This window comes from Arachis ipaensis, chromosome B6 (assembly GCF_059453495.1).
Source record: "Arachis ipaensis isolate K30076 ecotype BB chromosome B6, ASM5945349v1, whole genome shotgun sequence".
Taxonomy (NCBI): domain Eukaryota; kingdom Viridiplantae; phylum Streptophyta; class Magnoliopsida; order Fabales; family Fabaceae; genus Arachis; species Arachis ipaensis.
The window spans coordinates 101,087,212-101,159,300 of record NC_142441.1 but is presented as its reverse complement, the minus strand read 5'-3'; the positions used below and the strand labels follow the sequence as shown (position 1 = coordinate 101,159,300).

At 40.1% G+C, this 72,089-nt stretch overlaps 1 protein-coding gene and 4 non-coding genes across 5 annotated transcripts; 3 read left to right on the top strand and 2 right to left on the bottom strand.

Moving 5' to 3' along the window:
* Positions 1 to 6,056: 6,056 nt before the first annotated feature.
* LOC148561970 (small nucleolar RNA R71) lies at positions 6,057 to 6,164 on the top strand. Its single transcript, XR_015887786.1, has one exon. It is a non-coding gene; the product is annotated as a small nucleolar RNA R71 (small nucleolar RNA).
* Positions 6,165 to 10,147: 3,983 nt separating this feature from the next.
* Positions 10,148 to 10,552, top strand: LOC148561969 (uncharacterized). Its single transcript, XM_088490810.1, has one exon. The coding sequence runs from the start codon at positions 10,148 to 10,150 to the stop codon at positions 10,550 to 10,552; it is 405 nt and encodes a 134-aa protein (XP_088346936.1).
* Positions 10,553 to 24,431: 13,879 nt separating this feature from the next.
* LOC148561968 (small nucleolar RNA R71) lies at positions 24,432 to 24,538 on the bottom strand. Its single transcript, XR_015887980.1, has one exon. It is a non-coding gene; the product is annotated as a small nucleolar RNA R71 (small nucleolar RNA).
* Positions 24,539 to 47,541: 23,003 nt separating this feature from the next.
* Positions 47,542 to 47,645, bottom strand: LOC148561967 (small nucleolar RNA R71). Its single transcript, XR_015886655.1, has one exon. It is a non-coding gene; the product is annotated as a small nucleolar RNA R71 (small nucleolar RNA).
* Positions 47,646 to 68,956: 21,311 nt separating this feature from the next.
* LOC148561966 (small nucleolar RNA R71) lies at positions 68,957 to 69,064 on the top strand. The gene has a single exon (XR_015887741.1). It is a non-coding gene; the product is annotated as a small nucleolar RNA R71 (small nucleolar RNA).
* The last annotated feature ends 3,025 nt before the right edge of the window (positions 69,065 to 72,089 follow it).

Here is a 72,089-nt window from a genome sequence, read left to right as displayed (position 1 = left end):
TCGTACTCCTTTCCATGGCAAGCTTTATGTTGGGCATCACCGTTGTCAATGGCTACTTCCCGTCCTCTCAGTGAAAATGTTCTACGCACGCTGTCACCGCACGGCTAATCATCTGTCGGTTCTCGATCATGTTGGAATAGGATCTATTGATCCTTTTGCGTCTGTCACATGCCCAACACTCGCGAGTTTGAAGCTCGTCACAGTCATCCCTTCCCAGATCCTACTCAGAATACCATAGACAAGGTTTAGATGTTCCGAATCTCAAGAATGCTGCCAATTAATTCTAGCCTATACCACGAAGGTTCTAATCTTAGATTAGAAACCCAAGAGATACACATTCAAGCTTGTTTGCATGTAGAACGGAAGTGGTTGTCAGGCACGCGTTCATAGGTGAGAATGGTGATGAGTGTCACATAATCATCACATTCATCATGTTCTTGTGTGCGAATGAATATCTTAGAGAAGAAGTAGGCGTGAATTGAATAGAAAAACAGTAGTACTTTGCATTAATTCATGAAGAACAGCAGAACTCCACACCTTAATCTATGGTGTGTAAAAACTCCACCGTTGAAAATACATAAGAACAAGGTCTAGGCATGGCCGTGAGGCCAGCCCACAAACGTGAAAAGGTCTATTAAAGTATTTTTTTGTAAAAGTATGAAAATACAATAGCAAAAGGTCCTATTTATAGAAAGCTAGTAGCCTAGGGTTACAGAAATAGGTAATTAATGCAGAAATCTTTTTTCGGGCCCACATGGTGTGTGCTTGGGCTGAGCATTGAAGCTTTCACATGTAGAGACGTTTCTTGGAGTTAAACGCCAGCTTTTGTGCCAGTTTGGGCGTTTAACTCCAGCTTTTGTGCCAGTTCTGGCGTTAAACGCCAGAATTCTTGAGCTGACTTGGAACGCCTATTTGGGCCATCAAATCTTGGGCAAAGTATAAACTATTATATATTTCTGGAAAGCCCAGGATGTCTACGTTTCAACGCAATTAAGAGCGCACCAATTGGGTTTCTGTAGCTCCAGAAAATCCACTTCGAGTGCAGGGAGGTCAGAATCCAACAGCATCTGCAGTCCTTTTTCAGCCTCTAAATCAGATTTTTGCTCAAGTCCATCAATTTCAGCCAGAAAATACCTGAAATCATAGAAAAACACACAAACTCATAGTAAAGTATAGAAAAGTGATTTTTTAATAAAAACTAATAAAAACATAATAAAAACTAACTAAAACATACTAACAACATACTAAAAATAATGCCAAAAAGCATATAAATTATCCGCTCATCACAACACCAAACTTAAATTGTTGCTTGTCCTCAAGCAACTGAAAATCAAATAGGATAAAAAGAAGAGAATATACAATGAATTCCAAAAACATCTATGAAGATCAGTATTAATTAGATGAGCGGGACTTTTAGCTTTTTGCTTCTGAACAGTTTTGGCATCTCACTTTATCCTATGAAGTTCAGAATGATTGGCATCTATAGGAACTCAGAATTCAGATAGTGTTATTGATTCTCCTAGTTAAGTATGTTGATTCTTGAACACAGCTACTTTATGAGTCTTGGCCGTGACCCTAAGCATTTTGTTTTCCAGTATTACCACCGGATACATAAATGCCACAGACACATGACTGGGTGAACCTTTTCAGATTGTGACTCAGCTTTGCTAAAGTTTCCAGTGAGAGGTGTCCAGGGCTCTTAAGCACACTCTTTTTGCTTTGAACCACGACTTTAACCGCTCAGTCTCAAGTTTTCACTTGACACCTTCACGCCACAAGCACATGGTTAGGGACAGCTTGGTTTAGCCGCTTAGGCCAGGATTTTATTCCTGTGGGCCCTCCTATTCACTGATACTCAAAACCTTGGATCCCTTTTATTTTACCCTTGCCTTTTGGTTTAAAGGGCTATTGGCTTTTTCTGCTTGCTTTTTCTTTTTCTCTATTTTTTTTCTTTTCGCATTTTTTTTTTGCATATATATTTTTTTCTGCAAGCTTTTCACTGTTTTTTCTTGCTTCAAGAATCATTTTTATGATTTTTCAGATCATCAAATAAAATTTCTCCTTTTCCATCATTCTTTCAAGAGCCAACAATTTTAACATTCAACAATATCAAAAATATGCACTGTTCAAGCATTCATCCAGAAAGACAAAAGTATTGCCACCACATCAAAATAATTAAACTATTTTAAAATTCGAAATTCATGCACTTCTTTTTCTTTTTTCAATTAAAAACATTTTTCATTTAAGAAAGGTGATGGATTCATTTTCATAGCTTTAAGGCATAGACACTTAGACACTAGTGATCATGTAATAAAGACACAAATATAAATAAACATAAAGCATAAAAATTCAAAAAACAGAAAATAAAGAACAAGGAGATTAAAGAACGGGTCCACCTTAGTGATGGCGGCTTGTTCTTCCTCTTGAAGATCTAATGGAGTGCTTGAGCTCCTCAATGTCTCTTCCTTGCCTTTGTTGCTTCTCTCTCATGACTCTTTGGTCTTCTCTAATTTCATGGAGGAGGATGGAATGCTCTTGGTGCTCCACCCTTAGTTGTCCCATATTGGAACTTAATTCTCCTAGGGAGGCGTTGATTTGCTCCCAATAGTTTTGTGGAGGAAAATGCATCCCTTGAGGCATCTTAGGGATTTCATGGTAAGAAATTTCCTTATGTCCATGAGTGGGATCTCTTGTTTGCTACATCCTTTTCTTAGTGATAGGCTTGTCCTCATCAATGAGAATGTCTCCCTCTATGTCAATTCCAACTGAATTGCAGAGGTGACAAATGAGATGAGGGAAGGCTAACCTTGCCAAAGTAGAGGACTTGTCCGCCACCTTGTAGAGTTCTTGGGATATAACTTCATGAACTTCTACTTCCTCCCTAATCATGATGCTATGGATCATGATAGCCCAGTCTATAGTAACTTCAGACCGGTTGCTAGTGGGAATGATTGAGCGTTGGATGAACTCCAACCATCCCCTGGCCACGGGCTTGAGGTCATGCCTTCTTAGTTGAACCGGCTTCCCTCTTGAATTTCTCTTCCATTGAGCGCCCTCTTCACAGATGTCTATGAGGACTTGGTCCAACCTTTGATCAAAGTTGACCCTTCTAGTGTAGGGGTGTGCATCTCCTTGCATCATGGACAAGTTGAATGCCAACCTTACATTCTCCGGACTATTGTAAGCCAATTCTTAGGGTCCGGGTTCACACTTTGATCATGGTTCTTGGTGATCCATGCATTGGCATAGAACTCTTTAACCATTAAGATTCCGACTTGTTGAATGGGGTTGTGAGAACTTCCCAACCTCTTCTTCGGATCTCATGTCGGATCTCCAGATACTCATTCTTTTTTAGCTTAAAAGGGACCTCGGGGATCACCTTCTTCTTGGCCACAACTTCATAGAAGTGGTCTTGATGCACCCTTGAGAGAAATCTCTCCATCTCTTATGACTCAAAGGTGGAAGCTTTTGCCTTCCCTTTCCTTTTTCTAGAGGTTTCTCCGGCCTTAGGTGTCATAAATGGTTATGGAAAAACAAAAAAAGCTTTAGCTTTTACCATACCAAACTTAGAAGGTTTGCTCGTCCTCGAGCAAAAGAAGAAAGAAGAGAGTAGAAGAAGAAGAAATAGAGGAGATGGATGGGGCTTAGTGTTTCGGCCAAGGGGGAGAAGTAGTGTGTATGTTGTGTGAAAATGAAGGAGTGAAGATGGGTTTATATAGGGGTGGAGAGAGGGTTAGGGTTCGGCCATTATGGGTGGGTTTGGGTGGGAAAGTGGTTTGAATTTGAATGGTGAGGTAGGTGGGGTTTTATGAAGGATGGATGTGAGTGGTGAAGAGAATGGTGGGATTTGATAGGTGAGGGGTTTTTAGGGAAGAGGTATTGAGGTGATTGGTGAGTGGGTGAAGAAGAGAGAGAGAGGTGGGGTAGGTGGGGATCCTGTGGGGTCCACAGATCCTGAGGTGTCAAGGATATCTCATTCCTGCACCAAGTGGCGTGCAAAAATGCCCATTTCTGCCAATCCTGGCGTTAAACGCTAGGCTGCTGCCCATTTCTGGCGTTTAACGCCAGCTTCTTACCCATTCCTGGCGTTAAACGCCAGTCTGGTGCCCATTTCTGGCGTTAAACGGCCAGAATGGTGCCAGACTGAGCGTTTAACGCCCATTCTGCTACCCTTACTGGTGTTTAAATGCCAGTAAGTTTCTCCTCCAGGGTGTTCTGTTTTTAATGCTGTTTTTCCTTCTGTTTTTGCTTTTTCAATTGTTTTTGTGACTTCACATGATCATCAACCTACAAAAAACATAAAATAACAATGGAGAATAAATAAAATTGGGTTACCTCCCAACAAGCGCTCTTTAATATCAGTAGCTTGACAGTGGGCTCTCATGGAGCCTCACAGATACTCAGAGCATGATTATGGCCTCTCAACACCAAACTTAGAGTTTGGTTGTAGCCTCCCAATACCAAACTTAGAGTTTGAATGTGGGGATTTTGTTTGACTCTGTATTGAGAGAAGCTTTTCATGCTTCCTCTCCATGGTTATAGAGGGAGATCATTGAGCTTTAAACACAAGGGAGTCTTCATTCACTTGAAGGACTAATTCTCCTCTGTCTACATTAATCACAGCTTTTGCTGTGGCTAGGAAGGGTCTACCAAGGATGATGGATTCATCTATACACTTCCCAGAGTCTAGAATTATGAAATCAGCAGGGATGTAGTGGTCTTCAACCTTTACCAAGACATCCTCTACAAGTCCATAAGCTTGTTTCTTTGAATTGTCTGCCATCTCTAGTGAGATTCTTACAGCTTGTACCTCAATGATCCCTAGCTTCTCCATTACAGAGAGAGGCATGAGGCTTATGCTTGACCCTAGGTCACACAGAGCCTTCTCAAAGGTCATGGTGCCTATGGCACAAGGTATTGAGAACTTTCCAGGATCTTATCTCTTTAGAGGTAATCTCTGCCTAGTCAAGTCATCTAGTTCTTTGATGAGCAAGGGGGGGTTCATCCTCCCAAGTCTCATTACCAAATAACTTGGCATTTAGCTTCATGATTGCTCCAAGATACTTAGCAACTTGCTCTATAGTAACATCTTCATCCTCTTCAGAGGAAGAATACTCATCAGAGCTCATGAATGGCAAAATTAAATTCAATGGAATCTCTATGGTCCCAGTGTGAGCCTCAGATTCCCATGGTTCCTCATTAGGGAACTTCTTGGAGATCAGTGGACGTCCATTGAGGTCTTCCTCAGTGGAAATCACTGCCTCTTCCTCTTCTCCAGGTTCGACCATGTGAGACGTGTTTATAGCCTTGCATTCTCTCTTTGGATTCTCTTTTGTATTGCTTGGGAGAGTACTAGGAGGGAGTTCAGTAACTTTCTTACTAAGCTGACCCACTTGTGCCTCCAAATTTCTAATGGAGGACCTTGTTTCAGTCATGAAACTTTGAGTGGTTTTAATTAGATCAGAGACTATAGTTGCTAAGTCAGAGTGGCTCTGCTTAGAATCCTCTGTCTGTTGCTGAGAAGATGATGGAAAAGACTTGCTATTGCTAAACCTGTTTCTTCCACCATTATTGTTATTGAAGCCTTGTTGAGGCCTCTGTTGCTCCTTCCATGAGAGATTTGGATGATTTCTCCATTTAGGATTATAGGTATTTCGATAGAATTCTCCCATGTAATTCACGTCTTCCATTGCAGGGTTCTCAGGGTCATAAGCTTCTTCTTCAGAGGAAGCTTTTTTAGTACTGCCTGTTGCTGCTTGCATTCCAGACAGACTCTGAGAAATCATATTGACTTGTTGAGTCAATATTTTGTTCTGAGCCAGTATGGCATTCAGAGTATCAATCTCAAGAACTCCTTTCTTCTGATTTGTCCCATTATTCACAGGATTCCTTTCAGAAGTGTACATGAATTGGTTATTTGTAGCCATTTCAATGAGTTCCTGAGCTTTTGCAGGCGTCTTCTTCAGATGAAGAGATCCTCCAGCAGAGCTATCCAATGACATCTTGGATAGTTCAGACAGACCATCATAGAATATACCTATGATGCTCCATTCTGAAAGCATGTCAGAAGGACACCTTCTGATCAATTGCTTGTATCTTTCCCATACTTCATAGAGGGATTCACCTTCCTTCTGTCTGAAGGTTTGGACTTCCACTCTAAGCTTGCTCAATTTTTGAGGTGGAAAGAACTTTGCCAAAAAGGCATTGACTAGCTTTTCCCAAGAGTTCAAGCTTTCCCTAGGTTGTGAATCCAACCATGTTCTAGCTCTATTTCTTACAACAAAAGAAAAAAGCATAAGTCTGTAGACCTCAGGATCAACCCCATTGGTCTTGACAATGTCACAGATTTGCAAGAATTCAGCTAAGAACTGATGAGGATCTTCCAATGGAAGTCCATGAAACTTGCAATTCTGATGCATTAGAGAAACTAATTGAGGCTTAAGCTCAAAGTTGTTTGCTCCAATGGCAGGGATTAAGATGCTTCTCCCATAAAAGTTGGGAGTAGGTGCAGTAAAGTCACCAAGCACCTTCCTTGCATTGTTGGCATTGTTGTTTTCGACTGCCATGGCTTCTTCCTCCTTGAAGAGCTTTGTTAGGCCCTCTAGAGAGAGTTGTGCCTTAGCTTCTCTTAGCTTTCTCTTCAAGTTCCTTTCAGGTTCAGGATCAGCTTTAACAAGGATGCCTTTGTCTTTACTCTTGCTCATATGAAAGAGAAGAGAACAAGAAAGTATGGACTCCTCTATGTTACAGTATAGAGATTCCTTGAGGTGTCAGAGGAAAAGAAGAATAGAAGGAGAAGGTAGAAAGAGAAGAATTCGAACTTGTCAAGAGGGATAGAGTTCGAATTGTTGATAGTGGAGGAGTGTTAGTCCTTAAATAGAAGGATGTGAGAAAAGGGGAAGAATTTTCGAAATTAAAGTAAAAGATTTTGAAATAATTAAAAGAAATTTTGAAAATTTGATTGATGATTTTCGAAAACTAAAATTGGGAAAGAAATTAAGTGATTTTGAAAAAGATTTTGAAATTAGAAATTAAAAAGATATGATTGAAAATTAATTTTGAAAAAGATGTGATTGAAAAGATATGATTGAGAAGATATGATTGAAAATAAAATTAAAAAGAGAAAGTTTTAAAATTAAAGTTGATTACTTGACTAACAAGAAATTAGAAGATATTATTCTAGAATTAAAACTTTTGATCCTTTCTTAATAGGCAAGTAACAACTAGAAAATTTTGAATTAAATTATTAATTGTAGCAAGGATTTTCGAAAATAATAATAAATAAAAAAAGTTGAAAAGAAATTGATTTTGAAAAGATATGATTGAAAAGATATGATTTGAAAAAGATTTGATTTTGAAAAATTATGAAAATTTGAAAAAGATTTGAATTAAAAACAAAATCTTCCCTCTAGTGTCATCCTGGCGTTAAACGCCTAGAATGGCATCCATTATGGTGTTTAACGCCCAAAATCCTACCTTTTTGGGCGTTTAACGCCCAGCCAGGTACCCTGGCTGGCTTTTAAATGCCAGTTTTCCTTCTTCACTGGGCGTTTTGAACGCCCAGCTTTTTCTGTGTAATTCCTCTGCTGAATGTTCTGAATCTTCAATTCTCTGTGTTATTGACTTGAAAAGACACAATTTAAAAAAAATTTGAATTTTTTAAATGATGAGAAACAATAATAAAAAGAATGCAACTAAGATCAAATAAACAATGCATGCAAGACACCAAACTTAGAAGTTTGTATACTAAGGACTATAGCAATTTGAAAATGCATATAAGAAACAACAAAAGACACAAAATAAGAGAAATTAAAGATCAGAGCACTGAAATCATCAAGAACAACTCGAAGATCAATGAAGAACATAATGCATGAAATTTTCGAAAATTAGAAGAATAAAGACATGCGATTGACACCAAACTTAAAATTAGACACTAGACTCAAACAAGAAACATAAAATATTTTTTATTTTTATGATTTTATAAATTTTTTTGTGATTTTCAAAACTTATATAGAAAAGAAAATAAAGAGAATCAAAACTTTTAATAAGAATTCCAGGAATCATGCAATGTTAGTCTAAAGCTTCAGCCTAAAAAGATTAGACATGGTTAGCCAAGCTTCAGCAGGACATTACATTCAGCAGCTAAATTGATGAGAATCAATCAGCTTTTGTGATGATAAGAACATCACCTTGAAACTCTAGAATTCATTCTTAAAAATTCTGAAAAATAAAAAGAAAAGTACCTAATCTAAGCAACAAGATGAACCGTCAGTTGTCCAAACTCGAACAATCCCCGGCAACGGCGCCAAAAACTTGGTGCACGAAATTGTGATCATCAACAATGGCGCCAAAGACTTGGAGCTCTCAAACGTGAATCACACTTTGTCACAATTCCACACAACTAACCAGCAAGTGCACTGGGTCGTCCAAGTAATACCTTACGTGAGTAAGGGTCGAACCCACGGAGATTGTCGGCTTGAAGCAAGCTATGGTCATCTTGTAAATCTCAGTCAGGCAGATTTAAATGGTTATGGAGGATTGATAATTAAAGATAAATAAAACATAAAATAAAGATAGAGATAGAGATACTTATGTAATTCATTGGTAGGAATTTCAGATAAACGTATGAAGATGCTTTGTTCCTCCTGAACCTCTGCTTTCCTATTGCCTTCTTCCAATCATTCATACTCCTTTCCATGGCAAGCTTTATGTTGGGCATCACCGTTGTCAATGGCTACTTCCCGTCCTCTCAGTGAAAATGTTCTACGTACGCTGTCACCGCACGGCTAATCATCTGTCGGTTCTCAATCATGTTGGAATAGGATCCATTGATCCTTTTGCGTCTGTCACACGCCCAACACTCGCGAGTTTGAAGCTCGTCACAGTCATCCATTCCCAGATCCTACTCAGAATACCACAGACAAGGTTTAGACGTGCCGGATCTCAAGAATGCTGCCAATTGATTCTAGCCTATACCACGAAGGTTCTAATCTTAGATTAGAAACCCAAGAGATACACATTCAAGCTTGTTTGCATGTAGAACGGACGTGGTTGTCAGGCACGCGTTCATAGGTGAGAATGGTGATGAGTGTCACGTAATCATCACATTCATCATGTTCTTGTGTGCGAATGAATATCTTAGAGAATAAGTAGGCGTGAATTGAATAGAAAAACAGTAGTACTTTGCATTAATTCATGAAGAACAGCAGAGCTCCACACCTTAATCTATGGTGTGTAGAAACTCCACCATTGAAAATACATAAGAACAAGGTCTAGGCATGGCCATGAGACCAGCCCCCAAACGTGAAAAGGTCTATCAAAGTATTTTTTGTAAAAGTATGAAAATACAATAGCAAAAGGTCCTATTTATAGAAAACTAGTAGCCTAGGGTTACAGAAATAGGTAATTAATGCAGAAATCTTTTTCCAGGCCCACTTGGTGTGTGATTAGACTAAGAATTGAAGCTTTCACATGTAGAGACTTTTCTTGGAGTTAAACGCCAGCTTTTGTACCAGTTTGGGCGTTTAACTCCAGCTTTTGTACCAGTTCTGGCGTTAAACGCCAGAATTCTTGAGCTGACTTAGAACGCCTGTTTGGGCTATCAAATCTTGGGCAAAGTATGGACTATTATATATTGCTGGAAAGCCCAGGATGTCTACGTTTCAACTCAATTGAGAGCGCGCCCATTGGGCTTCTGTAGCTCCAGAAAATCTACTTTGAGTGCAGAGAGGCCAGAATCCAACAGCATCTGCAGTCCTTTTTCAGCCTCTGAATCAGATTTTTGCTCAGGTCCCTCAATTTCAGCCAGAAAATACCTGAAATTACAGAAAAACACACAAACTCATAGTAAAGTCCAGAAAACTGATTTTTAAATAAAATTTAATAAAAACTAACTAAAACATACTAAAAATATACTAAAAACAATGCCAAAGAGCGTATAAATTATCTGCTCATCACCACTCTAGATGAAGATATTGTTGAGGTGGAGGATGTAGAAGATGAAGAAGAAGTACAAGAAGTTGTTGAAGAGGAAGTTGCTTAAGCAAGAGAAAGAGTTTCTAAAGAAGATGTATTGAAACAAGCCATTCCAATCCCATTCTCAAGCTTGGCAAAGAGGACCAAAAAGCAATTGGAGTTAGATCCGTAGATGGTGAATTTCTTCAAAAAGGTTGAGGTAACAATTCCCCTTTTTGATGCTATTCGCCAAGTTCCTAAATATGCCAAGTTTTTAAAGGATTTATGCATGAACAAGAAAAGGATTAATGAATTGGAAACTATTCCTTTGGGTAGTTCAATGTCTACTTTAATGGGTGCTATTCTTGAAAAACGTGGGGATCCTGGACCTTTCTTAGTATCTTGCACTATAGGTGGTGTTCAATTTGTGGATTGTATGTGTGATCTTGGTGCTTGTGTGAGTATTATGTCTTTGTCTATTTATGATGAATTGAACCTTCCACCATTGAAACGGTCGGTGGCACGCTTTGTTTTGGCCGATAAAAGTATTATTTCTGTGGTTGGTATTGTTGAGGATGTCTTAGTGAGCATCAAATGATTGACTTTTCCAATTGATTTTTACATCCTTGAGATGCCTCCTAATGACTCTGGGAAACTGTCATCCGTCTTATTAAGGAGGCCATTCTTGAAGACCTCTCGGCTTAAACTTGATGCATTCTCAGGCACCTATTCATTTGAGATTGACAGTAGAGCGGTAAGCTTTAATTTGGATGAGGCTATGAAGCATCTACCGGAGGACCACTCTATCTTCCAGTGTGACATTGTTGATAAAGTTGTGGCCGAGGTTTACCATGAGTCCCTTGATGAGATGAATATGAGCAAAAGGGCAACTGGGGGAAGCTAAATGATTATGAAGAAGACACTTTACCACCTCCAAGGTTGCCGGACAACAATGTACCAAGTCATGAGTTAAGTGTGGAATTGAAACCTCTACCTCCTCACCGTAAGTACGCCTTTCTTAATAACAATAAAAAACTCCCGGTGATCATTGCAAGGGAGCTCACTTTCGATCAAGAGGAGAGATTACTTGATGTGCTGCAAAGGAATAAGAAGGCTATTGGGTGGAGCTTGGTAGATATTGTTGGTATAAGCCCCCATGTTTGTGAGCATCATATTTTTCTAGAGGAAGGAGCTAAACTGGTCTGCCAACCACAAAGAAGGTTAAATCCTACTATCATGGAAGTTGTTAAGAAAGATGTGACTAGACTTCTAGGGGCCGACATTATCTACCCTATCTCAGATAGTGAATGGGTTAGTTCGGTGCAAGTTGTGCCAAAGAAGCAGGGTGTCACCATGATCAAAAGTGAAAGTGGAGAACTCATGGAAACTAGGGTACAAAACTCTTGGAGGGTATGCATTGACTATAGGCACTTGAACTTGGCAACCTAGAAGGACCACTACTAACTTCTATTTATTGATGAAATGCTTGACCGGTTGTCAGGTAATCACACTATTATTTCTTAGACGGTTACACAGGTACTTTCCAAATTCATATAGCTCTAGAAGATCAAGAAAAGACTATTTTTACATGTCCCTTCGGAACATATGCTTACAAGAGGATGCCTTTTGACTTATGTAATGCACCTGCGACATTCTAAAGGTGCATGACTAGCATCTTTTCTAATTTCCTTGAGCATTGCATGGAAATTTTTATGGATGACTTTAGTGTATATGGAGATTCATTTGATGATTACTTGAGTAGTTTGACTAAAGTGCTAGAAAGATGTGCTAGCTCAAACCTTGTTCTCAATTTTGAAAAGTGCCATTTCATGGTAAAACAAGGTATTGTGCTAGGCCACATCATTTCTAGCAATGGTATCTCTGTAGATCCTAGAAAAGTTGAAGTTGTTTCTGGATTACCTTACCCCTCTTCTGTGAGGGAAGTCCGTACTTTTCTTGGTCACGCAGATTTTTACCAGCGGTTCATAAAGGACTTTAGTAAGGTAGCTTTGCCTCTTTCCCGTTTTCTTTAAAAGGACATAGAATTTGATTTCAATGAGGTGTGCATGGAAGCATTTGATACCTTGAAGGAAGCCTTGACCAAAACTCCCATAGTGAGAGGGCCAAATTGGAGTAGCCCGTTCGAAATCATGTGTGATGCATCTAACCATGTCGTAGGGGCCACGCTTGCACAGCGCGAGGGCAAGAATCCTTACATTATAGCTTATGACTCTAAGACTCTAGATGGTGTCCAATCCAATTATACTACCACCGAAAAAGAATTGATGGCAATTGTTTTCGCCTTGGATAAATTCCGGGCCTATTTACTTGGTTCCAATGAGGTAGTATACTCGGATCATGCGGCATTAAAATATTTGTTGGCAAAGAAAGAGTCTAAACTGAAATTGGTATTACTCTTGCAAGAATTTGATTTAGAAATCAAGGATAGGAGTGGATCACAAAATTTAGTGGCGGACCACTTGAGCCGCTTTGAACATTTGACATGTGATTCCACCCCTATCAATGATGCTTTCCCCTTAGATGCCTTGCAAGCAATCTCGGAAGTCACTCCATGGTATGCATCTATTGCCAATTACTTGGTAGGCCATACCTTTCCTCCACACTTTTCTAAGCACCAAAGGGACAAGCTAAAAAGCGAGTCCAAATATTATGTATGGGATGAAGCTTACTTGTGGAGATGTGGTGCCGACCAAGTAATTAGGTGGTGTGTGGCCCAATCTGAATTCCAATCTATTCTAGAGGCGTGCCACTCTCCTGAAAGTGGTGGGTACTTTGGTCCTCAAAGGACGGCAAGAAAAGTGTTAGACTATGGGTTTTGGTGGCCTAGCTTATTTAAAGATGCAACCTCCTTTTGCAATTCTTGCCACCTATACCAAAGGTTTAGGAATACATCCAAGAAGGATGAAATGCCCCCAACAACTTATGTTATTCTGTGAAATTTTTTATGTTTTGGGGCATTGACTTCATGGGTCCGTTTCCAAGCTCCAATGGTTTTCTCTACATCTTGTTAGCGGTAGATTACGTCTCTAAGCGGGTGGAAGCAATTCCTACTCGTACTGATGATGCTAATGTTGTTTTCTTTTGTAAGAAATCACCTCATTTGTCACTTTAGATTGCCACGAGCAATCGTGAGTGATCAAGGCTCTCATTTTTGCAACAAGAGAATGACAACTTTGATGCAGAAGTATGGCATTTCACAAGGTGGCTACGGCTTACCATCCCCAAACAAATGGTCCAGCTGAGGTTTCTAATCGCGAGATTAAGCAGATCTTAGAGAAACTAGTGAAACCTTATAGGTGAGATTGGAGCTCAAGACTGGGGGGGCGCTCTATGGGCTTACTGGACGGCCTATAAATCACCAATAGGCATGAGTCCATTCCGAATAGTCTATGGGAAAGCATGCCCCCTACCGGTTGAGGTTGAGCACAAAACATTTTGGGCCATCAAAGAATGCAATTTGGGGTTGGGAAAAGCCGGAACTGGGGGAAAGTTGCAATTGGAAGAATTGGAGTGTCTACAATTGGAGGCATATGAAAATTCAAGATTTTACAAGGAAAGGGAGAAGGCGGTGCATGACCGGAATATCAAGAGAAGAGAATTTCGGCTTGGAGTCAAGGTTGAGGTTAATGCCTGGTAAATTGAGGTTGAGATGGGATGGCCCTTATATGGTGGAGAAAGTTGAACCATATGGTGTTGTCCACTTTAGCCATTCCTTAAGCCCTAACTTCTTCAAGGTGAATGGCCACCGATTGAAACTTTACCATGGTGTGATAAAGAGTTGGAGATATTTCTCTTGAAGGATCCTTCCGAGGAAGAGAATTGAGCAATATGACCGTCCAACTTAAGGACGTTAAAGAAAAGTGCTAGGTGGGAGACACCCCACCATGGTATCATCTTCCATTTTTTTGTTTTCATGTGAATACTTGCTTGAATTTATTGAAATTTGATTGTTTTAGATCTTTGATTCTTTTGTCTATGAGGTTAATTGGTTTAGGGACTTTGTTTGCTTGTTTTAGGCCTTAGAACATAGAATTTGGTAGCATCCTGTATGAGGTAGCCTTTAAGAAGGTGAAACAAAAATTTTGTTTCCTTGCTGGCTCGCGTATGCAGCCCTCTGTATACGTATGCATCATGCGTTTTTTGGCCCAAGATGCGTATGCGGTTGATGTCCGCATACACGCGCCTCTCTTTGCGAGCCAACTGCTCACGTGCACATCCCCCTAGCATGCGCATGTTCCACTGGCATCACACAATGCCCGCGTACGTGGATAGCTTGTTCCGTACGCATCATCCATATTTTCGCCCAAGACACATGTGTGGCCCATGTCTGTGTACACAGAGGCCCCTGGCAAAGATCAACCTTCGCATGTGTGCTACTCGCGTATGTAACTCCTCCATCCAACCTCCTGGCCGTGCGTACGCATAGATTCAAAATTGCTAAACCCCCTTCATGACCCCTGTCGCGATTCTCTCTTCCCTCTTCACTCTTCTTTCTTATCATTCCATTAGGCCCAACTACCATCGCCCAGCCTAGCACCACCCCATGCCACCACCATCATTTCAGTCAGTCCGGCGCCACTGTCGTTGCTGGCCACCCACCGCCAACATCTCTCTCCTTTTCTCTCCATCATCTCCTCCTCTACCCGTCTTTTCTCCATAGACACCATCGCCACCCCTATCTCAGCTTAGTTGTGCGCCTTCCCTTCCGGCGACACCTCCGCCGTTCCTGTGCGTCCCGCAACCACCGCGCCACCCCCACCTCCATTTCTCCATCCCTTAGCTCAGGTCATTTTTGTTTCTCTGTTTCTTTTAGTTTCTGGGTAATAGTTTAGCTAGTTTTAGTTTTTGTTTTAATGATTATTAGTTGATTTAGGTTGGTATATTTCTATTAAACATGATTGCAAGTGTTGGATTGATTTTGTTTTAGAGGATTGTTGCTTGATTTTGACTAAATTTGATGACATCAAACTATGCATACCAACTGTTCGATGAATTGCCTAAGTTAGAACTGGGATTGATTCATATGTGTGGCCACCATATGCTTTCAACCATGATGTTATTAGGTAGTTTAACTCTGAATTGAGTATGTTTGGATGATTTTTTACTTACTTTGCTAAAGATTCATCATTTATTTAGTTATGAATTGAACTTGTTAAATTGCAAAAATTTATTTGTAAGGCAATATGGATTAATCTTGTGTTTACAATTCTTTACGTGAAATCAATTGATGAGTCTAATTGAGATATACGGGTTTATATGTTAAATTTGCTTTATCTTGGATGATCTTGACCAATGTGCATATCTCTCTCTCTCATATTGAACCATTGAACTATGTTGTTTCTTTTTGTATATGCATTATATATGGTTCAATTGTTTTAAGTGCTTAATGGTTGCTTGATTGGAAACTCAATTGTTTTCTCCATTCTTCCTTTCAGAATGAGGACCACTAAAGGAAAGAAACAAGCTTCCGCTTCCAAGAAACTGGCCCCGAAACCCAAGAAACTGGTTGAGCAAGTCAATATGCTACAAAGTCCTGACTTATCCGTACTCGCTCAAGATCTAGTTAGGTTTGCCAACCGGTATTATGCCCTTCAATATGGAAAATTCTGGGATATCAAGAAGTTGCATGTCGAGCGACAACTGAAGATGGATGAGTTACCCTCTGACCTTTGGCCATTAGTGAATTCTCACATTGAAAGCCGAGGGTGGAGCTTTTTGGATAGGAAACTAAGGGAGGCGAATGAACCATGGGTGTTGGAGGTTTATGCCAACTTTCACAATGCCAACCTCAAGTCCGCTCTTGTCCGAGGCAAGCAAAATCCCATCACGAAAGGTGCAATTGCGGAGATTCTGAATATTCTGCCTAAGATAAAAAGAGCGGTATGGTTATGTGAAGGCGCAAGCTGACCGCCAACTAGGCACCTTGGATTGGGATACGATTTTGAAGAAAATAGCTATTCCAGACTCGGCATGGGTTATGAGTTTGGGGGATAATCCTAAGCCAACTCGGACTCCCAATTAAGCAACTTACTTTTGATGCTCGGATATGGCAACAACTCTTGACCAACTATACCATACTGACTACTCATGAGACCACTATTACATGGGAGATGGTTGTTTTAGTTTGGGTTGTGTTAGAAGGAGACCCAGTGAATCTGTCCAAGGTTATCAAGCAATCGATGTGGAAGGTGCCGATATCTCTCAAGCAGAAAGTGGCTTTTCCGGTTATGGTCACTGAGATGATTGCCAAGGCCGGCCTTGAGTGGAGAACGATGATTATCCACCTACCCTGGCAAACAAGGACCTCTATATTCCTCATGGCGATTGGCTGAAGGATTACCTGGGCCTTGGTGATCAAAGCAAGAAGAAGAAGAAAAAAGTAACCACCAGAGAATCGAGCCGACCACCAGCACCATCATCATCTACTCTTTAGGCCCCCATGACTCAAGAGCTCGGTCTCAAGCTATTGGAGTGGCTGGAGCATTTAGAGAGGCGCATGAACCGGAAATATGAGAATATCAAGCTGCAAAACAGAGAGTGGGACCCCATGATTGAAGTGTTGGACACTCCTGATGAGCTTTTAGAGGCTGAGGATGCTGAGCCAGCAACTGAGGTGCAGGCCGAGACTGACACACATGCGGTAGATGCTGAGATGCCAGTGGCTGACATTGGGGTAGCTTCGTCACCGTAGCCTAAGGCCGCACCACCTACCCCTCCTATTTCTTGACACTTTTGTTAGCACGGAGGACTGTGCTAAGTTTAATTGTGGGGGGCAGAATTTGCAACACTTTTGGATCATAATTTCTACTCCAAACACTTTGAATTATATTTTGCTTTTAGTTATGTCTATTTTTATTTACGTTGTTAGAACTCTGTGGATATTTGCTACTCTTGACTTTTACATTGCACACTTTTATTTTGGATGTTTACATATCTTGGTTTAGCTCTAGTTTCATTTCTAATATGACATGCTCTTTTGTCTTAGTTAGTGTATATATTGCCTTTTATTTTAGTATATATGCTTTGGATAATGATTGTGATAGGATGATTGTGAATAGTGATAGCGCCTAGTTCATGCTTGTTTTCCTAAATGTCATGGTGATTCTTTGATAGTGAAGTTAGGAAAAAGCTAGGAATTTTGGTTTGCATCCAACACATAGGACATACATACATAAAGAATAAGTTGGTAAAAACAACATAAAAAGCTTCCAAGAAAGATTTTTAAGGGCACTCTATTGAATTGATTCAAAAATTGCTTTTGAACTTGCTTAAAATATTTTTTGGAGTATAGGAAAGAGCTAGAACAAGCAACCTTGTGAGTTGTTGAGCCTTAATGTGTGGTTGCATACTCCAACCACAAATTTCTATTCTTGTGTGATATACTCCTTCTTTGATTGTGATCTTGAATTTGCTTAATTCTTTATATCCAATATTTGATGTTTTGAATGCATTTAGCATGATTGAGGCCATAATTTCAATTGAAACTCACTAACCCATGTGGCCATACCCTTATATCTACCTTTGTAACCAATTTTGAGCCTTTGAATCCCCTTTTGTTCTATGTGTTACCACATCTTTAAACCTAAGTGAAAACCATGAATAACCTTAAATTGCATCTATGATTACCTTAGGTTGAGGTGTGTGTGTTAAGTAAGTGTGGGGAAATTGTTGGGAGACATTGGTAGTGAATGAAAAATTTTGTTTGGGTATTTCATTGAAAATATTGGGAAATAGGTGTGCATTCATATGACAAGTTGCTTAACCATATGCAATTAGTGTTGATAAAAGGAAGGAAAAACAAAATTTTCAATTATGAAAATATCTTTCCTCAATGTTTCATTAAAAAAAAGCACTAAAAAGGGGACAAAATGCCCTAAAATAAACAAATGGTAATAAAGCATATGTGTTATGACTAAAAAGAGAATGCATGAATGTGTAAAAAGGAAGTGGTAGGTAGTAGGTTGCATTTATGGTAATTAGATGATGTAGGTTGTGAGGATACTTAAACTAATCAAAGATTCAATTTAAAAGTCCATTTAACCATATTAATCCTACCTTGACCCTAGCCCCATTACAATTCTTTAAAGACCTCATGGTAATTGTGTTCATGCATCAAGTACTTGTTGATTGTTAGATGAAGAGCAAATTTGAGAAAGCATTATTAGAGGAGAATTGATCGATTAAACCCTAAACACTGAGCGATTAGAGTGTACACACATCTGGTGAGGGGTTCGATTGCTCAATTCTATTTCTCCACACCTTGTTTATATTGTTTTGCAAGTTGCTCAATTATGAACTTGAATCAATTCCTTGGATTATGATTGCACTGCACTTGTGATTCGTTGTCGCCCTATATGCTTATTTACTTGCTTGGAAGTTTGGTTGTTTGTTTTTTACCAATTTCATAGGACATTATGGTATAGATATAGGTAGATATCATGCATTAGTATAGTTGCATACACATGAGTAGTTGCATTCAACAACTTGTTCACCCCTTCTTTTACTTTCTCATTTTGATTAGCATGAGGACATGCTATTGTCTAAGTGTGAGGAAATTGATAAATCCATATTTGATGATGATTTTTGGCTTGAAATGAATGGATTTCATTACATAATCTCACACTTATTCACTAAAATAGCATGCATTTGTGATTTTCTTCCAAATTGCACTTAATTGCAAAAGCATGCTTTTTAGGCTCCAAAAATGCTAATTTTAATCCTCTTAAATTCTATTCGATGCCTTGATATGTCTGTTAAATAATTTCAGGTCTTAGGAATCAAGGTTAGACTGGAATAGATGGAAAAAGAAGCAAGCAAGAGTAGAAAATCATGAAGAAATGAAGATTTTTTGGATATATGCATCTGTGCGTACGCATCATTGCAGCGTGCATACGCACACTTCATTTTTCCATCGCCCACGTACACGGACCACATTGCCGTGTACGCGGGACTGCTGTCACGTGAGTCATTAGTAGAAACACGCTGGGGGCAATTTCTGAACTATTTTTGGCCCAGTTTGAAGCCCAATTCGAAGACTAGAGTCTCGGGGTAAAGCAAGCTTGAGGACATACATTCCATTAGCTTAGTTTTACATAGTTTTTGAATTTAGAGAGAGAAACTTCTCCTTCTCTCTAGGTTTTAGTGTTTCTTGTTCATTTTCATTTCAACCCATAAACTAGACACTTGTTAATCTCAGTTTTTAGTGTTTTAATTGTTGTAGTTTCTACTGTTCAATTTTACTTAGCACTTTTGCAATTTTACCAATTTGGGTTATGATTTTGCATCTTGTTGGATTTTGATTTTGGTAATACATTGAGCTTTTTCATATTCCATTTGTGTTATTTGAGTTTTTATTGTTGATTGTTGCTATTGGGTATCTTGAATTTGGATTATTTTACAATTTTATTATGCTTGTTATTATTCCTCACCAAGTGTTTGAGGAAATATCACTTATGACTATAGAGTAGATTTTCTCTCTTGGCCTTGTGGTGGAATAATTAGAGACTCTTGAATTGCAAGAATTTAGTGTTAATGGGTAATTGAAAATTGCTTATTAGCTTGAACTCCACTAAATCTAGTCTTTCACTAGGATTTGACTAGGACTTGTGGGCTAGAGTTAATATTTCTCACTTGACATTCCTTCAATCGTTAGAAGATAACTAAGTGGGAGTAATAGGCAATTACCATCACAATTGAGGAATGCAATAAAGATAGAAATTCTAATTTTCACCCCTAGCCAAGATTTCTCATTTTAATTGCTTGGCTCTTCCCTTGTTGACTTTGATTCCTTGGTCCTCTTAGCTTGATTACTTGCATTCAATTATATGTCATTATCATTGCCATTCCTTTATTGTATGCTTATTAGTTGGTTGATTGTTCGATGGATAGTGTAATTGCCTCTATTTAATTGTTAGTTGTTATTGCTTTAATTTCTAGTCACTTTACTTTTCTCGTACTCAACTCAAAAATCCCCAAAAATTCCTAACTAATGATATGCATCACGTTGAAATTCCTAGGAAAGACGACCTGGGATTCTACTTCCGGTATTTGATTTGATAGTTGTGACATTATTTTAAACTTTGACTCGGGATATCTCGTTGGTTGGGACTATACTTTGCAATATTGAATTGAAAAATCCTTTGGTAATTTCTTAACCGACATTTATCTCGTGTTAGGTGTATTGCGGAACAATCGTACTCCTCTAGGAAAAGAGTAAAAGGCCTGGAACATTGCTCACCTGAACCGTCATATCTTTCGTAGTATTCACCACCACGATCAGATTTGACAGCTTTAATTTTTTTCCCAAGTTAAAGTTCAACTTTAACTTTGAAAGACTTGAAAACATCCAAGGTTTGGGACTTTTTCATGAATTAAATATAGATACCCGTAACGAGGGTAATCATCTATGAATGTAATAAAAAACCATTGTCCATTCCAAGAGACAGTAGGGAATGGGCCACATATATCGGTGTGTATCAATTCTAAGACATCTTTAGCTCTCTCGGTACCTAATTTCCTTTCATTTGTCCTTTTCCCCTTTATGCACTCAATGCAAACTTTAAAGTCCACCAATTTTAGGGGTTCAAGAATTCCATCCAACACGAGCCTCTGAATTCTCTGTTTAGAGATGTGACCTAGGCGTTTGTGCCATAATGATGCCGAATTCTCATTTAATTTTTGTTTTGTACCTGTTTGCAGTATTTCATTATTATAGGAATTCAAATCAAGCCTATATAGATTATCCACCAAGCGAGCAGAGCAAATATTATTCGAATTATAAAAGAGATTGACTTTATTGTTTTCGAAGAAACAAAAAATAACATGATTTGTCCAAACAAGAGACAGAAACTAAGTTTTGTCTAAATGACGGTACATAAAATGTCTCAAATAAATCCAAGTAAAATTCACTCGTCGAACATAATCTAAAGGTTCCTATAGCTTCGACTAAAACTATATTACCGTCTGCCACAGAGATGTATATTTCAGTATCACTTGGCGGTTGGCTCTACAGGCAACCCTGCATAGTAATACTTACATGAGTAGTAGCAACAGAATCTACCCACCAAGTATCAACATGTGCATAACTTAAACTAGCCTCAGAACAAAAGAAAGTAAGAATCATACCCTTCTTTATACGCCAAGTGATATATTTGGTACAATCATTCTTCATATGTCCCACCTTCTTACAGAAGAAATATGTTGAAGCTTGATCATGCTTCTTAGCCTTTTTCTGCTAAGAAGGGGCATCCGCAGTAGTATCACACTTTTTTTTATACTGAGAAGATGAAACCATGTGAGCACGTTCAGTCTTATCTTACGGCAACCTCTCTTCTTCTTGCACATAGTGTGTGATGCCAGGGCATTTCGACCAGTTTCACTGACCTTTTCTTTACTGTTTTAGGGTAGTTTCATGCATTTTCTTAGGAAATAAGCAAGTTTTGGGTAGAATTTCACTTACATCTTGATTCAAGCAAACATTGTGAATTTTATATGATTTCATGAGAATTATGCATGAATTTAATGACAAATTGGATGATGCATGACTCATAACTTGGATTAGAGCTTTGATGCACTTTATTTGCTTGATTTCAGGACAAAGGAAGCAAGGAAAAGCCATATTAGTAGCCACGTTAGTCTAACTAACGTGACCACTAACGTGGAATGGGAGCTAGCTTGCAACGTTAAGGAGAAAAGTGATCGCCAATAACGTCTTCGAAGCCATCATAGCCCACGTTAATTACCACGTTAACTACATTAACGTGGTAGTTAACGTGGAGGAAAAAGAAGCTCCAAGCGTTAGTGGTAAAAGTGAGTGCCACTAACGCTCCAAAAGGGCAATTGGCCACGTTAAAAGTCACGTTAACTCAGTTAACGTGAACTCTAACGTGGAAGAGGAAGATAATGCCAACGTTAGTGACACTCACCTTTGTCACTAACGTTGGACTAAGCCACTATGAGCCACGTTAGTTACCACATTAATTACATTAACGTGGAAGCTAACGTGGAGGAAAGGGATGATGAGCCAACGTTAGTGACACTCACCTTTGTCACTAACGTTGGAGATGGCAATCAACACCACGTTAGTGGTCACGTTAATGTAATTAACGTGAGGCACTAACGTGGGAAAGGGGCGTTTTGGAGCGTTAGTGAAAAAGGTATATGTCACTAACGCTCTCGAAGATTTGGCAAGCCTACGTTAAAGGTCACGTTAACTATACTAACGTGAACTCTAATGTAGGGAGAAAGGGGTACTCTCAACGTTATTGGGAAAGGTAAACCCCAGTAACGTTTGCGAAGGGCCAAGAGGCAACGTTAGTGGTCACGTTAGTGCCACTAACGTTGAAGTTAACGTGGACCATTTTGGGTTAGGAACGTTAGTGAAAAAGGTGATTGTCACTAATGTTCTCGACCCCATATTTTCACTTAACGTTAACACCACTAACGCCCTAAGCTAAAGTCCATGCCTACTGCACACTTTCTCTACAAGTGAAGCCGAGCCCACTAAAGATGATAACTGCTTCAACTCAAGATCCAAAGGCCCATATCCAAGACTTGAAGAGCCAACTAGAAGATCAGAAGAGTAGTATAAATAGGAGTAATTTTGAACTAGAGAGAAGCTTTTGGGGGATTAAGAGAACTACTCTCTGTATAATTTTACTTTCTCTGCAACTTCTAGTTTTACTTTCAGAATGCATTCTCCATCTTTGTTTTCCATTCCCAGAGCCATGAACAACTAAACCCTTTTCATTGGGTTAGGGAGCTATGTTGTAATTTGATGGATCAATAATAGTTTTCATTATTCTTCTTCTTTTTTTTCTCTTGATTTTACTAGAAAGCTTTCAATCTTCATCCAATTGGGTAGTTGTCTTGGAAAAGAAGCTATTCATACTTGGATCTCTTCAGAACCTTGGAAGAGGAATGAAGAGATAATGCTAGAAATGCTTTCTCATGTTGGACCAAATTGGGGTTTGAATGGATATAGTGACATATAATCCTACCAACACTTTGATTTGGAAATACATGTGGTATAATCAGTGACCATACTTCATCTCTTCTCATGAGCAATTGGACCAAGGAATTGGCTATTGATCAAGATTTGAGAGATTGAATTACCAAGGAATTGGAATTCAATCACTTAAGATTGCCAAGGAGATCAATGAATGCATTGATTGAGGAAGAGATGAAAATGAACTTGATCTGGAGAATGCAACATCTCCTAAGCCCAATGAATCCCCCATTTCTGATCTTACCCATTCTCTTTAATTTCTATAATTTACTTTCATGCTAAATTCCCCATTCCCCATTTAAGATTCTGCAATTTACTTTCCGTCATTTATATTCAGCTCTTTATTCCCAGCATTTACATTTTCTGCTATTTACTTTCCCGCCATTTAATTTCCTGCAACTCTCACATCAAATTCTGCTTAGCTCAACTAGAACATTCCTCTAATTAAAGTTGATTGACCAATCAATCCCTATGGGATTCGACCTCACTCTATTGTGAGTTTTTACTTGACGACAATTTGGTATACTTGCTGAGGGAAATTGTTGAAAGACAAGTTTTCGTGCATCAAGTTTATGGCGCCGTTGCCGGGGATTGATTTTGCATCAACAATGATTAAATTGGTGGATAACTAGATTGAGCATATTTTTTCTTTTGTTTGATTTAATTTCATTTGAGTAATTTACTTTCAGTGTTAGTTATTTCCTTCCCTTTACCCTTTACTCGTTTGTGGTGTTATCTGCATTTTTTTTTACTATTTAGTTCACTGACCCACTAACTGTTTGATATATTGCATCACTCACACTAACAGTATTTTTAACAATAATACTCTCTATCTCCCTTTTGCTTTGGCCTTATTAGTTGTATGACAGGTAGAAGAAATGGGGCTTCAACTTCTTTTGATTCTGAACCTGAGAGGACCTTCCTTAGATTAAGGAGGGAAGCAAGAGGAAAGAGAGTTATTGGTGCTGAGGAAGAGGAAGAGTACTTTGAACCAGACATGGATGAGAATATGGAGAACCATCATGAAGAAGAGGCTCACAACCATGGCAGAGAAGGCCCAGTGCATCATGCTGGGCAAGAGAGAAGAGTTCTGGGATCTTACATCAATCCAAACCCAAGAAACTGTGGAAGTAGCATCCAAAAGCCAACCATACATGCCAACAACTTTGAACTAAAGTCACAGCTCATCACCCTTGTTCAGAACAACTGTTCATTCGGAAGAAGCGTCCAAGAAGATCCCAATCAACATCTAACCACCTTCCTAAGGATATGTGATACTGTGAAGTCTAATGGTGTTCATCCTGACACCTACAGACTACTTCTATTCCCCTTCTCACTCAAGGACAAGGCATCTAAATGGCTGGAATCCTTCCCAAAGGAGAGTTTAACAACCTGGGAGGATGTGGTGAACAAGTTCTTGGCGAGATTCTATCCTCCTCAAAGAATCAACAGGTTGAGAGCTGAAGTTCAAACTTTCAAACAACAGGATGGTGAGACTCTCTACGAAGCATGGGAGAGATTTAAAGACTTGACAAGAAGGTGCCCGCCAGATATGTTCAATGAATGGGTGCAGTTACACATTTTTTATGAAGGTCTTTCTTATGAATCAAAGAAAGCAGTAGACCACTCATCTGGGGGATCTCTGAACAAGAAGAAGACCATTGAAGAAGGCATAGATGTCATTGAGACTGTAGCTAAGAATGACTACTTCTATGCTTCTGAAAGAGGCAACACTAGAGGAGTGATGGAGCTGAACAACGTGGATGCACTGCTGGCCCAGAACAAGCTGATTACCAAGCAGCTGGCTGACCTTACCAAGAAGATGGAGAGGAACCAAGTTGCAGCAATCACCACCTCATCAACAACTCAAAAAAGAGTGAATGAAGAAGTAGAGGGTGATCAGGAACAAGCTAACTACATTGAAAACTCACCTAGGCAGACCCATGATCCATATTCCAAAACTTACAATCCTGGTTGGAGGAACCACCCAAACTTTGGGTGGGAAAATCAACAAGATCAAGGCCAAGATCAGAGACGCCACAACCCCAACAACAATGCAGCTCACCAACATTCCACACAGAGATCATATCAGCACCCACCTAACAACACACCTCAACATCCATACCAAAGCCAAAATAACCCTTCTTATCCATCCAACTCCAACCCACCATCATCCGAAGACAGACTTTCAAGGATTGAGACTCTACTTGAAGGCATATGTAAGGAAATCCAAGATAACAAAGTGTTCAAGGAGGAGGTGCGAGCCAATATCAAGAACCAGGGAGACACCATCAAAAAGCTGGAATTTCAAGTGGGATACCTCTCTGAGAAGATTCCCAAACCTACTGATAGCTTCCCAAGTGACATAGAGAAGAACTCGAGAGGTGAAGCAAAGAAGGTCAGATGGGAAGATTGCAAGATGGTCACTATAAATGATAAGGGGACTGAGGAAGAGCCGAACAAACCATTAGAACAACCTGGAGATACATCAGCAGAAAACAGGAAGAGGATCACCAAGAAACCAAAATTTCACAGAAGGAGCTGCTGAGACTCTATGCACCTTTTCCCCAAAGACTCAAGAATGGTGTAGAAAAGAGAATATACTCAAGGTTTCTTGACATGTTTGTATCTCTCCATGTAAACATACCATTCATCAAGGCCCTCCAACAAATGCCCTCATACATTAAGTATATGAAGGAGCTGCTGACCAGGAAAAGCTCACTCAAAGGAGAGCAAACAATAGTGATGAATAAGGAGTGCAGTGCTCTCATTCAACCAGAGATACCTACAAAAAGGAAGGACCTAGGGAGTTTTCACATCCCCTGTGCCATAGGAGAAACAATGTTTGATAAGGGATTCTGTGATCTGGGAGCAAGCATCAACTTAATGCCTTTATCCCTTATGAAGAAGTTGCAGATCAATGAGCTAATGCCCACATATGTAGTCATCAGGCTGGCTGACAAAACTCAAAAAACAAGTGGTAGGAGTGGTGGAAAACGTGTTAGTGAAGGTTGGGAACTACTTCCTTCCCACAGACTTTGTCATAGTAGAAATGGAAGAGAGTCACCTTTACCCAATCATATTGGGAAGACCATTCCTAGCTACAGCCAGAGCGCTCATAGATGTGGAGCGAGGAGAGCTAATATTGAGGATACATGACGAACAACTCGCATTCCATGTCTTCAAACCCTCACAAGAAGCAGATCAGAAAAGCAAGAAACCATGGGGAGAGCACGAGAAAGCACTGGTGGAAGAAACAAGCATTGAAGCACAAGGTGTACACCTGGGAACCCCTTTGGTTGATGAACAAGATAATCGGCAGTTGTCACAGCCCAAGGAAGATCAGGAGGAACCTAAACCACCAGAGTCATATGAGACCAGCAACAAAATTTCCTTGAAAGAAGAGGTCACAAAGAGCAGGGCAACATCAAAAGGAACAAAGAAGAAGGCACCAAGGAGGTGGAGAAACAAGAAGATCCCTACAGAGGATTTCTCTCCAGGGGATAAAGTGATCTCAGCTTACTTCCTAGATATCCCACCTCATCTTCCCACCATCCCATCTCAGCTACCTAAGGTTTTCACCATCCACAAAGTTCTCTCCCTAGAGCATGTAGAGATCCTTGATGAAGCCAATGGATATAGGTTTACTGCAAGAGGGGAAGATCTGAAGCATTACCAACCACCCTGACAAAGGGCAGAACGTCAAGCTAGTGACGCTAAAGAAGCGCTTCATGGGAGGCAACCCATGTTTTATATGCTTTTAAAGTAATTAATAATGCAAGGTTCATGAATTCCAAATCAGCTTTGACATATCCTTGAATGAATCCTTTTATGCAACATATAGTGGAGAACAAGTTTGGTGTTCAAGGCACACTAAGAGAACATGAATGCAACTCATAGCATGTCACTCTTAGCACCTTGAACAATTCTTTTTACACCACATGACCACAAACTAAGTTTGGTATCACCAATGTCGCATATATTGGCAATTAATTAGTCAGTTGGGTTGCATTTATGAATAGCACTTAGTTAGTTAAAAACAAAAACAAACAAAAAAATTTTGTTTTTCTTCTTTTTGAAAAGTAGTTATCCCACTTTTCCAATATTTGCCGCCAACTTTCAATCTTATTAATTTTGTTCTTTTATCCTGTAGGAGAAATGAGAGGAGGATTGGAAAGAATTGACTGGACAATTGAAGAAGGAGGATTTGGCCACCACAAAAGGAGAGTACTATACACGTGTTTTCAAGGGGGATGCATTGGGAAATGTTGCCATGCAACATTGGAAGAGTGACACGCTTGGAAATCGAACCAACCCCCCCCCATAAAGTTGATGATCCTTGTGCTCATCCTATGCTGAACCCTCACACAACCACTCCATCAATCCACACCTTTCATTCAATCACCATCTCCCTATATAAAGTGGTTCTCATTCCATACCCCTTCCACATCCCAAATTCTCATTCTTTGTACTTCTAACTTTCGGAACCCAATACCTCTTATCCCATCAAAAACACTCTCACTCATTCCCTTCACTACACCCTGTCTTAACCGGCCGAATTCCATCATTAACCAATAATTCTCAACACCTTCACATCTCAAAAGTCACTCATGGCATCATCAAGCTCTAAGAGGCAAAAGAGGAAGGAACCGGTGGAGAGCATCCCTTTCGATGAAGGGAGATTTAAAACTGCATTCCATAAACTCAAATTTGAACGGATAAAGCTCAAAAAGATATTTCCTGAGCTAACATTCCAGTTCAATGAGGATGAGTGCCCACAGATTCGAGAGAAGATTGAACAAAGGGGTTGGCAAAGGCTCACGAACCCAGAAGCAAAGATAAATGTAAACCTCATCAAAGAGTTCTATGCAAATGTGGTCAGAGAAGATAAAACCAAGGCCCCCACCTTCAAAAGTTATGTGAGAGGAACAGAGGTGGACTTCAGCCCCAATGCCATAACAAGGACTCTTCAACTGAAATCGCCACATTTTGATGAGCCCAGTTATCATGTGAGAATAAGTAATGGCCCCGACAATGATGAACTTGAAGAAATTGTGAACGATATGTGTGTTATAGGATCTGACTGGGAAAGGTATTCGGATAGGAGAGTGATAATGCGAAATTGTTACTCAGGTTGTGAATTATTACATATCTTCACAACTTCGCATAACTAACCAGCAAGTGCATTGGGTCGTCCAAGTAATACCTTACATGAGTAAGGGTCGAATCCCACGGAGATTGTTGGTATGAAGCAAGCTATGGTCACCTTGTAAATCTCAGTCAGGCGGATATAAAATAGTTATGTAGTTTTCGAAATGTAGTAATAGAAGAAGGATAGAAATACTTATGTAAATCATTGGTGAGAATTTCGGATAAGCATATGGAGATGCAATCGTTCCTCTGAACCTCCGCTTTCCTGCTGTCTTCATCCAATCAGTCTTACTCCTTTCTATGGCTGGCTTTATGCAAGGGCATCACCGTTGTCAGTGGCTACATCCCCTCCTCTTGTGAAAATGGTCCAAGATGCCCTGTCACGGCACGGCTAATCATCTGAGGTTCCCGATCATGCTGGAATAGGATTCACCCTCCTTTTGCGTCTGTCACTACGCCCAGCACTCGCGAGTTTGAAGCTCGTCACAGTCATTCAATCATTGAATCCTACTCGGAATACCACAGACAAGGTTTAGACTTTCCGGATCCTCTTGAATGCCGCCATCAATCTAGCTTACACCACGAAGATTCTGATTAAGAAATCTAAGAGATACTCATTCAGTCGAAGGTAGAACGGAAGTGGTTGTCAGGCACGCGTTCATAGGGAATGATGATGATTGTCACGTTCATCACATTCAGGTTGAAGAGCGAATGAATATCTTAGAAGCGAAATAAGATAAATTGAATAGAAAATAGTAGTACTTTGCATTAGTCTTTGAGGGACAGCAGAGCTCCACACCTTAATCTATGGAGTGCAGAAACTCTACCGTATGAAAATACATAAGTGATAATAGAGGGTAAGAATGGCCAAGTGGCCAGCCTCCCATGGGAATCTAGAGATCTCAAAATGATCAAAAGATTTCTAATACATTAGTAAAAAGTCCTATTTAAAATAAACTAGCTACTAGGGTTTACAAAAGTAAGTAATTGATGCATAAATCCACTTCCGGGGCCCACTTGGTGTGTGCTTGGGCTGAGCTTGAATGTTACACGTGTAGAGGCTCTTTCTGGAGTTGAACACCAGGTTGTAACGTATTTCTGGCGTTCAACTCTGGTTTGTGACTTGTTTCTGGCGTTTAACTCCAGACAGCAGCGTAGAACTCGCGTTCAATGCCCTTTTACGTCGTCTAAACTCGGCCAAAGTATGGACTATTATACATTGCTGGAAAGCCCTGGATGTTTACTTTCCAACGCAATTAGAAGCGCGCCATTTTGAGTTCTGTAGCTCCAGAAAATCCACTTTGAGTGCAGGGAGGTCAGAATCCAACAGCATCAGCAGTCCTTCTTCAACCTCTGAATCTGATTTTTGCTCAAGTCCCTCAATTTCAGCCAGAAAATACCTGAAATCATAGAAAAACACACAAACTCATAGTAAAGTCAAGAAATGTGAATTTAACATAAAAACTAATGAAAACATCCCTAAAAGTAACTAGATTCTACTAAAAACATACTAAAAACAATGCCAAAAAGCATACAAATTATCCGCTCATCACAACACCAAACTTAAATTGTTGCTTGTCCCCAAGCAACTGAAAATCAAATAGGATAAAAAGAAGAGAATATACTATAAATTCCAAACTATCAATGAAACATAGCTCCAATCAGATGAGCGGGACTTGTAGCTTTTTGCCTCTTGAATAGTTTTGGCATCTCACTTTATCCATTGAAGTTCAGAATGATTGGCTTCTATAGGAACTCAGAGTTCAGATAGTGTTATTGATTCTCCTAGTTCAGTATGATGATTCTTGAACACAGCTATTTTATGAGTCTTGGCCGTGGCCCTAAGCACTTTGTTTTCCAGTATTACCATCGGATACATAAATGCCACAGACACATAATTGGGTGAACCTTTTCAGATTGTGACTCAGCTTTGCTAAAGTCCCCAATTAGAGGTGTCCAGGGTTCTTAAGCACACTCTTTTTTTTTTCTTTGGACCTTGACTTTAACCGCTCAGTCTCAAGTTTTCACTTGACACCTTCACGCCACAAGTACATGGTTAGGGACAGTTTGGTTTAGCCGCTTAGACCAGGATTTTATTCCTTTAGGCCCTCCTATCCACTGATGCTCAAAGGCTTGGGATCCTTTTTATTGCCCTTGCCTTTTGGTTTTAAGGGTTACTGGCTTTTTGCTCTTGCCTCTTGGTTTTAAGAGCTTTTGGCTTTTTCTGCTTGCTTTTTCTTTTTCTTTCTATTATTTTTTTTTCTCTTTTTTTTTTCTGCAAGCTTTGTTCTTTGCTGCTTTTTCTTGCTTCAAGAATCATTTTTATGATTTTTCAGATTATCAAATAACATGTCTCTTAGTCATCATTCTTTCAAGAGCCAACATATTTAACATTCTTAAACAACAACTTCGAAAGACATATGCACTGTTCAAGCATACATTCAGAAAACAAGAAGCATTGTCACCACATCAATATAATTAAACTAAGTTCAAGGATAAATTCGAAACTCATGTACTTCTTGTTCTTTTGAATTAAAACAGTTTTTATTTAAGAGAGGTGATGGATTCATAGGACATTCATAACTTTAAGACATAGTTACTAACTACTAATGATCACGTAATGAAGACACAAACATGGATAAGCACATAACATAGAAAATGAAAAACAGAAGAAATAGGAACAAGGAATGAATCCACCTTAGTGATGGTGGCGTTTCCTTCTTGAGGAACCAATGATGTCCTTGAGCTCTTCTATGTCTCTTCCTTGTCTTTGTTGCTCCCCCTCATTGCTTTTTGATCTTCTCTAATTTCATGAAGGATGATGCAGTGCTCTTGATATTCCACCCTTAATTGTCCCATGTTGGAGCTTAGTTCTCCTAGGGAGGTGTTGATTTGCTCCCAATAGTTTTGTGGAGGAAAATGCATTTGAGGCATCTTCGAGATCTCATGGTGATGAGCTTCATGCGCCTCTTGAGCTCCATGAATGGGCTCTCTTGCTTGCTCCATCTTTTTCTTAGTGATGGGCTTCTCTTCCTCAATGTGAATGTCTCCTTCTATGAAAGCTCCAGCTGAGTAACATAGATGGCAGATAAGATGAGGGAAAGCTAGCCTTGCCCCAGGGGAGGGCTTTTCGGCTATTTTGTAGAGTTCAAGGGAGATGACTTCATGAACTTCTACTTCCTCTCCAATCATGATGCTATGAATCATGATGGCTGATAAGCGGATATTTTATACGCTTTTTGGGGTTAATTTCATATAGATTTTAGTATGTTTTAGTTGGTTTTTAGTTTATTTTCATTAGTTTCTAGGCAAAATCCACATTTCTGGACTTTACTATGAGTTTGTGTGTTTTTCTATAATTTCAGGTATTTTCTGGCTGAAATTGAGGGAGCTGAGCAAAAATCTGATTCAGGCTGAAAAAGGACTGCTGATATTGTTGGATTCTGACCTCCCTGCACTCAAAATGGATTTTCTGGAGCTACAAGACTCCAAATGGCATGCTTCCAATTTCGTTGGAAAGTAAACATCCAGGGCTTTCCATCAATATATAATAGTTCATACTTTGTCCAAGGATAGATGACGTAAACTGGCGTTTAATGCCAGCTCTCTGCCCAATTCTGGCGTCCAGCGCCAGAAACAAGTTGCAAGTTGGAGTTCAACGCCAGAAAATGATCCAAAGCTGGCGTTGAACACCCAAAACAGCCCCAGGCACGTGAGAAGCTTTAGTCTCAGCCCCAGCACACACCAAGTGGGCCCCAGAAGTGGATTTCTGCACTATCTGTTATAGTTTACTCATTTTCTGTAAACCTAAGCTACTAGTTTAGTATTTAAACAACTTTTAGAGATTCATTTTGTATCTCATGACATTTTAGATCTGAATTTTGTACTCTTTGACGGCATGAGTCTCTAAACTCCATTGTTGGGGGTGAGGAGCTTTGCTGTGTCCCAATGAATTAATGCAAGTATTTCTGTTTTCCATTCAACCATGCGTGTTCCTATCTAAGGTATCCATTCGCACTTCAATATGAATGTGATGAACGTGACAATCATCATCATTCCACCACGAACGCGTGCCTGAGAACCACTTACGTTCCACCGTAGAATGAATGAATATCTCTTAGATCTCTAAATCAGAATCTTCGTGGTATAAGCTAGATTGATGGCAGCATTCAAGAGAATCCAGAAAGTCTAAACCTTGTCTGTGGTATTCCGAGTAGGATTCAAGGATTGAATGACTGTGACGAGCTTCAAACTCACGAGTGCTGGGCGTAGTGACAGACGCAAAAGGATAGCAAATCCTATTCCGGTACGATTGAGAACCTGCAGATGATTAGCCGTACGGTGACAGCGCATTTGGACCCTTTTCACTAGAAGGATGGATGGTAGCCATTGACAACGGTGATCCACCTACACACAGCTTGCCATAGGAGGACGTGCGTGCGTGAATCAGAAAACAGAGGAAAGCAGAATTTCAGAAGACGAAGCATCTCCAAAACTCCAACATATTCTCCATCATTGCATACAAGTAAAGTTTGTGTTCTGCCCTTTTTCTCCTTGCAATCATATTTGATAAGTGAATTATTTTATTGTCTTCCTGACTAAGAGTTACAAGATAACCATAGATTGCTTCAAGCCAACAATCTCCGTGGGATCGACCCTTACTCACGTAAGGTATTACTTGGACGACCCAGTGCACTTGCTGGTTAGTTGTGCGAAATTACATTGTGAAGTAATTTTCGTGCACCAAGTTTTTGGCGCCGTTGCCGGGGATTGTTCGTGTTTGAACAACTGACGGTTTATTTTGTTTCTTAGATTAGGAAAATTTGTCTTTTTTTTGGTTTAGAGTCTCTTATTATTGTTCTTGGTTAAAAATATCCTTCTTCAAAACAAGTGTTACATTTACTGTCCAATTGGCTAGAGCATTGGTCTAAGTCTGTGGCAGTTTGGTATACTTTTTTTTTTAAATCTTTTTCAAAAATAATAATTTCTCTATTAAATTTTGTGCCAAACTTTAAGTTTGGTGTTTTCTTATTGATTTCCCTTTGATTTTCGAAAATTTTAGTTTGGTTTTCTAAAAATTTTAAGTTTGGTGTTCTTTCTTCATGTTCTTGTGAGTCTTCAAAGTGTTCTTGAGTTTTCCTTGTGTCTTGATCTAAAAATTTTTAAGTTTGATGTTCCTTAGTGTTTTCCCTCCAAAATTTTCGAAAACAAGGAGCATTAGATCTAAAAATTTTAAATCTTGTGCTATTTTATTATTTTTCTCTTTCCTCACTAAATTCAAAAATATCTTTTCTCTCTAATTTTAAAACAAATTTTCGAAAATTATTTTTTTTAAAAATTCAGATTTGTTTTCAAAATTTAAAATCTTTTCCAAATCATATCTTTTTCAAAACTTCCTCACCACTTTCTCTCCCCTCATTTTTTCGAAAATCTTCACCTATTTTTATTTATTTTACTTTAATTTATTTTATTTTCGAAATAAATAAATAAATAAATAAATAAAAATAAAAATTTTTTATTTTACATCATCTCCCTTTCTCCATCATGGATCTAAGTGGAAATGAACAGTCTAGGAGGATTCTGGGGTCATATGCTAACCCCTCTACTGCTTCATATGGGAGTAGTATCTGCATACCCTCCATTGGAGTCAGTAGCTTCGAGTTGAATCCTCAGCTCATTATCATGGTGCAACAAAGTTGCCAGTATTCCAGTCTTCCACAGGAAGAACCTACAGAGTTTCTGGCACAATTTTTACAAATTGCTGACACAGTACATGATAAGGAAATAGATCAGGATGTCTACAGACTATTACTGTTTCCATTTGCTGTAAAAGATCAAGCTAAGAGGTGGTTAAATAACCAACCTAAGGCCAGCATAAGAACATGGAAACAGCTGACAAAAAAATTCCTGAATCAATACTTTCCCCCAAAACGGATGACACAGCTAAGGCTGGACATCCAAGGCTTTAAACAAGGAGATAAGGAATCTCTTTATGATGCCTGGGAGAGATACAGAGAGATGCTACGAAAATGCCCCTCTGAAATTTTTCAGAGTGGGTTCAGTTAGACATCTTCTATTATGGGCTTGCAGAAGGAGCTCAGATGTCTCTAGATTACTCAGCTGGTGGATCTATCCACATGAGAAAGACAATTGAAGAGGCTCAAGAGCTCATTGATACAGTTGCCAGGAATCAGCATCTGTACCTAAGCAGTGAACCTTCCATGACAGAAGAGGTTAAAACAGTAACTGCTGAACTCAGCCCTGTAAAACAAGCTGCTGAATTCAATCAGCAATTGGACTTTCTAACAAAGCAGTTAGCCGAATTCAAGGATAAACTACAAGAGACAAGGATGGCTAATATAAATATGGAAGAACAATTGAAGCAAACAAAGCAGCAGCTGTCAAGACAAATAATAGAAGAATGCCAAGCAGTTCAATTAAGAAGTGGGAAAACATTAAATACCCCACCTCAAGGCAGCAAAGAGTTAAGGAATGAGCAAACCACCCAAAATTCACCTGAGGACAGTAAGAGCCCAGGGAAAAGTAATTATGGCATTAAAACGCCAGCAATCTGGTGGAAGGCTGGCGCTGAACGCCCAGACCATGCCCAAGACTGGCGTTCAACGCCAGTAACAAGCAAGGACTGGCGTTCAATGCCAGAAACAAGCAAGGATCTGGCGTTGAACGCCCAAAATGGGCAAGACCTGGCGCTAAACGCCCAAAATGGGCACAGTTCTGGCGTGCAGACGCCAGGAACAGACAAGGAGTTGGCGTCTCACATCACTCCAGCTTCTAACTCTGGCACTCAATTGCCAGTGAGGGATCAGACACACACAAGTGCTGATGACAACCCCTCTAAAAAGGCTTCTTCAGCCACTTCTGTAGGCAATAAACCTACAGCAACTAAGGTTGAGGAATATAAAGCCAAGATACCTTATCCTCAAAAACTCCGGAAAGAGAAACAGGATAAGCAATTTGCTCACTTTGCAGATTATCTCAGGACTCTTGAAATAAAGATTCCATTTGCAGAGGCACTTGAGCAAATACCTTCTTATGCCAAGTTTATGAAAGAGATCTTGAGTCATAAAAAGGATTGGAGAGAAACAGAAAGAGTTCTCCTCACTGAACAATGCAGTGCAGTCATTCTAAAAAGCTTTCCTGAAAAGCTTAAATACCCTGGGAGTTTTCTGATACTATGCATATTAGAAGGTAACTGCACCAAGACAGCTTTGTGCGATCTTGGGGCAAGCATCAACCTAATACCTGCATCCACTATCAGAAAGCTTGGCTTAACTGAAGAAGTTAAACCAACCCGGATATGTTTCCAACTTGCTGATGGCTCTATTAAATACCCATCAGGCGTGATTGAAGACATGATTGTCAGAGTTGGGCCATTCGCCTTTCCCATTGACTTTGTAGTGCTGAAAATGGAGGAGCACAAGAGCGCTACTCTCATTCGAGGAAGACCCTTCCTAGCAACTGGACGAACCCTCATTGATGTCCAACAAGGGGAAATAACCCTGAGAGTCAATGATGATGAGTTTAAGTTGAATGCTGTCAAAGCTATGCAGCATCCAGGCACATCAAAAGACTGCATGAAAGTTGATCTTATTGACTCTTTGGTAGAAGAGATCAACATGGCTGAGAGTCTCAAATCAGAGTTGGAAGACATCTTTAAAGATGTTCAGCCTGATTTGGAGGATTCAGAGGAGATTAAAGAGCCTCTGAAATTTCCTCTGGAAGAGGAAAAACCTCCTAAACTCGAGCTCAAACCATTACCACCATCCCTGAAATATGTATTTCTGGGAGAAGGTGACACTTTTCCAGTGATCATAAGCTCTGCTTTAAATCCACAGGAAGAGGAAGCACTTATTCAAGTGCTAAGGACACACAAGACAGCTCTTGGGTGATCCATAGGTGACCTTAAGGGCATAAGCCCAGCTAGGTGCATGCACAAAATCTTATTGGAGGATAATGCTAAACCAGTGGTTCAACCACAGAGGCGGCTAAATCCAGCCATGAAGGAAGTGGTGCAGAAAGAGGTCACCAAATTACTAGAGGCTGGGATTATTTATCCTATTTCTGATAGCCCCTGGGTGAGCCCTGTCCAAGTCATCCCAAAAAAGGGAGGCATGACAGTGATTCATAATGAAAAAAATGAACTGGTTCCTACAAGAACAGTTACAGGGTGGCGCATGTGTATTGACTACAGAAGGCTCAATACAGCCACCAGAAAGGATCATTTTCCTTTACCATTCATAGACCAGATGCTAGAAAGACTGGCAGGTCATGATTATTACTGCTTTTTGGATGGCTACTCAGGCTATAACCAGATTGCAGTAGATCCTCAGGATCAAGAGAAAACAGCTTTCACATGTCTATCTGGAGTGTTTTCTTATAGAAGGATGCCATTTAGGCTGTGTAACGCGCCTGCAACCTTCCAGAGATGCATGCTCTCTATTTTCTCTGATATGGTGGAAAAATTTCTAGAAGTCTTCATGGATGACTTCTCAGTATATGGAGACTCATTCAGCTCCTGTCTTGATCACATGAAACTTGTCCTGAAGAGATGCCAAGAGACCAACCTAGTCTTAAACTGGGAAAAATGTCACTTCATGGTGACTGAAGGGATTGTCCTTGGGCATAAAATCTCAAACAAGGGAATAGAGGTGGATCAAGCAAAAATAGAGATAATTGAAAAATTACCACCACCTGCCAATGTTAAGGCAATCAGAAGCTTTCTGGGGCATGCAGGATTCTATAGGAGGTATATAAACGATTTTTCAAAAATCGCAAAACCTCTAAGTAATCTGCTAGCTACTCACACGCCATTTGTGTTTGACACAGAGTGTATGCAGGCGTTTGAAACGCTAAAAGCTAAGCTGGTCACAGCACCAGTTATTTCTGCACCAGACTGGACATTACCATTTGAGCTAATGTGTGATGCCAGTGATCACGCCATTGGTGCAGTATTGGGATAGAAGCATGACAAGCTTCTGCACGTCATTTATTATGCTAGTCGCGTTTTAAATGATGCCCAAAAAAATTACACAACCACAGAAAAAGAATTACTTGCAGTGGTTTATGCCATTGACAAGTTCAGATCATACTTAGTAGGATCAAAAGTGATTGTGTATAGTGACCATGCTGCTCTTAAATATCTACTCACAAAGCAGGATTCAAAACCCAGGCTCATCAGATGGGTGCTGCTTCTGCAAGAGTTTGATATAGAAATAAGAGACAGAAAAGGGACAGAGAACCAAGTGGCTGATCATCTGTCCCGGATAGAGCCAGTAGAAGGGACGTCCCTCCCCTCTCTTGAGATCTCTGAGACTTTTCCGGATGAGCATTTATTTGCCATTCAGGAAATACCATGGTTTTCCGATATTGCAAACTATAAAGCTGCAAGGTTCATACCCAAAGAGTACAACAGGCAACAAAAGAAAAAATTAATCACTGATGCAAAGTACTACTTGTGGGATGAACCCTATCTCTTTAAGAGATGTGCAGACGGAATAATCCGTAGGTGTGTTCCTAGAGAAGAAGCACAGAGGATCCTATGGCACTGCCATGGATCTCAATATGGAGGCCATTTCGGAGGTGAGCGAACAGCCACCAAGGTCCTCCAATGTGGCTTCTATTGGCCCACACTCTATAAAGATTCCCGAGAGTTTGTACGTAACTGTGATAGTTGCCAAAGAGCTGGTAATCTGCCTCATGGTTACGCCATGCCTCAACAAGGAATCTTGGAGATTGAGTTGTTTGACGTATGGGGAATCGACTTCATGGGACCTTTCCCACCATCATTCTCAAACACTTATATTCTGGTGGCAGTTGACTATGTATCAAAATGGGTTGAGGCCATTGCCACACCCACCAATGATACTAAAACAGTGCTGAAGTTCCTCCAGAAATATATCTTCAGCAGGTTTGGGGTCCCTAGAGTACTAATCAGTGATGGGGGCACTCACTTCTGCAAGAAACAGCTTTATTCTGCCATGGTCCGATATAGGATTCGCCACAAGGTGGCGACCCCATATCATCGACAGACTAATGGACAAGCTGAAGTCTCTAACAGAGAGCTAAAAAGAATCCTAGAACGGACTGTAAATACCCGTAGAAAGGATTGGACAAGAAGCTTGGATGATGCTTTGTGGGCATACAGAACAGCATTCAAGACTCCTATAGGGACCTCTCCATACCAACTGGTCTATGGTAAGGCATGTCACCTGCCCGTGGAACTGGAACATAAAGCCTACTGGGCAACCAGATTCCTGAACTTTGATGCCAGATTAGCTGGAGAAAAAAGATTGCTCCAGCTAAATGAGCTAGAGGAATTCAGATTCACTGCTTTCGAAAATGTCAAGCTTTATAAAGAAAAATAAAAAAAATGGCATGACAGAAAGCTGTCATCTAGAATCTTTGAACCAGGACAAAAGGTTTTGTTGTTCAACTCTAGGCTCAGGCTATTCCCCGGGAAACTGAAGTCCCGGTGGAGGGGACCATATGCGATTACAAGTGTATCACCATATGGTTATATGGAGCTTCAAGATGTTGATTCTGATAAGAAGTTCATTGTCAATGGACAGAGAATCAAGCACTATCTTGAAGGCAATGTTGAGCAAGAGTGCTCAAGGCTGAAGCTAGACTAAAAGCTCAGCAAGGTCCAGCTAAAGACAATAAAGAAGTGCTTGCTAGGAGGCAACCCAGCCATGGGGCATCAATCCTCTAAGCATTTTGCCCTATTTTTATTTTTATTTGTTTATATAAAGTTCACTGATCCTAAGGTAAAGAGTCAATTGTATAAGTTCACAGGGTTACAGAAGGATTCTGAACACAAAACAGAGAAAAAGAGCTCACTGGCAAGAAAACGCCAGTAAAAGTCTGTTTTGGGCGTTCAACGCCCAACAGAAGCATCCACTGGGCGTTGAACGCCAGTGAGGATAGCCATCTGGGCGTTAAACGCCAGAAAGAAGCTCTTTCTGGGCGTTTAACACCAGATTTACAGCATTCTAGGCATTTAGAAAAACGCCCAGTAACAAAGGACTTCCTGGCATTCAACGCCAGAAAGAAGCAGCAGCTGGGCGTTGAACGCCCAGGAGAGGCAGCATTTGAGCACTGAACGCCCAAAACATGCAGCGTTTGGGCGTTCAAATGCCAGGATGGTGGGGAGGAGGTAAATTCATTTTTTCTTCATATTTTTTCATTCTAATCTTAATTTTCATGCTTCAATTCATGATTTCTTGCATAAACATGTTAAGAACCCTGATTTCTAAAATCCCTAATTTCTAAAAACCCTACCTTAAAAATATCAAATATATCTTAATCCATAAGCACAAACCCTCTTTTTCAATTCAATTCAACCCTTTTTCAAATTTTCAAAACAAATCTATCTTTTCAACTAATATCTTTTTCAAATCTCCACATTATCTTTTTCAAAATCTAGATTTATCTTTTTCAAAAATTTCTCATATCTTTTCAATTTTAAACTATATCCTCTCTTATCATATCTTCTATCTTATCTTTTCCAAATCAATCTTTTTTATCATATCTTTTCTAAATTTTCGAAACCACCCCCCTCCCTTTAAATATGAGTTCGGCCACCCCCCCTTCCATCAACAATTGCACCTAGCTCTCCTTCTATCCCTCTCCTTTCTTTTCTTTTACTTGAGGACAAGCAAACCTCTAAGTTTGGTGTGTTTATTCGTGATCACTAAGATCATGGCTCCTAAGGGAAAACAACCCACTTCAAGAGGCAAGAAAGAGAGCATTCCAAAACCACTTTGGAATCAAGGGAAGTTCTTATCTAAAGAACATTCAGACCATTATTACAAAATAATGGGTCTAAGATCAGTGATCCCGGAAGTTAGATTCGATCTGAAAGAAGACGAATATCCGGAGATCCAGGAGCAAATTCGAATCAGGAACTGGGAGGTCCTAGCTAATCCTGAAACGAAAGTGGGAAGGAATATGGTCTAGGAGTTCTATGCTAATATGTGGCAGACAGACAAGCAAAAACTATCTGGAACTGCTTTCTATGAATATTGGACCGTGGTCAAAGGAAAGATTGTTCATACCATCCCTGACAAGATCAGGAAGATCTTAAAGCTACCTCAGTTGAAAGATGATCCAGACTCTTTCAACAGGAGAATGATGAGAACAGACAAGGGCCTGGATAAGATTCTAGAGGATATATGTATCCCTGGAGCAAGGTGGAACACTAGCACGAAGGGTGTCCCAAATCAACTCAAAAGGGAAGATCTCAAACCAGTCGCCAGAGGATGGCTGGACTTCATTGGGAATTCTCTGCTGCCCACTAGCAACCGTTCTGAAGTCACTGTTAAAAGAGCAGTGATGATCCATTGCATCATGATGGGAAAAGAAGTGGAAGTTCATTAACTAATTTCAATTGAATTCTACAAAATTACTAATAAAAATTCTAAAGAGGCCAGGCTGGCTTACCCAAGCGTAATTTCTCTGCTCTGCAAGGATGCTGGAGTAAGGATGGGAATAACTGAGTATATCTCAATTGAGAAACCAATCACCAAAGCATCAATGGAAAAACAACAAGCACAGGATGACCCCATCAAGAAGAAAACACAGGAATTTCTCCCAGAAATCCCTCAATCTGAATATTGGGAGTATCTTGAAACATCATTTACCAAGATGCAAGAAGCTATGGAACAAATAATAAAGGAACAGAAGGAACAAAGTCAAATTCTTTGCTATTTGATTAAAGAACAGGAAGAGCAAGGGCGTGACTTGAGGGAATTGAAGGGCCAGAAGTTATCTCTTGAAGGACCAAGCACCCCACAGATCCGAGGAACATCCACTTCCCAGAACAAAGGTTGTTAAATTCCAATTTCTGCTTTAACTCTGTGATAGTTGTCGTTATAGGAGTTTACCTTAGGAGTCATATAGTAGTAATTAGTGTCTATTTTGATTTTACCTCCAATTAAGTTATAGTCTATTTTTCTCATCATCAGCAAACATGAATAAAATAGTAGATCTTTTGAATAAGAGGCAATAAAATTTGAGTTTTTAATAAGAAAAATTCTAATTAGTAACATGTGGTGGCAATGCTTTCTGTCTTCTGAATGAATACTTGAACAGTGCATATGTCTTTTGAATTTGTTGTTTAAGACTGTTAAATATGTTGGCTCTTGAAAGAATGATGAACATGAGACATGTTATTGATAATCTGAAAAATCATAAAAATGATTCTTGAAGCAAGAAAAAGCAGCAAAGAACAAAGCTTGCAGAAAAAAAAAGAGAGAGAGAAAGAAAAAGCAAGCAGAAAAAGCCAAAGCCATTAAAACCTAAAGGGCAAGGGTAATAGAAAGGATCCCAAGGCTTTGAGCATCAGTGGATAGGAGGGCCTAAAGGAATAAAATCCTGGCCTAAGTGGCTAAACCAAGCTGTCCCTGGCCATGTGCTTGTGGCGTGAAGGTGTCAAGTGAAAACTTGAGACTGAGCGGTTAAAGTCAAGGTCCAAAGCAAAAAGAAGAGTGTGCTTAAGAACCCTGGACACCTCTAATTGGGGGCTTTAGCAAAGCTGAGTCACAATCTAAAAGGGTTCACCCAATTATGTGTCTGCGGCATTTATGTATCCGGTGGTAATACTGGAAAACAAAGTGCTTAGGGCCACGGCCAAGACTCATAAAGTAGCTGTGTTCAAGAATCAGCATACTGAAATAGGAGAATCAATAACACCATCTGAATTCTAAGTTCCTATAGATGCCAATCACTCTGAGCTTCAATGGATAAAGTGAGATGCCAAAACTGTTCGGAAGCAAAAAGCTACTAGTCCCGCTCATCTAATTAGAATCTGAGCTTCACTCAAAAACTCTGAGATATTATTGTTTCTTGACTTATTAGTCTTCTATTTTATTTGTCTAGTTGCTTGAGGACAAGCAACAGTTCAAGTTTGGTGTTGTGATGAGCGGATATTTTATACGCTTTTTGGGGTTAATTTCATATAGATTTTAGTATGTTTTAGTTGGTTTTTGGTTTATTTTCATTAGTTTCTAGGCAAAATCCACATTTCTGGACTTTACTATGAGTTTGTGTGTTTTTTTGTAATTTCAGGTATTTTCTGGCTGAAATTGAGGGAGCTGAGCAAAAATCTGATTCAGGCTGAAAAAGGACTACTGATGCTATTGGATTCTGACCTCCCTGCACTCAAAATGGATTTTCTGGAGCTACAGAACTCCAAATGGCGTGCTTCCAATTGCGTTGGAAATTAGACATTCAGGGCTTTCCCGCAATATATAATAGTCCATACTTTGCCCAAGGATAGACGACGTAAACTGGCGTTCAACGCCAGCTCTCTGCCCAATTCTGGCGTCCAGCGCCAGAAACAAGTTGCAAGTTGGAGTTCAACGCCAGAAAAGGATCCAAAGCTGGCGTTGAATGCCCAAAACAGCCCCAGGCACGTGAGAAGCTTTAGTCTCAGCCCCAGCACATACCAAGTGGGCCCCAGAAGTGAATTTCTGCACTATCTGTTATAGTTTACTCATTTTCTATAAACCTAGGCTACTAGTTTAGTATTTAAACAACTTTTAGAGATTCATTTTGTATCTCATGATATTTTAGATCTGAATTTTGTACTCTTTGACGGCATGAGTCTCTAAACTCCATTGTTGGGGGTGAGGAGCTCTGCTGTGTCCCAATGAATTAATGCAAGTATTTCTTTTTTCCATTCAACCATGCGTGTTCCTATCTAAGATATCCATTCGCACTTCAATATGAATGTGATGAACGTGACAATCATCATCATTCCACCACGAACGCGTGCCTGACAACCACTTACGTTCCACCGTAGAATGAATGAATATCTCTTAGATCTCTAAATCAGAATCTTCGTGGTATAAGCTAGATTGATGGCAGCATTCAAGAGAATCCAGAAAGTCTAAACCCTGTCTGTGGTATTCCGAGTAGGATTCAAGGATTGAATGACTGTGACGAGCTTCAAACTCGCGAGTGCTGGGCGTAGTGACAGACGCAAAAGGATAGTAAATCCTATTCCGGTACGATTGAGAACCTGCAGATGATTAGTCGTGCGGTGACAGCGCATTTGGACCCTTTTCACTGGAAGGATGGATGGTAGCCATTGACAACAGTGATCCACCTACACACAGCTTGCCATAGGAGGATGTGCGTGCATGAATCAGAAAATAGAGGAAAGCAGAATTTCAGAAGACGAAGCATCTCCAAAACTCCAACATATTCTCCATCATTGCATACAAGTAAAATTTGTGTTCTGCCCTTTTTCTCCTTGCAATCATATTTGATAAGTGAATTATTTTATTGTCTTCCTGACTAAGAGTTACAAGATAACCATAGATTGCTTCAAGCCAACAATCTCCGTGGGATCGACCCTTACTCACGTAAGGTATTACTTGGACGACCCAGTGCACTTGTTGGTTAGTTGTGCGAAATTACATTGTGAAGTAATTTTTGTGCACCAATGGCCCGATCCACAGTAACTTCATATCGGTTGCTAGTGGGGATGATGGAGCGTTGGATAAACTCCAACCATCCTCTAGCTACAGGCTTGAGGTCCAGTCTTCTTAGTTGAACCGGCTTGCCTTTGGAGTCAATCTTCCATTGAGCTCCTTCCACACATATGTCCATGAGGATTTGGTCCAACTTTTGATCAAAGTTGACTCTCCTTGTGTAGGGGCGTGCGTTCTCCTCCATGTTTGGCAAGTTGAACACCAACCTCACATTTTCCGGACTAAAATCTAAGTATTTCCCCCGAATGTTCTTACTTTGATCATGGTTCTTAGTGATCCATGCATTGGCATAGAACTCTTGAACCATTAAGATACCGACTTGTTGGATGTGGTTTGTTAGAACTTCCCAACCTCTTCTTTGGAATTCATGTCGGATCTCCGGATACTCATTTCTCTTGAGCTTGAAAGGGACCTCGGGGATCACCTTCTTCTTGGCCACAACATCATGGAAGTGGTCTTGATGGGCTTTGGAGATGAACCTTTCCATCTCCCATGACTCGTAGGTGGAAGCTTTTGTCTTCCCTTTCCCTTTTCTAGAGGATTCTCCGGTCTTAGATGCCATCAATGGTAATGGAAAAACAAAAAGCTTATGCTTTTACCACACCAAACTTAGAATTTTGCTCGCCCTCGAGCAAGAGGAGAAAGAATAGATGAAGAAGAAGAAGAAATGGAGGAGAGGGAGAAGGGGTTGTGTTTCGGCCAAGAAGAGAAGAGAGGGTTGTTGATGCCAGGGCATTTTGGCCAGTTTCACTGACCTTTTCTTTACTGTTTTTAGGATAGTTTCATGCATTTCTTTAGGAAATAAGCTAGTTTTGGGTAAATATTCACTTATGCCTTGACTCAAGCATACATTGTGCATTTTACATGATTTCATGAGGATTTTGCATAAGTTTAGTGACAAATATTATGTTGCATTACTCATGACTTGGACTAGAGCTTTGATGCACTTTGTTGCTTGGTTTCAGGACCAAAAAGAAGCAAGAAAAGGAGAGGTAACTTGCAAAGATTAATGAGAAAAGTGATTTCCAATAACACTCTCAAAAAGCCATCAATGCCCACGTTAGAGAGTCACGTTAACCAAGTTAACATGAACTCTAACGTGGAGAAAAGAAGTTGAGCCAACGTTAGTGACACTCAACATTGTCACTAACGTTGGCACTTACTCATAAGTGGCCACGTTAGAAGCCACGTTAACCTAGTTAACGTGGCCTCTAACGTTAAGGGGGAGGGAGAGAAACCAACGTTAGTGACACTCAATATTGTCACTAACGTTGGCCTATGGTGCTAAGTACCACGTTAACTCCCACGTTAACTTGGTTAACGTGGGAACTAACGTGGAGAATGGAGAGTTGTCGACAACGTTAGTGACACTCAACATTGTCACTAACGTTGAAGCAACCACACAACCCCCAAGAGTCACGTTAACTTCCACGTTAACTTGGTTAACGTGGAAGCTAACGATGAGAAATGAAGGATGAGCCAACGTTAGTGACACTCAACATTGTCACTAACGTTGGGATGGCTAAAAGATGGCCACGTTAGAAGCCACGTTAACCTAGTTAACGTGGAATCTAACGTGAGACCTAGGGGCACATTGGAACGTTAGTGACAATGTTGAATGTCACTAACGTTCTCGAAGGATGGCAAAGGCCACGTTAACCCAGTTAACGTGAGCTTTAACGTGAAGCAAGAAGGGGCACACTGGAACGTTAGTGACAATGTTGAGTGTCACTAACGTTCTCGAAGGTTTACAAGGCAAACGTTAAAAGCCACGTTAACCTAGTTAACGTGGGTTTTAACGTGAGGCAAAGGGGTGCATTGGAACGTTAGTGACAATGTTAAATGTCACTAACGTTCCCGAACTTGGACTTTCATTAAATGATTAACACTCCTTACGCCCTGAGCTTAAGTCTCTGCCCACTCCGCACTTTCTCTCTGCAAGTAAAGCCAAGCCCAAATAAAGAAAGGAACTGCTTCAAACTCAAGATCCAAAGGCCCAAGACTTGAAGAGTGAACTAGAAGCTGAGAAGAGTAGTATATATAGGAGTAGCTTTGAATTGTAAAATAGTTCTGGAGGCTGAGGAATTACTCTCTGTATTTACTTTCTTTGCAATTTCTAGTTTCATGATGTATTCTCCATCTTTATTTTCATTTTCAAGAGCTATGAACAACTAAACCCCTTTCATTGGGTTAGGGAGCTCTGTTGTAATTTGATGGATCAATACTAATTTTTATTGTTCTTCTTCTATCTTTCCTCTTGATTTTACTTGAAAGATTTCGATCTTCATCCAATTGAGTAGTTATCTTGGAAGAGAAGCTATTCAAACTTGGATCTCTTTTGAACCTTGGAAGAGGAATGAAGAGATCAAGCTAGAAATGCTTTCTCATGCTGGACCAAATTGGGTTTGGATGGGTATGTGACTGTAACCCTCTCAATACTTGGTTTGGGAAATGCATGTGGTATAATCAGTGACCATACTTCATCTCTTCTCATGAGCAATTGACCAAGGAATTGGCTATTGATCAAGATTTGAGAGATTGAATTGCAAGGAATTGCAATTCAATCACTTAAGATTGCCAAGGAGATCAATGAGTGCATTGATTGAGGAAGAGATGAAAATGAACTTGATCCGGAGAATTGCAACATCTCCTAAGCCCAATGAACTCCCCATCTCTAATCTTACCCATTTTCTGCGATTTACTTTTATGAGCAAATCCCCCATTCCCATTTACAATTCTGCAATTTATTTTCAGTCATTTACTTCCAGTCCTTTAATTCTAGAATTTACTTTTCTGTTATTTACATTCCCGCCATTTTATTTTCTGCAACTCTCAACCCAAATTCTGGATTCGCTCAACTAGAACATTCTTCTAATTAAAGTTGCTTGATCAATCAATCCCTGTGGGATTCGACCTCACTCTATTGTGAGTTTTTACTTGACGACAACTTCGGTACACTTGCCGAAGGGAGATTTGTTGAGAGACAAGTTTTCCACTCATCAAGTTTATGGCGCCGTTGCCGGGGATTGATTGTGCATCAACAATGATTAGATTGGAAGATCACTAGATTGAGCATTTTATTTTGTGTATTTCATTTTCTGTTTGATTGATTTACTTTTTGTTTTAGTTAAACTTCTTCCCTTCTCCCTCTACTCTTTTGTTTTTCTTTGTTATTTTCAATTCTGTTTGCTAACTCACTAACTGTTTGATATATTGCATCACCCACAACTAACATCAATTCTGACACAATTACTGTCTGCACCTATATTCTCTGCTTGTACTTGTTGGTTGTATGACAGGGAGAAGAAGCGGGGCTTCAACTTCCTTTGATTCTGAACCAGAGAGAACCTTCCTTAGACTAAGGAGGGAGGCAAAAGGAAAACGAGTAGTTGGTGCTAAAGAAGAAGAGGAACAGTTTGAGGAATACTTTGAACCAAACATGGAAGAAAACATGGAAAATCATCATGAAGAAGAGACTCACAACCATGGCAGAGGAGGTGGAGCAAATCATGCTGGGGAGGATAGAAGAGTTTTGGGCTCTTACATTAATCCAAACCCAGGCAATTGTGGAAGTAGCATCCAAAAACCAACAATCCATGCCAACAACTTTGAACTTAAACCACAGCTCATCACCCTTGTTCAGAACAACTGTTCGTTTGGAGGAGGTGTTCAAGAAGATCCCAACCAACATTTGACCACCTTCCTGAGAATATGTGACACAGTGAAATCTAATGGTGTTCATCCTGACGCCTATAGATTACTCTTATTTCCTTCTCACTCAGAGACAAGGCAGCCAAGTGGCTGGAATCCTTCCCAAGGGAGAGCTTGACAACTTGGGAGGATGTGGTGAACAAATTTTTAGCAAGATTCTACCCTCCTCAACGAATCAATAGGCTGAGAGCTGAGGTCCAAACCTTTAGGCAACATGATGGTGAGACTCTGTATGAAGCATGGGAGAGGTTCAAAGACTTAACAAGGAGGTGTCCACCTGACATGTTCAACGAATGGGTCCAGCTGCACATTTTTTATGAAGGGCTCTCTTATGAGTCAAAGAAGGCAGTAGACCATTCATCTGGAGGGTCCTTGAACAAGAAGAAGACCATTGAGGAAGCCATAGATGTTATTGAAACAGTAGCAGAAAACGACTACTTCTATGCTTTCGAAAGAGGGAACACAAGAGGAGTGATGGAGCTAAACAATGTAGACGCTCTGTTGGCCCAAAACAAGCTCATTACCCAGCAGCTGGCTGACCTCACCAAGAAGATGGAGATGAACCAAGTAGCAGCAATCTCCACTTCATCAACAACACAAGAAGTAGTAAACCAAGAAGCAGAAGGGAGTCAGGAGCAAGCCAACTACATTGGGAATTCACCAAGGAAAAACTATGATCCATACTCCAAGACTTACAACCCTGGATGGAGAAATCACCCGAACTTTGGGTGGGGAAGTGAGCAAGATCAAAACCAAGACCAGAGACGTTACAACTCCAACAACAATGCAGCTCATCAACAATTCACCCAGAGGACATCTCAACACCCCCACAACAACACTTCTCCACATACTTATCAAAACCAAAACAGCACATCTGCTCCGAACCACTCATCAATTGATGACAGGCTCTCTAAGATTGAAGCCTTATTGGAAGGAATAAGCCAAGAGATTCAAGAAAATAAGGTGTTCAAAGAGGAGGTGCGAGCCAATATTAAGAACCAGGGAGAAACCATTAGGAAGCTGGAATTCCAGGTGGGATATTTAGCTGAAAAGATTCCCAAACCTACTGATAGTTTTCCAAGTGACACTGAGAAAAACCCCAAGGGAGAAGTAAAGAAAGTAAGATGGGAAGATTGCAAAATGGTCACTACAAGTGATCAAGAGATTGAAGACAAGCAAGGCAAAATGTGCAAACAACCTAAAGACAACTCAACAAAGGAGGAGGATAGAGATCACAAAGAACCAGAAATCTCACAACAAGAGCTGCTGAAGCTCTATGCACCATTCCCCCAACTGCTCAATGGTGCTGTGGGAAAAAGAATATACTCAAGGTTCCTAGACTTGTTTGCATCTCTGCATGTGAACATACCATTCATCAAGGCAATTCAACAAATGCCCGCATTCATCAAATATATGAAGAAACTTCTTCCCAGGAAAAGCTCACTCAAGGGAGGGCAGACTATACTGATGAACAAGGAATGCAGTGCCCTTATTCAACCTGAATTGCCTACAAAAAGAAGAGACCCAGGAAGTTTTCATATACCTTGTGCCATAGGAGAAAACATGTTCGATAGAGCACTATGTGATTTAGGGGCCAGCATCAACTTACTGCCCTTATCCCTGGTGAAGAGGCTGCAGATCAATGAGATAATGCCCACAGATGTCATTATCAGACTGGCTGATAAAACTCAAAAGCAAGCAATAGGAGTGGTGAAAAATGTGTTGCTAAAGGTTGGGAAGTACTTTCTCCCAACAGACTTTGTCATTCTGGACATGGAAGAAAGTCACACTCACCCAATCATATTGGGAAGACCATTTCTAGCTACGGCCAGAGCACTTATTGATGTAGAGAAAGGGGAGCTAATATTGAGAATCCATGATGAACAACTCAGCTTCAATGTTTTCAACTCCTCACAAGAGACAGATCAAGAGGACAAGGAACTAAGCACAAACGATAAGGAGACACTGAAGGAGGAGACAATCACTGAAGCACAGCTAGTTCATTCTGAAACCCCCTCAATTGATAAACAAGAAAAACAGCAACTGCCATAGCTCAAGGAAAAATTGGAGGAACCCAAACCTCTAGAGGCAGGTGAAGACAGCATCACAACTCCTTGGAGAAAAGAGGTCACCAAGGGGAAGGCAACCTCAAAAGAAACAAAGAAGAAGGTACCAAGGAAATGGAGGAACAAGAAGATCCCTACGGAAGACTTCTCTCCAGGGGATAGAGTTGTCTCAGCCTACTTCCCAGATATTCCCCCTAATCTCCCTACTGTGCCATCTCAATTACCCAAGGTCTTCACTATCAACAGAGTTCTTTCCCTGGAACATGTGGAAATCATTGATCCAACCAATGGATACAAGTCCACAGCAAGAGGGGAGGACTTTAAGCACTACCAACCACCATGATGAAGGAAAAACGTCAAGCTAGTGACGCTAAAGAAGCGCTTCATGGGAGGCAACCCATGTTTTATATGCTTTCAGATGATAATGAATAAGTCAATCTTTATGGGCTTCAATCCAAACTTAACAAACAATTGGTGAAAATCTTCTTATGCAGAATATAGTGAGGAACAAGTTTGGTGTTCAAAGCAAACCAAGTTGCATACTAGTCTTGGGAGCTTTGAACACAAGACTTTCATCACAGTGCTTCAAACTAAGTTTGGTGTCACCCCATGGTGCCACCAAAATGCATATAAGGAACCACCAATAGTTAGTTAGTTAGTTGAAATTCATAAACAAACAATCAAATCCTTTCTCTCAAGTTATTCTAGCCGTAGAGTTTTAATTTTCTTATATATTAATTCCCTTATTTCGAATCTTTATAGGAAAAGAAAAGAAGCATGAAAAGGGATTGATTGGACAATTAAATGGGGGAAATTTCGCCACTTAATGAAGAGCACTACACACATGTCTCAAGAGGGAACGCATGGGGAAACGCTGCCATGCAACATTGGAGAAAGAAGAACCTTGAAGACCGAACCAATCACTCTCATTAAAGTGATGATCCTTGTCTTCCCTTCATACACAACCCCATCCGTTCATCTAGTAAACATTCATGCAATCCACACCCTTCATCCACTCATGATTTTCTTATATAAGTGAACCGTAGTACATGCTCACTCCTCACATTTAAATCCTCAATCTCCACACTTCTATTGGCACGCTAAACCCTTCATCACAAATTGCTTTAACCAACCCTCTCTTCATCTATCCGAAGCCTCAAACCCCCTCAAACAACAATTCAAGTCATGGCATCATCAAGCTCAAAGAGGCAAAAGAGGAAGGGGCCTGTGGAGAGTGCTCCTTTTGATGACAAGAGATTCAAGACTGCCTTTCATGAGCATGAATTTGAGCGGATAAGTGCTAGAAGGATATTGCAAGAATTAATCTTCCAAATCAATGCCAATGAATCACCACAAATTTGGAGAAAAATCGAACAAAGGGGGTGGCAATTGCTCACCAGTCCAGAGGGGAAGATCAATGGAAATCTCATCAAAGAATTCTATGCAAATGCAGTTAGAGAGGATAAGACCCAAGCCCCAACCTTCAAAAGTTATGTAAGAGGAAGGGAGGTGGACTTCAGCCCAAGTGCCATCACAAGAGCTCTTCAATTGAAATCACCTCATTTTGATGAGGAGAGTTATCAGGCAAGGATAAGTAGAAGCCCCGATAAGGATGAGCTCTCAGATATAGCATCAGATATCTGTGTCATAGCCGCTGACTGGGAGAGGTACTCAGATGGGAGACCAAAATTCATAAAAAGGGGAGACCTTCACCCTGAAGCCAAAGGGTGGTTTGAGCTTGTAAGGAGGTCCATCCTACCAGCTGCTAACAATTCGGAGTTTAACATCAATCGAGCCACTATGGTACAATGCTTAGTACAAGGTGGGGAAATCAAAGTGCATGAGCTCATTGCCGAAGGGATTCAAGAGTCAGCTGAGAAAGCTGACTCAGGAGCCAGACTTTGGTACCCCAGCACCATTCTCCGCTTGTGCAACAAGGCCAAGGTAGTATTTAAGGACAGCAGCCCAGACTGGGTAAACCCAGGGAGGCCAGTCACACTCGAGCGAATAGTCTATACCACACCGGCTCAGCAACTAAGAAGGCCACATATAGGAAGGCAAAGGACCCAGGAAGAAGTTCATCAAGAGGAATACCATCAGGAAGAACATCAACAAGAAGAGTATCATGACCCAGCCAACTTGAATATGACTCACCTTCTAAGAGCCATTGAAGATTTAGGACAGAGACATATGGAAGGACAAGAGCAAATACTGAACCGGCTTAACCAACAGGAAGCATGGCAAAAACAACAAATGGAGCAGCAGCAGGAACACTACTCTCAGCTCACTCAAGCCATCAACCAAGTGAATGAAAGACAAGAGCTTCAAGAGAAGCACTTGCAAGAGCTCAACCAGCGGCAGATAGCCCAAATGAAAACTTTCAATGAGTTCAGTGTACTCAATGAAGGAAGGCAACTACATAGGGAGGAGTTCTATGTAAACACTCAAGGCGAGTTAAACTACATGACCAGTAATATGCATCATCTACACTATGCCATCCCTGCATATGATGAAGTTCAAAAAGAATTTGTAGAACAAGAAGAGAGAAAAGTGAAACAGCAAAAGGAGGCACTCAAGAAGAAGATGGAAGATAGTGGTTTCTGGAGAAAGCTGCTTGGAAAAGGCAAAGGAAGTGGAAGTACAAGTACTCAAGAGAGACACAATGAGGATAAACAAGGATGGGAGCATGGACATCCACATGAATGAAAGGTGGTGGAGTTCTTCTTAGTTCATCTTTTCTATGCTTTAAGTAAGGAAGATCCTGTATGAAATAGAACTTGCTTCCATGTTATGTTTAAACCTTTTTCAAATCATGTTATTTTTAGTTTTTGGTATTGAAGAGAGTCTATATGCACTGGTCTTTATGTCACTGCACCATCACTTAACCTACTTGTAAGCTTGTCCCTTTAAATCAAATAAAAAGAGAATGCTTATGTTTTTAAAAGACCAGAGTGGAGTTCAAATTGTGGAAGTGCATTCATGAATCTTTGGGGTAGTGATGAGCGGATATTTTATACGCTTTTTGGGGATAATTTCATATAGTTTTGAGTATGTTTTAGTTATTTTTTAGTCTATTTCTAGTAGTTTTTAGGAAAAATTCATATTTCTGGACTTTACTATGAGTTGTGTGTTTTTCTGTAATTTCAGGTATTTTTCTGGCTGAAATTGAAGGAGCTGAGCAAAAATCTGATTCAGGCTGAAAAAGGACTGCTGATGCTGTTGGATTCTGACCTCCCTGCACTCAAAGTGGATTTTCTGGAGCTACAGAACTCGAAATGGCGTGCTTCCAATTGCGTTGGAAAGTAGACATCCAGGGCTTTCCAGCAATATATAATAGTCCATACTTTGCACAAGAATAGACGACGTAAACTGGCGTTCAACGCCAGTCCTCTGCCCAATTCTGGCGTCCAGCGCCAGAAAAGGATCAAAAACTGGAGTTGAACGCCCAAACTGGCACAAAAACTGGCGTTCAACTCCACAAATGGCCTCTGCACGTGGATTTCTTAAAGTCTCAGCCCCAGCACACACCAAGTGGGCCCCAGGACACCAAGTGGGCCCCAGAAGTGGATCTCTGCATCATCCATCATAGTCCACTCATATTTTGTAACCCTAGGCTACTAGTTTAGTATTTAAACAACTTTTAGAGACTTATTTTGTACCTCATGACATTTCAGATCTAAACTTTGTATTCTCTGACGGCATGAGTCTCTAAACCCCATTGTTGGGGGTGAGGAGCTCTGCTATGTCTCAATGAATTAATGCAAGTATTTCTGTTTTCATTCAAACACGCTTGTTCCTATCTAAGATGTTCATTCACGCTTAACTGTGATGATGGTGATGAGCTGTGACACTCATCACCTTCCTCAACCCATGAACATGTGCCTGACAACCACCTCCGTTCTATATCCGATTGAATGAGTGTCTCTTAGATTCTTTAATCAGAATCTCCGTGGTATAAGCTAGAACTGATGGCGGCATTCATGAGAATCCGGAAAGTCTAAGCCTTGTCTGTGGCATTCCGAGTAGGATTCAAGGATTGAATGACTGTGACGAGCTTCAAACTCCTGAAGGCTGGGCGTTAGTGACAGACGCAAAAGGATAGTAAATCCTATTCCAACCGGATCGAGAACCAACCGGTGATTAGCCGTGCTGTGACAGAGCGCGTGAGCGTAGTTTTCACTGGAAGGATGGAATGTAGCCATTGACAACGGTGATCCACCAACACACAGCTTGCCATAGGAGGACGTGCGTGCGTGAATCAGAAGACAGAGGAAAGGCGAGATTCAGAGGACAAAGCATCTCCAAAACTCCAACATATTCTCCATTACTGCACAACAAGTAACTTTTAATTCATGCTCTACTGGTTATTCACAATTCAATTGATAAACATAATTGACTTCCTGACTAAGATTTACAAGATAACCATAGATTGCTTCAAACCAACAATCTCTGTGGGATTCGACCCTTACTCACGTAAGGTATTACTTGGACGACCCAGTGCACTTGCTGGTTAGTGGTACGCGTTGTGAAAAGTGTGATTCACAATTCGTGCACCAAGTTTTTGGCGCCGTTGCCGGGGATTGTTCGTGTTTGAACAACTGACGGATTATTTTGTTGCTTAGATTAGGAAAAATCTTCTCTTTTTTTGGTTTAGAGTCTTTTATTATTTATCCCTTGTTAAAACACTTTAAATTTATAGCTCAGTTAATTAGAACGTGGTGTTTATGTTCATGGTAATTGGCTATCATATTTTAAAAAAAACCTTTTTCAAAAATAATTTTTCTATTAATAAGGTCCCATAACTCATTTGGCTAGAACATTAATTTGATTGGGTTAGAATCTTTTATACTCTTTTTAAAACCTTCTTTTTCAAAAATAATTTTTCTATTAAATCCTGTGCCAAACTTTAATAAGGTCCCATAACTCATTTGGCTAGAACATTAATTTGATTGGGTTAGAATCTTTTATACTCTTTTTAAAACCTTCTTTTTCAAAAATAATTTTTCTATTAAATCATGTGCCAAACTTTAAGTTTGGTGTTTTCTTGTTGATTCCCCTTTGATTTTCGAAAATTTTGGTTTGGTTTTCTAAAAATTTTAAGTTTGGTGTTCTTCCTTCATGTTCTTGTGTTCTTGTGAGTCTTCAAAGTGTTCTTGAGTTTTCTTGTGTCTTGATCTTAAAATTTTTAAGTTTGGTGTTCCTTGGTGTTTTCCCTCCAAAATTTTCAAAAACAAGGAGCATTAGATCTAAAAATTTTAAATCTTGTACTATCTTATTGTTTTTCTCTCTCCTCACTAAATTCAAAAATATCTTTTCAAAATATCTTTTCTAACTTCATATCTTTTCAAAATTTGTTTCAACTAACTAACCAACTTTTTGTTTGTTTCTTAACTTTTTCAAAACTACCTAACTAACTCTCTCTCTCTCAAAATTTTCGAAAATATCTCCCCTCTTTTTCAAAAATTTCTGTTTTTTTTTTAACTAATTATTTTTAATCTTTTACGAAAAAAAAAATTTCAAAATTCAAATTCTTTTTAGTTATTTATTTTATTTAAGTATTTACTTCTTATAAAATAAAATAAATAAAAAGATAAATCAGTCCAAGTTATATCCATATATCCATCATGGACATAAGTGGAGATGGACAGTCCAGGAGGACTTTGGGGTCATATTCTAACCCCTCTACTGCTTCGTATGGGAGTAGCATATGCATAACCTCTATTGGAGTTAGTAGCTTTGAGTTGAATCCTCAGCTCATTATCATGGTGCAGCAAAGTTGCCAGTATTCCGGTCTTCCACAGGAAGAACCTACAGAGTTTCTGGCACAATTTTTACAAATTGCTGACACAGTACATGATAAGGAAATAGATCAGGATGTCTACAGACTATTACTGTTTCCATTTGCTGTAAAAGATCAAGCTAAGAGGTGGTTAAATAACCAACCTAAGGCCAGCATAAGAACATGGAAACAGCTGACAGAAAAATTCCTGAATCAATATTTCCCTCCAAAAAGGATGACACAGCTAAGGCTGGACATCCAAGGCTTTAAACAAGGAGATAATGAATCTCTTTATGATGCCTGGGAGAGATACAGAGAGATGCTACGAAAATGCCCCTCTGAAATGTTTTCAGAGTGGGTTCAGTTAGACATCTTCTACTATGGGCTTGCAGAAGGAGCTCAGATGTCTTTAGATTACTCAGCTGGTGGGTCTATCCATATGAGAAAGACAATCGAAGAGGCTCAAGAGCTCATTGATACAGTTGCCAGGAATCAGCATCTGTATCTAAGCAGCAACCCTTCCATGAATGAAGAGGTTAAAACAGTAACTGCTGAATTCAGTACTGTAAAACAAGCTGCTGAATTCAATCAGCAATTAGATTTTCTAACAAAGCAGCTAGCTGAATTCAAAGACAGGTTACAGGAGACAAGGATAGCTAATATACATATGGAAGAACAGTTTAAGCAAACAAAGCAGTAGCTATCAAAGCAAATAGCAGAAGAATGCCAAGCAGTTCAATTAAGAAGTGGGAAAACATTAAATACCCCACCTCAAGGCATCAAAAATTCAAGAAATGAGCAACCCACCATAGATTCCCCTGAGGACAGTAAGAGCCCAGGGAAAAATAATTCTGGCACTAAAACGCCAGAAAAGGGGTGGAAGGCTGGCGCTGAACGCCCAGACCATGCCCAAAACTGGCGTTCAGTGCCAGAAACAAGGCAGGATTGGCGTTCAACGCCAGAAATGGGCAAGAATCTGGCATTGAACGCCCAATAGGAGCACAGTTCTGGCATTCAGGCGCCAGGAACAGACAGTGAGCTGGCGTCTAACGTCACTCCAGCTTCTGACTCTGGCATTCAATTGCCAGTGAGGGATCAGACACACACAAGTGCTGATAACAACCCCTCTAAAAAGGCTTCTTTAACCACTAAGGTTGAGGAATATAAAGCCAAGATACCTTATCCTCAAAAACTCCGGAAAGAGGAGCAGGATAAGCAATTTGCTCGCTTTGCAGATTATCTAAGGACTCTTGAAATAAAGATTCCATTTGCAGAGGCACTTGAGCAAATACCTTCTTATGCCAAGTTCATGAAAGAGATCTTGAGTCATAAAAAGGAGTGGAGAGAAATAGAAAGAGTTCTCCTCACTGAAGAATGCAGTGCAGTCATTCTGAAAAGCTTTCCTGAAAAGCTTAAAGACCCTGGGAGTTTTCTGATACCATGCATATTAGAAGGTGATTGCACCAAGACAGCTTTATGCGATCTTGGGGCAAGCATCAACCTAATACCTGCATCCACTATCAGGAAGCTTGGCTTAACTGAAGAAGTTAAACCAACCCGGATATGTCTCCAACTTGCTGATGGTTCCACTAAATACCCATCAGGCGTGATTGAGGACATGATTGTCAAAGTTGGGCCATTCGCCTTTCCCACTGACTTTGTTGTGCTGGAAATGGAGGAGCACAAGAGTGCTACTCTCATTCTAGGAAGACCCTTCCTAGCAACTGGACGATCCCTCATTGACGTCCAGCAAGGGGAAATAACCCTGAGAGTCAACGATGACGAGTTCAAGTTGAACGCTGTCAAAGCCATGCAGCATCCAGACACATCAACAGACTGCATGAAAGTTGACCTTATTGACTCTTTGGTAAAAGAGATCAACATGGCTGAGAGTCTCGAATCAGAGTTGGAAAACATCTTTAAAGATGTTCAGCCTGATTTGGAGGATTCAGGGGACATGAAAGAGCCTCTGAACTTTCTTCTGAAAGAGGAAAAACCTCCTAAACCAGAGCTCAAGCCACTGCCACCATCCTTGAAATATGCATTTCTAGGAGAAGGTGACACTTTTCCAGTGATCATAAGCTCTGCTTTAAATTCACAGGAAGAGGAAGCACTTATTCAAGTGCTAAGGACACACAAGACAGCTCTTGGGTGGTCCATAGGTGACCTTAAGGGCATAAGCCCAGCTAGATGCATGCACAAAATCCTATTGGAGGATAATGCCAAACCAGTGGTTCAACCACAGAGGCGGCTAAATCCAGCCATGAAGGAAGTGGTGCAGAAAGAGGTCACCAAATTACTAGAGGATGGGATTATTTATCCCATTTCTGATAGCCCCTGGGTGAGCCCTGTTCAAGTCGTCCCAAAAAAGGGAGGCATGACAGTGATTCATAATGAAAAAAATGAACTGGTTCCTACAAGAACAGTTACAGGGTGGCGCATGTGTATTGACTACAGAAGGCTCAATACAGCCACCGGAAAGGATCATTTTCCTTTACCATTCATAGACCAGATGCTAGAGAGACTAGCAGGTCATGATTATTACTGCTTTTTGGATGGCTACTCAGGCTATAACCAGATTGCAGTAGATCCCCAGGATCAAGAGAAAACAGCATTCACATGTCCATCCGGAGTGTTTGCTTATAGAAGGATGCCCTTTGGGCTATGCAATGCACCTGCAACCTTCCAGAGATGCATGCTCTCTATTTTCTCTGATATGGTGGAAAAATTTCTGGAAGTCTTCATGGATGACTTCTCAGTATATGGAGACTCATTCAGCTCCTGTCTTGATCAACTGAAACTTGTTCTGAAAAGATGCCAAGAAACCAACCTAGTTTTAAACTGGGAAAAGTGTCACTTCATGGTGACTGAAGGAATTGTTCTTGGGCATAAAATCTCAAACAAGGGAATAGAGGTAGATCAAGCAAAAATAGAGGTAATTGAAAAATTACCACCACCTGCCAATGTTAAGGCAATCAGAAGCTTTCTGGGGCATGCAGGATTCTATAGGAGGTTTATAAAGGATTTTTCAAAAATCGCAAAACCCCTAAGCAATCTGCTAGCTGCTGACACGCCATTTGTGTTTGACACAGCATGCCTACAGGCGTTTGAAACGCTGAAAGCTAAGCTGGTCACAGCACCAGTCATTTCTGCACCAGACTGGACATTGCCATTTGAGTTAATGTGTGATGCCAGTGATCATGCCATTGGTGGAGTACTGGGACAGAGGCATGACAAGCTTCTGCATGTCATTTATTATGCCAGTCGCGTTTTAAATGATGCCCAAAAAAATTACACAACCACAGAAAAGGAATTACATGCAGTGGTTTACGCCATTGACAAGTTCAGATCCTACTTAGCAGGATCAAAGGTGATTGTGTACACTGACCATGCTGCTCTTAAGTATCTACTCACAAAGCAGGATTCAAAACCCAGGCTCATCAGATGGGTATTGCTTCTGCAAGAGTTTGATATAGAAATAAGAGACAGAAAAGGGACAGAGAACCAAGTAGCTGATCATCTGTCCCGGATAGAGCCAGTGGAAGGGACGTCCCTCCCCTTCCTTGAGATCTCTGAGACATTCCCTGATGAGCATCTATTTGCCATTCAGGAAGCACCATGGTTTGCCGATATTGCAAACTATAAAGCTGCAAGGTTCATACCCAAGGAGTACAATAGAATACAAAAAAAGAAACTAATTACTGATGCAAAGTACTACTTGTGGGATGAGCCTTATCTCTTTAAGAGATGTGCAGACGGAATTATCCGTAGGTGTGTCCCCAGAGAGGAAGCGCAGAGAATCCTATGGCATTGCCACGGATCTCAATATGGAGGCCATTTCGGAGGTGAGCGAACAGCCACCAAGGTCCTCCAATGTGGCTTCTATTGGCCCACACTCTATAAAGATGCCCGAGAGTTTGTACGTAATTGTGACAGTTGCCAAAGAGCTGGTAACCTGCCTCATGGTTACGCCATGCCTCAACAAGGGATCTTGGAAATAGAGTTGTTTGATGTATGGGGAATTGACTTCATGGGACCTTTCCCACCATCATACTCAAACACTTATATTCTGGTGGCAGTTGACTATGTATCAAAATGGGTTGAGGCTATTGCCACACCCACCAATGATACTAAAACAGTGCTGAAGTTCCTCCAGAAACATATCTTTAGCAGGTTTGGTGTCCCTAGAGTGTTAATCAGTGATGGGGGCACTCACTTCTGCAATAAACAGCTTTACTCTGCCATGGTTCGGTATGGAATTCGCCACAAAGTGGCCACTCCATATCATCCACAAACCAACGGGCAAGCTGAAGTCTCTAACAGAGAATTAAAGAGAATCCTGGAATGGACAGTAAATACCCGTAGAAAGGATTGGGCAAGGAGCTTGGATGATGCTCTGTGGGCTTACAGAACAGCATTCAAGACCCCTATAGGGACCTCTCCATACCAACTCGTGTATGGTAAGGCATGCCACTTGCCCGTGGAACTGGAACATAAGGCCTACTGGGCAACCAGATTCCTAAACTTAGATGCCAAATTAGCAGGAGAAAAACGATTGCTCCAGCTAAATGAGCTAGAGGAATTCAGATTCACAGCTTTCGAAAATGCCAAGCTTTATAAAGAAAAATAAAAAAAATGGCATGACAGAAAGCTGTCATCTAGAATCTTTGAACCAGGACAGAAGGTTCTGTTGTTTAACTCTAGACTCAGGCTATTCCCCGGGAAACTGAAATCCCGGTGGAGGGGACCATACGTGATTACAAGTGTATCACCATATGGTTATGTGGAGCTTCAAGATATTGATTCTGATAAGAAGTTCATTGTCAATGGACAGAGAATCAAGCATTATCTTGAGGGCAACATTGAGCAAGAATGCTCAAGGCTGAAGCTAGATTAAAAGCTCAGCAAAGGTCCAGCTAAAGACAATAAAGAAGCGCTTGCTGGGAGGCAACCCAGCCATGGGGCAACAATCCTCTAAGCATTTTGCCCTATTTTTATTTTTATTTGTTTATATAAAGTTCACTGACACTAAGGTAAAGAATCATTTGCATAAGTTTACAGGGTTACAGAAGGAATCTATACACAAAACAGAGATAGGGAGCTTACTGGCAAGAAAACGCCAGTGAAGGCCATTTTGGGCGTTCAGCGCCCAAAATGGGCATCCAGTGGGCGCTGAACGCCAGTAAGGATAGCTATCTGGCGTTCAACGCCAGAAAAGGGCAACAACTGGGCGTTGAACGCCCAGGAGAGCAGCATTTGGGCGTTGAACGCCCAAAACAGGCAGTGTTTGGGCGTTCAAACGCCAGGATGGTAGGGAGGAGCTCTCCTTCTACCCACCTCCTTCTTTTTCTTTTGCTTGAGGACAAGCAAAGCTCTAAGTTTGGTGTGCTTATCCGTGATCACTAAGATCATGGCCCCTAAAGGAAGGCGTGATTTAAAGGAACTGAAGCGCCATAAATTCTCTCTTGAAGGACCAAGCACCTCACAGACTAGAGGAACATCCACTTCCCAAACCTCAAGGTTGTTGAGTTCTAATCTTAGCCTTAACTCTGTGATAACTGTTCTTATTTTAATTTTACCTTAGGAGTCATATAGTAGTAATTAGTATCTATTTTGATTTTATCTCCAATTAAGCTATAGTTTATTTTTCTCATCATCATTAAACATGAATAAAGTAGTAGATCTTTTGAATAAGAGGCAATAAAATTTCGAGTTTTAATAAGAGAAATTCTAATTAGTTAAATGTGGTGGCAATGCTTTCTGTCTTCTGAATGAATGCTTGAACAGTGCATATGTCTTTTGAATTTGTTGTTTAAGACTGTTAAATATGTTGGCTCTTGAAAGAATAATGAACATGAGACATGTTATTGATAATCTGAAAAATCATAAAAATGATTCTTGAAGCAAGAAAAAGCAGCAAAGAACAAAGCTTGCAGAAAAAAAAAAAAAAGCAAGCAGAAAAAGCCAATAACCCTTAAAACCAAAAGGCAAGGGCAATTAAAAAGGATCCCAAGGCTTTGAGCATCAGTGGATAGGAGGGCCTAAAGGACTGAAATCCTGGTCTAAGCGGCTAAACCAAGCTGTCCCTAACCATGTGCTTGTGGCGTGGAGGTGTCAAGTGAAAACTTGAGACTGAGCGGTTAAAGTCAAGGTCCAAGCGAAAAAAAAAAAAAAGAGTGTGCTTAAGAACTCTGGACACCTCTAATTGGGGACTTTAGCAAAGCTGAGTCACAATCTGAAAAGGTTCACCCAGTTATGTGTCTGTGGCATTTATGTATCCGGTAGTAATACTAGAAGACAAAGTGCTTAGGGCCACGGCCAAGACTCATAAAGAAGCTGTGTTCAAGAATCATCACACTGAACTAAGAGAATCAATAACACTATCTGAATTTTGAGTTCCTATAGATGCCAATCACTTTGAGCTTCAATGGATAAAGTGAGATGCCAAAACTGTTCAGAAGCAAAAAGCTACTAGTCTCGCTCATCTAATTAGAATCTGAGCTTCATTCAAAAACTCTGAGATATTATTGCTTCTCAACCTATTAGTCTTATATTTTATTTGTCTAGTTGCTTGAGGACAAGCAACAATTTAAGTTTGGTGTTGTGATGAGCGGATATTTTATACGCTTTTTGGGGATAATTTCATATAGTTTTGAGTATGTTTTAGTTAGTTTTTAGTCTATTTCTAGTAGTTTTTAGGAAAAATTCATATTTCTGGACTTTACTATGAGTTGTGTGTTTTTCTGTAATTTCAGGTATTTTTCTGGCTGAAATTGAAGGAGCTGAGCAAAAATCTGATTCAGGCTGAAAAAGGACTGCTGATGCTGTTGGATTCTGACCTCCCTGCACTCAAAGTGGATTTTCTGGAGCTACAGAACTCGAAATGGCGTGCTTCCAATTGCGTTGGAAAGTAGACATCCAGGGCTTTCCAGCAATATATAATAGTCCATACTTTTCACAAGAATAGACGACGTAAACTGGCGTTCAACGCCAGTCCTCTGCCCAATTCTGGCGTCCAGCGCCAGAAAAGGATCAAAAACTGGAGTTGAACGCCCAAACTGGCACAAAAACTGGCGTTCAACTCCACAAATGGCCTCTGCACGTGGATTGCTTAAAGTCTCAGCCCCAGCACACACCAAGTGGGCCCCAGGACACCAAGTGGGCCCCAGAAGTGGATCTCTGCATCATCCATCATAGTCCACTCATATTTTGTAACCCTAGGCTACTAGTTTAGTATTTAAACAACTTTTAGAGACTTATTTTGTACCTCATGACATTTCAGATCTAAACTTTGTATTCTCTGACGGCATGAGTCTCTAAACCCCATTGTTGGGGGTGAGGAGCTCTGCTATGTCTCAATGAATTAATGCAAGTATTTCTGTTTTCATTCAAACACGCTTGTTCCTATCTAAGATGTTCATTCACGCTTAACTGTGATGATGGTGATGAGCTGTGACACTCATCACCTTCCTCAACCCATGAACGTGTGCCTGACAACCACCTCCGTTCTATATCCGATTGAATGAGTGTCTCTTAGATTCTTTAATCAGAATCTCCGTGGTATAAGCTAGAACTGATGGCGGCATTCATGAGAATCCGGAAAGTCTAAGCCTTGTCTGTGGCATTCCGAGTAGGATTCAAGGATTGAATGACTGTGACGAGCTTCAAACTCCTGAAGGCTGGGCGTTAGTGACAGACGCAAAAGGATAGTAAATCCTATTCCAACCGGATCGAGAACCAACCGGTGATTAGCCGTGCTGTGACAGAGCGCGTGAGCATAGTTTTCACTGGAAGGATGGAAGGTAGCCATTGACAACGGTGATCCACCAACACACAGCTTGCCATAGGAGGACGTGCGTGCGTGAATCAGAAGACAGAGGAAAGCAGAGATTCAGAGGACAAAGCATCTCCAAAACTCCAACATATTCTCCATTACTGCACAACAAGTAACTTTTAATTCATGCTCTACTGGTTATTCACAATTCAATTGATAAACATAATTGACTTCCTGACTAAGATTTACAAGATAACCATAGATTGCTTCAAACCAACAATCTCTGTGGGATTCGACCCTTACTCACGTAAGGTATTACTTGGACGACCCAGTGCACTTGCTGGTTAGTGGTACGCGTTGTGAAAAGTGTGATTCACAATTCGTGCACCAGGTAGTCATAAGTTAGCTAAGTTGGTTCAACCACAAGGCTAGGAGGACAACTATCTATCCTGAATACTTTGCTTTGGATACACCCATGAGACTAAGTTAATAACAAGATCCTAAGAAGAAAAAAAAGGGAAAGAACAATGGAAGTGAAAAACAAAAGAAAAAGAGTAAGCAATAAGGCTAGGCATCAATGGTTTTAAGCTTGAGGCAAGTGTCTGTGGTGCTCCTGTGTGAGGGATCTACTTGGATGAATAAGCTCTTAGGGGTGCCTTATCACTTGGTAACTTGGGTTAACTAACTCGGGATTATCAGCTGAAAGTCCACTATCAAGAGTAACCTTCACCATAGAACACTTAGTAACCCAAAGAGGTGCTGGACACCAAGGTCTCAAGAAAAGAGAATAAATAAACTAAATGCCTGTAGTGTGTATGTATGGGGGATAGGCTTGAGGGAGTAAGTCCTTAGGGGTGTCTCAACACCTAGCACCTTGAACCAACTGGTTCGGGAGTGTTGGCTGAAAGCTTATCTTAAAGAGTTGCCCCCTTACAGAGCACTTAGCTTAAATAACACAAACAACCCTTGTAATAACAATAAAAGGATCAATGAATAAAAGTCTCATGGGATATGAACAAAGTGGGTGTTTTAGGACAGGATAAAGGTCTGAAAGCCAGTAATGGAATGAACCTAAGTTGCTATGCATGAAACCACCATAAAATCAGTAATATGACTTCCACAAGGATGACTCATTCCTCTGGATATTCATTTCATCATTCTCTTGTTCCAGTACTTGCTTAGGGACAAGCAAGCTTTAAGTTTGGTGTTGTGATGCCAGGGCATTTTGGCCAATTTCACTGACCTTTTCTTTACTGTTTTTAGGATAGTTTCATGCATTTCTTTAGGAAATAAGCTAGTTTTGGGTAAATATTCACTTATGCCTTGACTCAAGCATACATTGTGCATTTTACATGATTTCATGAGGATTTTGCATAAGTTTAGTGACAAATATTATGTTGCATTACTCATGACTTGGACTAGAGCTTTGATGCACTTTGTTGCTTGGTTTCAGGACCAAAAAGAAGCAAGAAAAGGAGAGGTAACTTGCAAAGATTAATGAGAAAAGTGATTGCCAATAACACTCTCAAAAAGCCATCAATGCCCACGTTAGAGAGTCACGTTAACCAAGTTAACATGAACTCTAACGTGGAGAAAAGAAGTTGAGCCAACGTTAGTGACACTCAACATTGTCACTAACGTTGGCACTTACTCATAAGTGGCCACGTTAGAAGCCACGTTAACCTAGTTAACGTGGCCTCTAACGTTAAGGGGGAGGGAGAGAAGCCAACGTTAGTGACACTCAACATTGTCACTAACGTTGGCCTATGGTGCTAAGTACCACGTTAACTCCCACGTTAACTTGGTTAACGTGGGAACTAACGTGGAGAATGGAGAGTTGTCGACAACGTTAGTGACACTCAACATTGTCACTAACGTTGAAGCAACCACACAACCCCCAAGAGTCACGTTAACTTCCACGTTAACTTGGTTAACGTGGAAGCTAACGATGAGAAATGAAGGATGAGCCAACGTTAGTGACACTCAACATTGTCACTAACGTTGGGATGGCTAAAAGATGGCCACATTAGAAGCCACGTTAACTTAGTTAACGTGGACTCTAACGTGAGACCTAGGGGCACATTGGAACGTTAGTGACAATGTTGAATGTCACTAACGTTCTCGAAGGATGGCAAAGGCCATGTTAGAAGCCACGTTAACCCAGTTAACGTGTGCTTTAACCTGAAGCAAGAAGGGGCACACTGGAACGTTAGTGACAATGTTGAGTGTCACTAACGTTCTCGAAGGTTTACAAGGCAAACGTTAAAAGCCACGTTAACTAGGTTAACGTGGCTTTTAACGTGAGGCAAAGGGGTGCATTGGAACGTTAGTGACAATGTTAAATGTCACTAACGTTCCCGAAATTGGACTTTCATTAAATGATTAACACTCCTTACGCCCTGAGCTTAAGTCTCTGCCCACTCCACACTTTCTCTCTGCAAGTAAAACCAAGCCCAAATAAAGAAAGGAACTGCTTCAAACTCAAGATCCAATGGCCCAAGACTTGAATAGTGAACTAGAAGCTGAGAAGAGTAGTATATATAGGAGTAGCTTTGAATTGTAAAATAGTTCTGGAGGCTGAGGAATTACTCTCTGTATTTACTTTCTTTGCAATTTCTAGTTTCATGATGTATTCTCTATCTTTATTTTCATTTTCAAGAGCTATGAACAACTAAACCCCTTTCATTGGGTTAGGGAGCTCTGTTGTAATTTGATGGATCAATACTAATTTTTATTGTTCTTCTTCTATCTTTCCTCTTGATTTTACTTGAAAGCTTTCGATCTTCATCCAATTGAGTAGTTATCTTGGAAGAGAAGCTATTCAAACTTGGATCTCTTTTGAACCTTGGAAGAGGAATGAAGAGATCAAGCTAGAAATGCTTTCTCATGCTGGACCAAATTGGGTTTGGATGGGTATGTGACTGTAACCCTCTCAATACTTGGTTTGGGAAATGCATGTGGTATAATCAGTGACCATACTTCATCTCTTCTCATGAGCAATTGACCAAGGAATTGGCTATTGATCAAGATTTGAGAGATTGAATTGCAAGGAATTACAATTCAATCACTTAAGATTGCCAAGGAGATCAATGAGTGCATTGATTGAGGAAGAGATGAAAATGAACTTGATCCGGAGAATTGCAACATCTCCTAAGCCCAATGAACTCCCCATCTCTAATCTTACCCATTCTCTTTAATTTCTGCGATTTACTTTTATGAGCAAATCCTCCATTCCCATTTACAATTCTGCAATTTATTTTCAGTCATTTACTTCCAGTCCTTTAATTCTAGCATTTACTTTTCTGTTATTTACATTCCCGCCATTTTATTTTCTGCAACTCTCAACCCAAATTCTGGATTCGCTCAACTAGAACATTCTTCTAATTAAAGTTGCTTGATCAATCAATCCCTGTGGGATTCGACCTCACTCTATTGTGAGTTTTTACTTGACGACAACTTCGGTACACTTGCCGAAGGGAGATTTGTTGAGAGACAAGTTTTCCACGCATCAGTTGTGTTGTGTGAAAATGAGGAAGAATGGAGGGTTATATATAGGGATGGGAGGGGGGTGAAGGTTCGGCCATTTAGGGTGGGTTTGGGTGGGAAATTGATTTTGAATTTTGAAGGTAGGTGGAGTTTATGAGGTAGGTTTATGGGGAAGAGTGGATGGATGTGAGTGGTGAAGAGGTGATGGGGAAGAGAGATTGAGGTGATTGGTGAAGGGTTTTGGGGAAGAGTGTTTATGGGATTGTGTGAAAGAGGGGTGAGAAGAAGTGAGTGGAGGTAGGTGGGGATCCTGTGGGGTCCATAGATCCTGAGGTGATCCTGTGGGGTCCACAGATCCTGAGGTGTTCAAGGATTTACAACCTTGCACCAAATTAGGCATGTAAAATGCCCTTGCACCCAACTCTGGGCGTTCAGCGCCAGGTTGGTGCTTGTTCTGGGCGTTGATCGCCCATTTGCAGCCTATTTCTGGTGTTGAACGCTAGAACCATGCTTGTTCTGGGCGTTCAGCGCCAGCTCTCCTCCAGGGTGCATTTCTGGCGTTCAAACGCCCAGATGCTGCCCATTTCTGGCGTTCAGCGCCAGAACCATGCTCTGTTCTGGCATTGAACGCCCAAAACATGCTTCTTACTGGCGTTTAAACGCCAGTAAGGTCTTCCTCCAGGGTGTAATTTTTCTTTTGCTGTTTTTGATTCTGTTTTCAATTTTTATATTTATTTTGTGACTCCACATGATTATGAACCTATAAAGACATATAACTAAGAAAAATATAGTTAGATAAATAAATAAAAATTGGGTTGCCTCCCAACAAGCGCTTCTTTAATGTCAATACCTTGACAGTGGGCTCTCATGGAGCCTCACAGATGTTCAGAGCATTGTTGAGACTCACCAACACCAAACTTAGAGTTTGGATATGGGGGTTCAACACCAAACTTAGAGTTTGGTTGTGGCCTCCCAACACCAAACTTAGAGTTTGACTGTGGGGGCTTTGTTTGACTCTGCTTTGAGAGAAGCTTTTTATGCTTCCTCTCCATGGATGCAGAGTGAGATCCTTGAGTTGTAAACACAAGGTTGTCCTCATTTAATTGAAGGATCAATTCTCCTCTGTCCACATCAATCACATCTCTTGCTGTGGCTAGGAAAGGTCTTCCTAGGATGATGGATTCATCCTCTTCCTTTCCAGTATCCAGGACTATGAAATCAGCAGGGATGTAAAGGCCTTCAACCTTTACTAACACGTCCTCTACTTGTCCATAAGCCTGTTTTCTTGAATTGTCTGCCATCTCTAATGAGATTTTAGCAGCTTGTACCCGATAGATTCCCAGTTTCTCTATTACAGAGAGGGGCATGAGGTTTATCCCTGAACCAAGGTCACACAGAGCCTTAAAGATCATGGTGCCTATAGTACAAGGTATTATGAACTTTCCAGGATCCTGTCTCTTCTGAGGCAATGTCAGTTGATCCAGATCACTTAGTTCATTGGTGAACAAGGGAGGTTCATCTTCCCAAGTATCAATGCCAAATAATTTGGCATCTAGCTTCATCAGAGCTCATGAATGGCATAAGGAGGTTCAATGGAATCTCTATGGTCTCTAGATGAGCCTCAGAGTCCTTTGGTTCCTCAGAGGGAAGCTCCTTATTGATCACTGGACGTCCCAGGAGGTCTTCCTCCTTGGGATTCACGTCCTCTCCTTCCCTTACAGGTTCGGCCATGGTGTTTATGTCAATGGCCTTGCACTCTCCTTTTGGATTCTCTTCTGTATTGCTTGGGAGAGTACTAGGAGGGATTTCAGTGATCCTTTTACTCAGCTGGCCCACTTGTGCTTCCAAATTTCTAATGGAAGACCTTGTTTCATTCATGAAATTTACAGTGGCCTTGGATAGATCAGAGACTAAGTTTGCTAAATTAGAGGTATTTTGTTCAGAGTTCTCTGTCTGTTGCTGAGTGGATGATGGAAAAGGTTTATTATTGTTGAACCTGTTTCTTCCACCATTATTAAAGCCTTGTTGAGGCCTTTGATCCTTCCATGAGAGATTTGGATGATTTCTCCATGATGGATTATACATGTTTCCATATGGTTCACCCATGTAATTTACCTCTGCTATTGCAGGGTTCTCAGGATCATAAGCTTCTTCTTCATAAGAAGCCTCTTGAGTACTGTTGGATGTAGCTTGCATTCCATTCAGACTCTGAGAAATCATATTGACTTGCTGAGTCAATATTTTGTTCTGAGCCAATATGGCATTCAGAGTATCAACTTCAAGAACTCCCTTCTTCATAGGCGTCCCATTACTCACAGGATTCCTCTCAGAAGTGTACATAAACTGGTTATTAGCAACCATGTCAATGAGTTTTTAAGCTTCTGCAGGCATTTTCTTTAGGTAAATGGATCCATGTGCAGAAGTATCCAATGACATCTTTGATAGCTCAGATAAACCATCATAGAATATATCCAGGATGGTCCATTCTGAAAGCATGTCAGAAGGACACTTTTTGGTCAGCTGCTTGTATCTTTCCCAAGCTTCATAAAGGGATTCACCTTCTTTCTGTCTGAAGGTTTGAACATCAGCTCTAAGCTTGCTCAGCTTTTGAGGAGGAAAGAACTTGGCTAAAAAAGCCGTGAACAGCTTATCCCAAGAGTTCAGGCTGTCTTTGGGTTGAGAGTCTAACCATATTCTAGCTCTGTCTCTTACAGCAAAAGGGAAAAGCATGAGCCTATAGACTTCAGGATCTACTCCATTAGTCTTAACAGTATCACAGATCTGCAAGAATTCAGTTAAGAACTGAAAAGGATCTTCAGATGGAAGTCCATGAAACTTGCAGTTCTGCTGCATAAGAGAAACTAGCTGAGGTTTTAGCTCAAAATTGTTTGCTCCAATGGTAGGAATGGAGATGCTTCTTCCATGTAAATTGGAATTAGGTGCAGTAAAGTCACCAAGCATTCTCCTTGCATTATTGTTGTTGGGTTCGGCTGCCATCTCCTTTACTTGTTCAAAATTTTCAATAAGGTTGTCTCTGGATTGTTGTAATTTAGCTTCTCTTAGTTTTCTCTTCAGAGTCCTTTCTGGTTCTGGATCAGCTTCAACAAGAATGCCTTTTTCTTTGTCCCTGCTCTTAAGAAAGAGAAGAGAAAAAGAAAAGAAGAGGAATCCTCTATGTCACAGTAAAGAGGTTCCTTATTGTTAGTAGAAGAAGAAAAGAAGAGAAAAAAAATTCAAACATAGATAGAAGAGGGGGTTCGAATTTGGTGAGTGATGTGAGGAAGAGATGTTAGTAGATGAATAAATAAATAGAATAAGATGAGAGAGGGAGAGGATTTTCGAAAATAATTTTTGAAAAAGAGTTAGTAATTTTCGAAAAGTAATTTTGAAAAAGGTTAGTAGTTTTTCGAAAATTCAAATAAAAAATAAAATAATTAGTTAATTAAAAAGAGATTTTTGAAAAAGGGGGAAGATATTTTCGAAAATAGAGAGAGAAAGTTAGTTAGGTGGTTTTGAAAAAGATGAGAAACAAACAAAAAGTTAGTTAGTTAGTTGAAGCAAATTTTGAAAATCAATTTTGAAAAGATAGGAAGATAAGAAGTTAGAAAAGATATTTTGAAATTAAATTTTGAAAAAGATAAGATGAGAAGATATTTTTGAAAAGATATGATAGAAATTAGTTTTTGAAAAAGATTTGATTTTTAAAATCACAATTAATGACTTGATTCACAAGAAATCACAAAATATGATTCTAGAACTCAAAGTTTGAATCTTTCTTAACAAGTAAGTAACAGACTTTGAAATTTTTGAATCAAAACATTAATTGTTATTGTTATTTTCGAAAATTTGATATAAAAATAAGAAAAAGATTTTTGAAAAATATTTTTATAATTTTCGAAAATAACTAAGAAAAATGGGAAAGATTTGATTTTTGAAAAAGATTTTGAAAAAGATAAGATTTTTTTAAATTGAAAATTTGATTTGACTCATAAAAATAACTAGATTTTAAAAATTTTTGAAAAAGTCAAATCTAATTTTCGAAATTTTAAGAGAGAAAAAGGGAAAGATATTTTTTTAATTTTTGAATTTTTATGATGAGAGAGAAAAACAAGAAACCGATGCAATGCATGAAAATTATGGATCAAAACAATGAATGCATGCAAGAATGCTATGAATGTCAAGATGAACACCAAGAACACTATGAAGATCGTGATGAACATCAAGAACACATTTTTGAAAAATTTTTAATGCAAAGAAAACATGCAAGACACCAAACTTAGAATTCTTTAATGCTTAGACATAAAGAATTCAGGAATGCATATGAAAAACAAGAAAAGACACAAAACATGTAAATGCAAAGATCAAACAAGAAGACTTACCAAGAACAACTTGAAGATCATGAAGAACACTATGAATGCATGAAAATTTTTGAAAAATGCAAAATGAACATGCAATTGACACCAAACTTATAACATGACACATGACTCAAACAAGAAACACAAAAAATATTTTTTGATTTTTATGATTTTCTAATTTTTTTGTATTTTTTTCGAAAATTATTTGAAAAACAAAAATAAGGATTCCAAAATTTTTAATGTGAATTCCAGGGATCTTATACTTTTTAGTCTAAAGCTCCAATCAAGGGGTCAGGCATGGCTTAATAGCCAGCCAAGCTTTAGTATGTAACTCAGACATGACACGCCTGACATACCCTATCCAGAAGGATTGGGCATGGCTCCATTGAGGTGATTAGTTGAAGACCAATCCCAAAGCAGTTTGGGTATGGCTTTACAGCCAGATAGGCTTCAACATGCTTCATGAAACACTAGAATTCATTCTTAAAAATTCTGAAGAAAAATATATTTTTGAAAACATTTTTATTTTAAAATTTTTTTCAAAAACAAGGGAGAAATTTTTTTTTTAAAGATTTTTTTGAAAAATTTTTGAAAACAAAACAAAAAGAAAATTACCTAATCTGAGCAACAAGATGAACCGTCAGTTGTCCAAACTCGAACAATCCCCGACAACGGCGCCAAAAACTTGATAATGCGAAATTGTTACTCAGGTTGTGAATTATTACATATCTTCACAACTTCGCATAACTAACCAGCAAGTGCACTGGGTCGTCCAAGTAATACCTTACGTGAGTAAGGGTCGAATCCCACGGAGATTGTTGGTATGAAGCAAGCTATGGTCACCTTGTAAATCTCAGTCAGGCGGATATAAAATAGTTATGTAGTTTTCGAAATGTAGTAATAGAAGAAGGATAGAAATACTTATGTAAATCATTGGTGAGAATTTCAGATAAGCGTATGGAGATGCAATCGTTCCTCTGAACCTACGCTTTCCTGCTGTCTTTATCCAATCAGTCTTACTCCTTTCTATGGCTGGCTTTATGCAAGGGCATCACCGTTGTCAGTGGCTACATCCCCTCCTCTTGTGAAAATGGTCCAAGATGCCCTGTCACGGCACGGCTAATCATCTGAGGTTCCTGATCATGCTGGAATAGGATTCACCCTCCTTTTGCGTCTGTCACTACGCCCAGCACTCGCAAGTTTGAAGCTCGTCACAGTCATTCAATCATTGAATCCTACTCGGAATACCACAGACAAGGTTTAGACTT

Bases quoted from the DNA above. Each gene is read 5' to 3' on its own strand.
- LOC148561969 (XM_088490810.1), top strand. From the start codon at position 10,148: ATGGTGAATTTCTTCAAAAAGGTTGAGGTAACAATTCCCCTTTTTGAT.